This window comes from Delphinapterus leucas, chromosome 2 (assembly GCF_059928025.1).
Source record: "Delphinapterus leucas isolate spDelLeu-1000000601 "Yukka" chromosome 2, BTC_Dleu_Yukka2, whole genome shotgun sequence".
Classification (NCBI taxonomy): domain Eukaryota; kingdom Metazoa; phylum Chordata; class Mammalia; order Artiodactyla; family Monodontidae; genus Delphinapterus; species Delphinapterus leucas.
The window spans coordinates 71,239,735-71,305,377 of record NC_143130.1 but is presented as its reverse complement, the minus strand read 5'-3'; the positions used below and the strand labels follow the sequence as shown (position 1 = coordinate 71,305,377).

At 49.3% G+C, this 65,643-nt stretch overlaps 1 pseudogene; it reads left to right on the top strand.

Moving 5' to 3' along the window:
• The first annotated feature begins 37,879 nt into the window (after positions 1 to 37,879).
• On the top strand, positions 37,880 to 40,971 carry LOC111177588 (golgin subfamily A member 7 pseudogene; annotated as a pseudogene).
• Positions 40,972 to 65,643: the final 24,672 nt, after the last annotated feature.

Below are 65,643 nucleotides of genomic sequence, written 5' to 3'. Positions count from 1 at the left end.
CACGGGAGCGATGACTGTATATTTTTGCGTGGCTGCCTGTGGGTCTTTTCTAAGAAGTCTTTCCTTCTCTTTTGTTCAGTGCTCGGTCCCCAGCGCCTAGCACAGAATTTGGCGCACAGGCGATGCCCCGATAAATGCTCACGGAATGAATGGGCCCATGAGGAAACGGGTGGCAGTAGTCCGGGATGCCTTTGCCTCCATCAGCCAGCATCCTGGGGAGGGCAGGAAGGGGAAAGGGAGCCCTGCGGGGGCCTCTCCTTCCCCATCATCCTCCCAGACCCCTTCCCTGCCCAACAGGGCGCCACTGGCCTGTCCCACACCCTCTCTGCCGCCTGCCCAGTGACCTAATTATTGTTTTTTCTTCCAGCCCCGCGGAGGGGAAAACAGAAATTCCTGGTGGATGACACAGCCCCGGCCGCCTGAGAGCCGAGCACGGGACCGGCTGGGCCGGCTTCGCCCGCCCTGAACCCACCGCCCGCCCCGCCACCAGGGCCGCGGGAACCCGTCATCAGCCTAAGTACAGAGCGGGCGGCCGGGCGGGCGGCCGGGAAATTGCTGGTTCCCGCTGACCCGCGGGGCTTGCGGGCGCCCCGAGTCTGGGGGCCCGGAGCGGGCGGGCCGGGGGACCCCGGGGGTCACGAGCGCCCGGGCTGGGTTGGCCCGTCCTCACTACCCGACGCCTGGCAGCCCCGCGGAAGGGGAAGGAGCGGGGGGCTCGCAGGGGCCGCGCTCGGGCAGCTGGGGTGGCAGGGGGCGGCGGGAGGCGCCAGCGCGGGGGTGGGAGGGGAGGAATTTGAGCGGCTCGGCCCAGGGTGCGGCCCCGGCGCGAGGCCAGGGCCCTGCGGCGCACAGCACAGCCCAGAGTGCTCTGCGAGGGCTGGGGGGCCTTCAGCACCCCTTCCCCCTTCTGGGCGCCGCCCCCACTCTTACAAGGAGCATTGGGCTCGGAGCCAGACTCGTGGGGTCGCGCATCCCCACCCCAACGGGCTGCTTCATCTGCCATGTGCCATCTTTCCGTCCGTGGGCCCTTGATGCTGGAGGGAGCCTCAGTTCCCCCATCTGTGAAATGGGTTAACATCTAGGGATGACTGAGATGTGCGCGGGTTCACTGTCCTCTATGCCTAGCAGATAAGAGATGCTCCATTTTCTTTCAGTTATTAGGGGAAAAGGCACTCCGTCTCTCGTGCTCTCCCTCAACAAATACCGATTGAACACCTACTCCGTGCTAGTGTTAGTGATGAATAAGACAGATAAAATCTTACATTCTTGGAGGAGACAAACAAGCAAACAATAAATGAATATGCACATCAGATAAGATAGCGCTTCAGACGGTGATAGGTGTTACTCTAATGGGCTAAGGAGAGTGGGAGGAGTTGTTCAATTTAGACTCAGTGGTCCTAGAAGGAAGGTCTTCCTGGTCAAGTGCCCTTTGAGCTGAGATCTGAGTGAAGTGTGGGAGTGAGCAAGGCCGTTATCTAGGGGAAGGCCTTTTGGATAAAGCAAACAGCAGGTGCAAAGGCCCTGGCTCCCCTACCCACCCCTTGTTGGGTAGATTCTACCTTGTTGGCAGAACCCATCTCTCAGGTTCCTGGGCTTCTGAGGCACAAAATACTCCCCTTTCTACCTCAGTCCACGGGAAGGAAGCATGGAGAGCAGATGTGGAGTCAGACCTGGTTTTAAATCCTGGCCCTGCTACTCCCAGCTTTGTGACCTTACATAAGTCACTTAACCTCACTGAGTGGTAATAGTTCTTCCATCTGTCAAATGGGGAGAATAATGACATGTTTCTTACAGGCTTGTGTGCGATGTCAGTGAGGTAACACTGACACGCGGCAAGCCCAGACTTGGGTGTATGTATGCGCTTGAATGAATGGTCTGTGGGATCCCTAGGAAGACCTCGGTTTTCTTCATCTGAAAATTAGGTCTCTGACTTGGAGTGAAAAGTTTGGGCTAAGCTTTTCCTGGTCTTGGTGGTGATGGGGAGACGTAGTAGAATTGTGAGCACCTTGGGCAAACTCTCGGAGACAGTTCGTAGCTGTGGTCTGGTGTTGGTCACCCTCTGGGACTCAGAGCCCTGTTTACAGAGAGAGAAGCAGAACACAGCTCCCCCACTCACCTGCCCAGATTATCCAAAGCCCAGCCAGGCATTCAGTGGAGTTCAGAGAGGAAACGTCTAGCAAGCCCAGGTCAGAGCAAAGGCGTAACACTGGCAAAGTTCATATTTTATGTCATCACCCTCTTCCTTGACTCCCTCTCCCTATATCCCTGGATCAACTTGTCCTTCCTTGGGAAAGAACAGGAGGTCAGTCATACCTGAGGGAGGATTTCAGTCTTTGGAAATAGTTCTGCCACAGTCCCGCATTTGACACATGGGAATCTGAAGCCCAGAGAGGGCAGGACTTTGCCAGGGAATACACAGCAGTCCTGAGGTATGAGAATTCATGCCAGCAGACCTTTGATCTAGGACTGTTTCTTCACTGTACTTCATGGCCAAATTCCACCCATTTTATAGAAGGAAGAAATGAGGCCCAGGGTTGCAATGTGAATCAGCAAAGGCTTCCCAGACCAGCAAGTGGCAGGAGGGAATGAAGAATGTATTCTAGGCAGGGGTGGAAGGAGGTGGGAACCCTCCTGGACCCCTCAAATCATTCATTCCCAGGCCCATCATTTTTGAAGATGATCTCTAAGACCCCCTAAGGGAAAAGTCATGTGGGGAGATCTGTGGCCACTGGCTCCCTCTTCTTACCCAGGAATCCTAAATTCCCCCATCCTGAAGGGCCAGCCCAACAGGTATCCAAGTGCACATTGGTGCCCTTGTCCATCTGGCTCCACTGAGAGCCGACCGTGATGGCTGAGTTGCCGCAGTGCCTGGAGGCCACCAGGTCACCGCCTCACTCCAGCCAATGGCTCTAGCCCTGGCCTGTGGGAGCTTTATCTCAGAACGTGAACATGGCAGCCGGGTCTGGCACCAAAAGCCCCTCCTGGCCTGCGACCTGCCACCAGCTGCTCCTGGGGGTTGCTTTTCATTCATTCATTCATTCATTCAACACGTATTTCTAGAGGGCCTCTCAGGTGCCAGGCACTGTGCCACATATTGAAGGTGGAGCGGGCACATAAGATTGTGAGGCCTGGCCCTCCGGAGATCACATTCTAGGGTAGGGGACAGGCAATAAACAAATATACACAAAATATTAGGTCAGATGGAGGGGACAGCGTGTGATAGGGGTGCTCTTTTCAACTGGGAAATGAAGCAGAGGCCCAAAGAAGTGGGGGAGAGGCCACGTGGCTGTCTGAGGCAGGAACAGTTCTGAAAGTGGGAGCTGAAGGTGGAAAGGCCGGTGAGGCAGGACCCCGGGTGTCACTTTCAGGGTGTAGCAAGGAAGGCAGTGTGGCTGGAATGAGTGGGAAGCGAGAGGGAGGGTATGAGACCTGAGAGTGGAGGGGCCAGACCCTGCGTGTTCTTTACAGCTCGGAGATGCTGTGCTTATTCTGTGTCTGCCTGGGAGTGGAGCTGTGCCCTCCCAAGGCGGCTTGGACATGCCAGGAGCCGATTACAGAGCAGGCTATCGGAGTCACCCCTTTGCTTCCCCTCTCTTTTGGCTCCCTCCACCCTTGCACTCCCTTCACCTGTTCTAAAAAGCAGGATTAGGGCTTCCCTGGTGGCGCAGTGGTTGAGAGTCCGCCTGCCGATGCAGGGGACACGGGTTCGTGCCCGGGTCCGGGAGGATCCCACATGCCGCGGAGCGGCTGGGCCCGTGAGCCATGGCCGCTGAGCCTGCGCGTCCGGAGCCTGTGCTCCGCAACGGGAGAGGCCACAGCAGTGAGAGGCCCGCGTACCGCAAAAAAAAAAAGGCAGGATTAGAAAGAATTTGGAGTCAGAAATCTCTGGATTCCAGACCAGGCTCCATGACTTAGTAATTGTGTGAGCTTGGTGAGTGATTTAAACTCTCTGACCCTTGGCCTCTATGTCTGTAAAATGGGGCTGAACATACCTACTGCCTAAACAGCTATGAAAGCTAAGCGTCCACCCAGCCCTGACCCTGTGGGTGTGCTCCTAGGTACTTAACCGAGGGAGGCGAATGTGCATGTCCAAAAGGCACGGGCAGGGTGATCCTGGGGGTTGGTCACAATAGCCCCGAAATGGAATCAACTCTGGCGTCCATCCGCAGAAGAATGGCTAAATGAGGTGTGGTATCGCCCTGCAACGGAATAATACACAACAACATAAAGAAACTGCGGAGAGACGGATGCAGCAACATGAATGAATCTGACATGCTGTTGAGTGAAAGAAGCCAGGCGCAAAGAATAGGTACGTGTTATTCCATTAATAAGAAGTTCAAGGACAGGTAAAGCTAATCTGTGGTGAGAGAGGGTGAGATAGTGGTTGTCCTTAGGGGTTGCGGACTGCAAGGGGGCTTGAGAGAATCTTCTGGCATGTTGGAACTGTGTTTTGTCTTGATCTGGTTGTCACACAGGTTGATACGCGTGTCAAAGTTCATTGAGCTTGAGCTCCATGAACAATTTGAGAGTCATGTGCATCGTGCTATGTATATTTCAAGTAAAAGGTAAAAAGAAAAAAGTGTACTACCTGGAAAACTGGTGAAGAGTAAATGAGATGGAGAACGTAGTTGTGCGTGTCTCAGAATCGGCACCTGCGGACGTTCCCTGCGTCCCAGTGCCACCCTGAGGGGCAAGGACTGCCTTCCAGCACCCGTGTCCAAGCATTAGCTAGGCTCAAATGACGCCGTGCTGTTAGAATTGAGGGATGGAAGGGGACTGGGTCTTTTTTTTCTGTTGCTTTGCTTTGCGATGAGAAGATTATAGTCTTTATCATTAAATGTGGTAACTCGCTGGTGCTCAGGTCCCCAGGGCTGCTGTGCAGTGGAGACGCTGAAGTGGGAAGCGCTTGGCTTTCCTGGTCGGGGGCCGATGAGATGGCATTGAGAGCATCCCCTCTATTTGCAGATGGGCAGGATTCCCCAGAGAGAGCCTTGAGGACCCCAGGTTCACCCAGCAATGGAGTGGCAGAGCCCCACCCTCACTTTTCATTGGCCCACGTCCAAAATGCCCTCAGGATCAACTGGCTGGGGACAACTGTACCACTTCCATCCTTCCATCCTGTCCCGAGGTCACTGTCCCAAGCCCAGGGAGGGGAGTGACATCCCCAAGGCCACACAGCAAGTCTGCAGCAGAGCCAGGCAAGGCCATGGGCAGAGGGGAGAGTGAGAGGCTGAAGGCTTGGACCGCCAACCAAGCTCTTCCCTTATGTCCGTGGGGACATGGCCCCTCCTGAGCAGAGGCTGGGGGTGTGTTCCTTCTGCTCTGAAGAGGGAGTGCATCTATAGTATTAATGCGGGGAGTACTTGGCATGAGGGGGGCTTCTCTGCCGGGTACTGTGGAGGGTGAACCCCAGCCCCTCAGCCCTTCCTATCTTGGGGTCGCGATCCAGGATCCACCTCCCCTTGGTGCCACTCCTTTGCCTGCTTCCAGCAGAAATGTCACAGGCTGGCCCTGTTTTCAACCTGCATGAACTTGGCCTGACACAGGCACCCCGGTAGGTGTGAGGCGGGGGCAGCTGGAGGGAGATTCCAGAGATGAGTGACCCAGCCCAGGACCAGCCCAGGACTCATCTCTCACTTCTCACCTGCCTCCAAGTGTCAGTTTCAGTGTCACCTCCTCAGCAGGGCCTTCCCTCCCTGACCGTATGTTCCGCTTCCCGCCCTCTCTCACAGCCCATTCTGCTTCTTCACCACCCTTGTCACTCACCTGTAGTTCTCTCTTCAGAGGTCTGTCTCACCCCACAGGACTGTAAGCTCGTCCAGGGCAGGAGCTGGGTCTGTCTCGTTCACCATTAGGCCCTTGTGCCTGGCATATACGTGTAGCAATAGATGTTTGAGGGGAGAATAAATGAATGCACGAGGAAGAACCGCCATGGCAGGGATGTAGACACCAGGGGAGGGAGTGCCAGGGAAGGAAAGGTTTGTTCCGGGGTGTGTGTGTGTGTGTGTCTGTGTGTCTGTGTGTTTGTGTGTGGTGGGGAGGGCCACTTGGGCTGAGCCTGTGTGACTGCAGGGGTTTCAGAGGGAGCTGCCACAGGTGGGGGAGGGCAGGAGGCCTCTCTTGCAACCTCTGGAACTCAGGTCCTTCCTTTATGAGCCAGAGGCCCCCTGCGAAGCTATGTGGAGTCCCTGCATCCGGGAGAGGCAGCGCCTGGGTCCACAGATGCAGGAAACCTGGGTCCCCTCCCTCCACAGCACTCCAAACTAGCGGAGCTGGAGAGACATTCCTCCTCCTGGGGGAGGGGAGGCAGCCCAGGCCTTCTCCCGCTGGACACACAGGCCCTTGGACAGGGACTCTCCCTTGGGGCTTCTCTCCCTGGGAGGCCTTAGAGGGCCCCTAGCCCAATCCTCAGAGAGGGCCAGAGGCCTGCCCTGGGTCACACAGGGAGGAGAAGCCGAGCTGAGACTCACTTCCGGCCTGGGGTCTCCAGCTCCCACCGTCTATGTTGTGTAAGGGTCTCATTCAGCTTGGTCAGCACAGAGCAGGCAGCTCTCTGCGGTCAAACTGGGAGCCCAGTGTCCCCACGCAGTCTCGGGGAGCAGGGCCGCTGCCGTCGGGGGGCATCTTCTCTGGCAGTGCCCCCAGCCCATACCTGCTCACCTGTACCATGCTCAGGATGCAGTGAGGGCTGACTTCAGAAATGCCTGTGCTCTGGGCCTTGTCTTCTGACCCCCAGGGCGGGACCTGTGCCTCCTCCACCAGATCCAAGACTCAAGGTCCCAATTCTCTGGCCCTTTGGCAGTGAGTCTCACCCAAGGCTGGCTAGGACCCCCTCATATACCTCCTACTCCAGGCCAGACCCTCTATAGGCTGGGGGTGCAGGCCTGGGTCAGGTCAGGGTGGGGTAGATCTTCCAGCGCCCTCTTCCTGGAAGCTCCTGTACTCGTGGACCATGCCTTATTTGTTCCTGTGCCCCCCGCACCCATCCTAGAGCCCGGCATAGAGTGGGCTCATGTGACATGAAAGAGGTGACTCGGGATGTCATTTGAGGGGCTGTAGGAAGAGATTCCAGGCCCCCCCAATCCCCCTCCCCCAACTCCCCAGGAGCCACAGTCTGGAATTCCACTGAGAGAGGCACATGGCTTGACATTCTCTTCATGGGAGTAAATGAGAAGATTAGTTTATTCTGCTCCTGGGCCCAAAGGCCTCAGGAACTTCTGAGAGCCAGACTGAAGATACGGGTGGGGAGGGGTCTGCCAGCCTGGAAGAGAAGGGCTGAGACCCCAGGGAGGGGCGGACCTGTGGAGACAGGTCTGGGCCGGCAGGGGCCCTTGGGGCTGGCGGGAACAGCAGGGCCCGTCTGGGAGGGAGCCTCTGACAGACGCTTTATCAGGCCCTGTCGCCAGCGTTATCTGTGGCTTCTCAGCAAAGAAGGAGCCACAGTCCTCAGCCACCCTCAGACCACTCCAGGCCTGGAACAAAGCAGCCGAGTCAGCTGGCAGCCCCATGGCTCCACTGTTAGACCGTGGGTTCTGCAGCCCTGGGGCCCACGTGGGGTGTTCAGGCAGGCGGCTGACCCGGCCTGGCGACGGCCCGTCTACTGGGACTCCCCCGCCAAGTACCGGCTGCTACAGGGACCCCCCTCCCTGGAGCCTGTCTGCAGAATGGGGATGGGGCACCGGGTCACCCCAGCCCCTGCAGGGCTCAGCTGAAATGTCAGCCACAAAGGACGGGACACAGAAGGGCCTGTCCAGGAACAAGGGCCAAGTGTTGGCATGGGATGATGGCCGGGGCTGAGCTGGTCAAATGTTTACTTGGAACGGTTCAAGTGGACACCCTCCGGCCACGGGGGCAGCTGGCGTCTGGCACGGGGCCCTTCTACCCACCACCGCAGGGCACTGCAAGGGTTCAGACCCATCCCAGATGGGCTTGACTCCCAAAGCACCCAGAGGGGGCTGCCAGTGTAGGCCTTGGCATTGTCACTCCCCCCCCCACCCCATCCCTACCCACTGTGGGGGAGAGAAAGAGCTGGGAGGGCAGGTTCAACCTCCCTCACTCTGGAAGCACCCGCTTCTCTGGCCTCCTGCAGGGCTGCCGTGAATGGTTGGGCAGGTTGTGCTCTGCAACAGGACACCTTTGCCACCGAAGCAAGTGGACCTGAAATCCTTGCAACTGGGAGAGGAGCTGCATCAGCCCTTAGGGTGCTTTTTTGCAACTGTCTGCTAGGAGGGGGCACCTTTGTGTGCCGAGCATTGTGGACTTTAAGATGACAACATGGTTCTTTTGGTAGGACTAGCTCATAGTCTGTTACAGATAGAGTCGCCTGATATAATACAGGATGCCCAGTTGCAACTGAATTTCAGGTAAACAGCAAATACTTTTTTAAAGGTATAATTGTGTCCCATGCCATATTGAATGTAATGGGTGAGTAAAGTCTGGTCAAATCAGACTTCCCCCCAAATCCCCCTCAGCACATAGGGTTCTAGGGGTCATGAAGGAGACTGCGGGAGGCTGAAGAGAGGCCAGTGTGGCTGGAGAGGAGCCTGAGAGGTAGCAGGGGCAAGGTGGCGTGGACTTGGAGGCTGGGGTTCTCTGAGACGAGGACACAGGAGGGTTGGAGCAGGGGACTCACGTTGTAACAGGCTCCCTCTGGTGGTGGTGTTGAGAATCGCCTGGAGGGGCCCGGCCGATGCAGGCTGACCTGTGAGGTGATTGCAGCCATCCAGGTCAGACGACCAGGGCAGTGATCGTGAAGCTGGACAGAAATGGCTGATTCTGGAAACAGGAACTTTTTGTTACGGAAAACAGCAAACATGTACAGAAGTAGTGAGAATAGTACAAGGAATAATACAAGGATGTCCCCATCACCCACTTTAACCATTATCAGCTCACAGCCAACTTTGTTTCATGCAAACATTTCACCCCTCTTGACAACTGGATTATTCTGAAACAAATCCCAGATATCATATTATTTCATCCATAAATATGTCAGTGTGTATATCACTGAAAGATAAGGCCTGGATATATTTTGAGGCAGGAGCCACCAGGAATTTGCCCCAAGACCTCAAGCAGCTGTTAAGAGAGAGGAGGCCCCTGACCTCATGAAACCCATTGCTGTGCAGTCAGTTCCCCGGTCTTAAGATCACCTCTCCTAAAGCTTTCTCGTGTTTTCCTCCTCAGGCACCCTGTCTCCCATCCTCCTGTCTGCGTGCGCTCCTAGCACGATGCTCCTTAGGCTGGGGTCTTGGGACGCTGGCATGGACCCCCTGTTGAAAACTCCTGCCTTTTCCCCAGACCTCACAGCAGCCCGAAGCCTCTCCTCTTTCTGGTCTCTTGATAACAGGACTGTTCAGTGTCTGGAACTGAGGCTCCCTACGAACTCAGGAAATGCAGGCACTCCGGGCGAATGCGAGGGAATCACGGGAAAGTCACAGAGTGAGGGACAAGGACAGAGATTCAGACATCAAGTAAGTTCAGGGAGGCTCTTTGCTTTCAGAAGACCAGCCTCCAGGAAGCAGCCTGGCTTTACCTGTAATTTACTTGGAGATTTTGCGTGGGTTCCTTCCCCTCTCTGGGCCTGTTCATGCAGGGCTTCTTTTTTTTTTAAATTATCATTATTTTTATTTTATTTTATTTACTTTTGGCTGCGTTGGGTCTTCGTTGCTGCACGCAGGCTTTCTCTAGTTGTAGTGAGCGGGGGCTACTCTTCATTGCGGTACGGAGGCTTCCCATGGCGGTGGCTTCTCTTGTTGTGGAGCACGGGCCCTAGGCACGTGGGCTTCAGTAGTTGTGGCACGCAGGCTTTAGAGAGCAGGCTCAGTAGTTGTGGCACACGGGCTTAGTTGCTCCGCAGCATGTGGGATCTTCCCAGACCAGGGCTGGAACACATGTTCCCTGCATTGGCAGGCAGATTCCTAACCACTGCACCACCAGGGAAGCCCCCATGCAGGGCTTCTACCTTCTCCCCTCCTCTCAGATTCTGTTCCCCAAAGTCCCTGGAATGGGAGGAGTTGAGGAGCAAAGCTGGACTTGAGGAGAGGATGCTGGGAACATACTAACTTTGGACCCAGCCACACACATATTGAACCCTGCGATGCAGGCATAGCAGCCCCACTTTACGGAAGAGGAAAGTGAGGTGCAGAGAAGTAAAGACACTTGACTAGGATCCCCCAGTTTGTAGGCAGCACGACCGGGACTTGGGTCCAAGGCCAAATGCTCAGTGTTGGTGCCCAGGTGCCCCCATGTTTTTTGAGGCCCCACCCCAGGGCAGGGCCCTCCTCAGTAGGCCTAGTTCCTCTAGTGCAATCCAGATTCTGGCCATTCTGCCACCTCTGAGCCTCCTGAAGCCTGGTGCTCCTCCCAGCCTCCTCATGGTGACACTGGGAGGCTGACCCACCTTCCTACTCCGATCATTTTCACTCACTGAGCCCTGCCGAGGGCTGGACTCCATGGACACCAGATACACCAACACGTTTCTCTCATTTCATCCTCACAGCAACTGAGTGGGGTGTTATGCCCATTTTACAGATGTGGAAACTGATGCCCAGAGAGGAGCAGAGGCCTGCCCAAAGCCACACAGCCCCACTGTGGTGGAGCCAGGATTGAGACCAGAGTTCTCTGACTCCACGTGCTCCATCGACTGCATTGCAAGGAACTGGCTCAGAACAGTAACCCAGTGCCATTTTGTTGTCCTGGGTTCCGGCAGCCTTTTCTTTTCTTCCCCAGATAACTCCCCTGTCTTAGTTTCCCCTACGTAATCACACTCGATCTTTCTAATAATTGTGGGAGGCGGGTATGATGACTGGGTTTTATAGGTGAAGTGCCACACGTGTCTCCAGGGAGACTGTGTTCTGAAACTTCCTGAAATTTCCCCAAGGCTTGAGTTGCTCCCTTGAGCTGCCCACGGACGCTTATGTTCTTCTAGCGCCCCCTGCAGTCTTTCAACGACATTGACTCACCCTGCTGGGTCATTTAGAAAGCTTTTCCTGCAAAGTTATCTTTCCCCTTTTAAGTCAATACCTCCCACGGTTGCCACATCTGGTCCTTCCCCTCACAGGTTTGGACCCACCTTGTCCCTCCTTTGTCCCCATATTCAGCAACACTTAAAACACATGTGCCTTCTGTAACTCCGTCTTCAAGAAACTAGGATATTAACAAAGGCTTAACAAACTACGGAGGTTGTCAAGCTTGAGAATCACAAAAGTGAATCTGCGTTTCCACCTACCTGGGAGCTCTTTGGGGTGAGATCTGTGTCCTCCCATCAGATTAGACTAATTGTCTTCTAGGGAAGGGACGGTGTCTCCCACAGGGTCCCCATGCCCTGGGTCGAGGCCCTGCAGAGCAATGACTCTGGCTGTGGGTGGAGAGAGGTGTCTCTGGGCTCTGCCCACCATCAAGCACGTGGGTGGCGCTCCATGCCCAAAGGATGAGATCCCTGTGTTTCCTGAGGCTCAGGCAGGACATAGGAAGCGCAGTAAAGACCTGGTGGGAAGCCACTTTTGGCCCCTCTCTGAGCGCCCGCCTGGCTCAGAACTCAGAGGAACTTGAACTTGGGCAGCAGTGGGACTGAATCCTTCCACGAGTGAGCAGGTTTAGATTGAAGCTATTGTTCCTTTAGGTGGCAGCCAGGGACTGGGCATTCACTGTGGGGAAAGGGCAGGGTCAGGAGAGGGGAGGAGGAAAAAGGTCAGCTGATGTCAAAGGCCCGTGGTCTCGGGGACCCCAGCCTGCATGTCCTGCTGCCCTTGGTCACCCCCTCTCCGGGCTCCCATAGGTCCCCCAACCTCCACCTCAAACGGGCCCATTCCTACTCTCACCTACTGCTCTTTCTGGGTTCTCTTTGTTCACTCATTCATCCGGCATTCAATCAGCATTTAATCCATCATCTACCAAGTGCCCGGTTTTTGTCTGTTTGGGGGAGAGTTTATTGAGGTGTAACCCACATATTGTATATTCACCCCTTTTTAGCGTATGAGGTTTGGCAAATGTTTCACAGTAGTGTAAACACCACCATAATTAAGCTGTTGGATATACCCACCAATATTTCCTTCCTGCTCCTTTGTTATCAACACCTGCTCCCACCCCTGGTCCCTGACAGCCTCTGATCTATTTTCTGTCCCTATAGTTTTGCCTTTTCCAGAATGCCACGTAAATGGAATCACACAGCAGGTAACCTTTTGCATCTAGCTTCTTGTGCTCAGCATAAATGCTTCTGAGAGTCATTTGTGTTGGTCTGTGTATTCGTAGTTGGTTCCTCTTTTATTGCCCAGTGAGTTGTATTTCCATCGTATAGATGTACGCAGTGTATTTATCTGTTCACCCATTGATGAACGTTTGGATTGTTTCCAGCGTTTGGCAATTATGAATAATGCCACTGTGAACACTCCACGTGTAGGTTGTTTTTTTTTTTTAACATCTTTATTGGGGTATAATTGCTTTACAATGGTGTGTTAGTTTCTGCCCCATAACAAAGTGAATCAGCTATACATATACATATGTCCCCATATGTCTTCCCTCTTGCGTCTCCCTCCCTCCCACCCTCCCTATCCCACCCCTCCAGGCTGCCACAAAGCACCGAGCCAATATCCCTGTGCCATGCGGCTGCTGCCCACTAGCTATCTACTTTACTACGTTTGTTAGTTCCACGTGTAGGTTTTTGTGCAGACGTGAACTTTCATTTTGCGGGGGAAGCTACCTAGAAGTGGGATTGCTGAGTCATATGTAAGTGTATGTTTTAACTTTAGAGGGATCTGCCCAACTGTTATCTGGAATGGCTGTACTATTTTCAAAGTAATAATAAACTTTTAAAGTCTAAACTCTAACTTGAGTTGTCAAGACTGACAAACGCCAGGAGGAATTCCATTCCTAACTGGAAGCATCCCTTCTGGGGCAAATGTCAGCTTTCATTTCTCCAGGTAAATATCCAAGAGTGGGGTTCCTGGATCGTAGGTAAAGTGTATCACAAGACACGGCCAGACAGCTTTCCAAGATGCCTGCACCATTCTGCGTTACCACCAGTAATGTATGAGTTTCCATTTTTCCACTTCCTTACCAAGTGCCAGGTTTGGTTTTTTTTTTTTTAACATTTTATCGTGAAAATTTCTAACATCTAAGAAAGTACAATGAATAGTACTTTAATGACCCTCCACTTACTCACCAGCAGCCTTCAGCTACCTCCTCACCAGCCTTAGATCTTGTTTCCTCACCCCTCCCCAACAATGACCAAATTATTTTTGAAGCAAATCCCAGATGTCATTTCATTTTATTCATAAATACTCAATAGTATCTTTCCTGGAGAAAAGGGAACCCTCTCGCACTGTTAGTGGGAATGTAAATTGGTACAGCCACTATGGAGAACGGTATGGAGGTTCCTTAGAAAACTAGAAATAGAATTACCATATGATCCAGCAATCCCACTACTGGGCATATACCCTGAGAAAACCATAATTCAAAAAGAGTCATGTACCACAGTGTTCATTGCAGCTCTATATACAATAGCCAGGAGAGGGAAGCAACCTAAGTGTCCATCAACAGATGGATGGATAAAGAAGATGTGGCACATATATACAATGGAATATTACTCAGCCATAAAAAGAAACGAAATTGAGTTATTTGTAGTGAGGTGGATGGACCTAGAGTCTGTCATACAGAGTGAAGTAAGTCAGAAAGAGAAAAACAAATACCGTATGATAACACATATATATGGAATCTAAAAAAAAAAAAAAAGGTTCTGAAGAACCTAAGGGCAGGACAGGAATAAAGACTCAGACGTAGAGAATGGACTTGAGGACACGGGGAGGGGGAAGGGTAAGCTGGGACGAAGTGAGAGAGTGGCACGGACATATATACACTACCAAACGTAAAATAGATAGCTAGTGGGAAGCAGCCACATAGCACAGGGAGATCAGCTCGGTGCTTTGTGACCACCTAGAGGGGTGGGATAGGGACGGTGGGAGGGAGGGAGATGCAAGAGGGAGGAGATATGGGGATATATGTATATGTATAGCTGATTCACTTTGTTATACCACAGAAGCTAACACACCATTGTAAAGCAATTATACTCCATAAAGATGTTAAAAAAACACATTAACGATGTCCCACCTAGCCAATCATTTTTTTAAAAAATAAATGTATTCATTTATTTAAAAAAATATTATCTTTCCATGGTACCGTTATCACACCTAAAATGTGTGCCATTATCCCAGTTCATATCATCACATGTCTAGTCAGGTCTACCATTTTCCTGAATGTCATCATTTTTCCTTTTCTTTTATAACTTGGGTGTTTGAATCAGGATACAAATAAGGTTCAGACGTTGTGATTGGTTCATGTGTCTTTAAGTTACTTTGCTTGGAAGTCGTTTGGAATCGTTCTTCTCTTTGTGGTTATATCACTAACTTAATGTATAGACTTGGTTGCTTCATTTTACTTGCAGTTTTTATGAATTTATTTAAAACTTTAAAATTTTATTTATGGTTCCAAAGTCTATCATACAGAATATATTTACAAAGGTCTAACTTTTATTTGTGCCCATCTCATTCAATCCCCCCTTCCTAGAGCTATTAATTTTAAAAACTTATGCTTTATCCTTACGTTGATTTTCATATATACACACACATATATGTGTGTTCCTTACATTGATTTATATATATACACACGTGTGTGTGTATGTACATATAACATACACAGATGTCTACACGTATATTTGTATCCCTCCCTCCTTTTCTTACCATACAGGCACACTTTCCTCCACCTTGTTTGATTCATTGTACATCTCGCCCTGCGATCTCACCCACAGTGGTCTGTTGAGGTCTCCCCTGGTCTTTGCCGCCAGAATCTTCCTTTGTGCTGAAAACCAGTCTCCTGCTGGTGGACATTTTCCTTCTTTCCAGTCCTTTGCTGTTACAAATAGAGTTGCAGTAAAAAGCCTCACGCTTCCATCTTTCGGCGTCCTGGTTTGAGTCGATTCCCAGCAGTGGGATACCCGAGTCCCAGCTTGAACACACATAGTGATTTTGCTAGCTTTTGCCCAATTCCTCTGCAAAGGGATCACACCGTTTTACATTCCCGTTAGCTGCACAGGGCTTGTTCCCCCATGGCCTCCCCAACAGAATGTGTTGCCAAACTTTTGGATTTTTGCCCATCTGATAAGTGGGAAAGGGTATCTCAGTGTAGTTTCAATTTGCATTTCTTTTATTTGATTGAGGTTGATCATCTTTTCATATGGCTAAGGGCCATTTGCATTTCTTTTTCTGTGAACTGTCTGGTAATATTTTTAGCCCATTTTTTCTAGAAGGTTGTTGGTTTATTCCTTCTCTACTTTTATTTATTTGTTTATATATTTTTTATATCTTCTAATTCCTGTACCTTTTTTAAAATATAAATTTATTTATTTTATTTTTGGCTGCATTGGGTCTTCGTTGGTGCACACGGGCTTCCTCTAGTTGCGGCGAGTGGGGGCTGCTCTTCGTTGCGGTGTGCAGGCTTCTCATTGCAGTGGCTTCTCTTGTTGCGGAGCACGGGCTCTAGGCGTGCGGGCTTCTGTAGTTGTGGTTCGCGGGCTCTAGAGTGCAGGCTTGATAGTTGTGGCACACGGGCTTAGTTGCTCCGCGGCATGTGGGATCTTCCCAGACCAGGGATCGAACCCATGTCCCCTGAATTGGCAGGCAGATTCTTAACCACTGTGCCATCAGGAAAGCCCTCCTTCTCTACTTTTAGAAGCTGTTTATAAATTAGAGACATTAATCTCTTGTCTATGATAAAGGTTCAGGTATTTTCCCCACTTCATCATTGGTCTTATTTGTTCATTCATTCATTCATTCATTCACCAATCTCAAGCCACCTGATGCTGGGGATGCAACAGCTGTGAACAGGGTGGTCCTGAGGGACTCCACTGCCATGTGATGCTCAAGCCAGACCCTTGGACTGATCCTGGACAGTCCCTGCCCCTGCCCCTCCCCGTGCTGTCCTTTCTGCCCCCTGACCCCTCTCCTGCCGCCCAGGGACCGCCCTTCCTGAGTCCTGCCCTGATCAGGCCCTCAGCACCTCGTAGTCTGTGCTCAGTGGGGGCCAGAAAGGGAACTATCTCTCTGTCTCCCCCAACATGCCTGGCACCTGATGAGTGAGGGAGTGAAGAAAGAGCAAGTCAGTGAATGAATGACTCTTAGGAGGATGAAACAGCCTCTCAGCCCAGGAAGCCAAGTCAGAGGGGAGTTTGGAAAAGCAGCTTTAGGGTCAAGGTTTCTTAACCCCTCACATTCTCTTCAGACCTAATTCAGGTCAGAATTGCTACTCTCAAATTGCTCTCAGCCAATATATAATACTGCTGCATTTCATGATTTAAAAACATGTCTGCTTATTGTAGAAAATGTGGAAAATACAGAGAGGTCCAACAAAGAAAATAGAGATCACCCATTACCCAGAGTAAACCACTGTGGACATTTCGTTCAACTTTCTTTTGTTTCATATTTTATTTTTACATATCTATATTTACATGTTTTACATATTATGTTTTTTTAATTTTTTTTTTTTTTTTTTTGCGGTACGCGGGCCTCTCACTGTTGTGGCCTCTCCCGTTGTGGAGCACAGACTCCGGACGCACAGGCCCAGCGGCCATGGCTCACAGGCCCAGCCGCTCCGCGGCATGTGGGATCTTCCTGGACCGGGGCACGAACCTGCGTCCCCTGAATCGGCAGACGGACTCTCAACCACTGCGCCACCAGGGAAGCCCTGTTTTTTACATATTTTATATTTATAGATACATGCACAGACACACAATACCCCTCAACAGTATAACGTACATATTTCCTCATGGCATTAACCTTCAGCACATCATCATGATTTTAAGTGACCGTATAATATGCCATGAAATGAATGTATCATATCCCATCACCATTACTTAACCTCTTTGTGTCTCAGTTTCCTCATCTATAAAATGGAGATAATAGTTGCTTCCTCTCAAGTTCCTTGTGAGGGTTAATTGTGATTCTATTCGTGGTAAGCACTCGGGGGGTGTTAGACAATGCCGTTCTTATTATTACTATTATTTCCTAATTGTGGACATTTAAATTCTAATTTATTCTGTTGCAAGTAGCACCGTAATGAACCTCTCTGCTCATGGGGGCATATGAGGGGGTGCTCCACTCCCACCTCCAAACTAAGCGCCCCGGTGACAGAGTGTGAGCAAGGCTTGCTGGGGAGACCCCTCGGCTGAAAGTTAGGGCAGCAGGCATTTGCCACTGGGAGCCTGGGGACAGGGCAGTCCAAGCAAGGGAACAGCATTGGTAAAGGCTCAGAAGCTGGAAAGAGTGTGGGAGCTCTGACGTGCTTGGTTTCGCCACAGTTCTTGTCCCCATTTTACTCCTGTCTGGAGTAGCGGTGGTGTGAATGCTGTGTGTGCTGGCCCAGGGGGTGCCTCTTTCTCAGGCTTAATCCTGTTGATTTTCAAATTGAAGTTTATGAGCCGTCTGCTCACATCCAGCTGTTGAGGTGGCCACTTCCTCCTCTTTCCCCTTGACCACATCACTCTGCTCTCTGAGCCTGGGTTTCCTCATAAGTAGAACAAGGCAGGTGGACTCGGTGGTTTCTACCCTCCCTTCTGCCTGGGGTGGGTGCTTAAGCCCACTCTGGGCGCTCTCTTTGCTAGGATGCTGGAGGCGCCCTCTGGTGGCCAATATTGGCCATGCAACCCAGAAATGGGCTTGACAACCTGCCTGGCCCTGAGTGGGTTTAAGTGTGCATGTGCGTGTGTGTGCCTGTGTATTGGAATGGTACACAGGGGATATGTGACAGCCTCATGATACATAAAATTCAGAGCTTTTCTAACTCTCTGATGGCAAAAGATAGCGAAAATTTTCTGGGGCCTGCCAGGGACACCCAGGGTTGCAAAATTCCCTGGGGCACCCATCTCACTAGTACACATTGAGAGCATTACTCCTTTGCTCAAAATCTCATCCTTAAAAAAAACAAAACAGACAAAAAAAACCTCATCCTTGTCCCTCTGATGAGCAGGGTAAATATCAAACTCCTGGCCAGGACATTTAGGGTCCTTCAGAAGCTGACCCCTGCTTGTTACCAATGGCCCCTGTGGCCCCATTTTTCACTCTTGTCTTTCTTTCCTGTCCCACTCCAGGCAAGCCACCTGACCCATTCCCATCTCCTAGTCTCTGCTCATGCTGGTTCTTTTTCCCAGAGTGTCCTACCCTCTCCTTTAGTCCCCATAGCATCTTTCAAGACTTGGCTAAATGCAACCTCCTCTAGAAAGACCTCTTGGATTTTTCCACTTGGGTCTGAGCTCTCCTTCCTCTGAACCTCCCAGTAAATACATCTGTCTCCTAGTATACAGAGAACTAGGGCTTACCCAGGTAACTTGGGTCGAAGATATCCAATTCAATAGACCCTCAGATATGGCGCAGACTCCATGTCTGCTACATGTCTGAGTCCTTCCAAACATTGGTATCCAGGCTGCCTTCTGCAGAGCCCTGACTCCCATCCTCTCCTCCACCTCCTCTGAGCCCTTGGCTTTAGCCAGGAGGGGCAGCTTTCATGGAAGGAGGTCTGGTGGTAGAGGAGAAAGTCATGAACATTGGGCCAGACTCCTATTGGACACTGCCATTCAGAAGGCAAATGGCTGCCCAGCACACAGCCTCCAGCTGCTGAGCTGTGTGTGGGGGGCTGGTCTCTGGGTGAACGAAGGGTCAGATCCAGTCACTGCCCAGCTCTTTCCTTCAAGGACAGAAGTCATAACTGCAGCCCTAGCAATAATACTCTTGGTTGTTTGTAGAAGTCTCCTATTGTCAGTTTGTTGTGCTCTCTAACATGAAATTCTCATACAACCCATTTGTAGACGAGGAAATGGGATCAGAGAGGCTAAGTAACTTGCTCAAGGTCACACAGCTCTGAGTGTGAATGCTCAAACTCAGTCTCTGCTTTCCAAGCATCTCTAAATCCTGTGCAGTTCCAGGAATACTCTGCTGTCACTGTGTCTTGCACAGAGTAGGTGATTAATGAATTCCTGGATAACAAAACACGGACATAATGAACATATAGCTATCCCTTTCTGCTTCCAGGCTGCCTCAGGTCCACATGTTCACCTTTGTGTGTGGGAAGAGTCCCAGAACTGGGATTGTCCAAGAGGGGAATGGCTCCAGGGGGCTGAAGGGGTGGTGGTACCTGGATCCCAGGAGGGGTGAATTCCCTGCGTCTGGGTTTTAGGGGTAGTAGGTCTTGGGCATGGCGAGGACTGGTGTCTGCTGTGTGTATGGCTCATGGATGTTGCATAACTTCAGAAGCCACAGAATGGTGCTGTGGCCAGGAGTGGCCTACAGGGTAAGGACCTGGAATTAATCCAAATTCCCTGAGGAGGGAGATACCAAGACATACGAGATGTGCAAGAGATTTATTAGGGAACATATCTGTAAGGGGAAATGGGGAGGGAGCCAGGGGAGCCTGGGAAAGCATCCGACCTTGATGTGGATCTGACCCTGATGTGAAGGAAGAAGGGAAGGGAAGAAGGCTGAAAGGAAGCATTTTTGACTCTAGAGGATTCTAAGAAAGTTCTTAAGACCAATGGGAGTCTTCTAGCCAAGATGCCTGTCAGAGGGGTCCCACCTCTCCTCAAAATGGGTCTCCTTTGTATTCCTGCCACGCGCAGTCACTGGTGTGTGGGAAGCACAACCTCCGCAGGCACGACTCATGCCTAGTGGTGGAAAGGCAGGCATCATAAGAGATGGTGAGAAAACCCTTTCTGGAGTGGTGCTGGTGGGAATGCTGTGTGTACTGGCCTGGGGTTCCTCTCTCTCACCCTTAATACTACTGACTTTCAAACTGAAGTTTAAGAGCAATTTGTTCATGTCCAACTGTTGAGGTGGCCCTCCCTCCCCTTGACCACGTCATCCTCTTCTATGAGTCTCGGCTTCCCACATGTAAAATGGTCATTAAGGCCTAGAGCGCCGCTGCTGAAGCCATTGGTCAGTTATGTTCCCAGGTAGAGATCTGAGAGGGGCTTTCTCACGGCCGCCGCACTGGCCTCCCGGGTCCTCCTGTCACCAACCTGGCCTGGAGAACAGCCACAGGTGACCACAGCTGGAGGGAAGGGGAATTGGGGCCCCTGGAAACCCAGGAGAGAAGCTGATTGGCCCAGCCTGGGTCAGGGGTCTGGCTCTGGTCCAATCAGCTATGGCCAGTGGGTGGAGCCACTTGCCAGGCTGCCCATTCTGTAGGGTCTCGGGAGCCTGCTCTGTGAAGTGCAGGTGTCATTCATGGGGTAAGGGCACTGGCAGGGCAGGTAAGGCAGTGCAAGGTGTTGGTGGCATTCTCTTGCTGAATGTGTCAGTGTGACACACCCGGTGGCTCCATGAGGCCAGGGGCTGGACTTTTTTTTTTTTTTTTTCGGTACGCGGGCCTCTCACTGTTGTGGCCTCTCCCGTTGCGGAGCACGGGCTCCGGACGCGCAGGCCCAGCGGCCATGGCTCATGGGCCCAGCCACTCAGCGGCATGTGGGATCTTCCCGGACCGGGGCACGAACCCGTGTCCCCTGCATCGGCAGGCAGACTCTCAACCACTGCGCCACCAGGGAAGCCCTTTTTTTAAAAAATTTATTTAATTTATTTTAGGTTATGTTGGGTTCCACATTACTGCACGCGGGCTCTCCCTAGTTACAATGAACGGGGGCCACTCTTTGTTATGGTGCGCGGGCTTCTTACTGCAGTGGCTTCTCTTGTTGTGGAGCACGGGCTCCAAGCATGCGGGCTTCTGTAGTTGTGGCACACGGGCCCAGTAGTTGTAGCTTGCGGGCTCTAGAGCACAGGCTCAGTAGTTGTGGCACAGAGGCCTAGTTGCTCCACGGCACGTGGGATCCTCCTGGACCAGGGCTCGAACCCGTGTCCCCTGCATTGGCAGGCGGATTCTTAACCACTGTGCCACCAGGGAAGCCCCAGGAGCTGGACTTTTGTTTGTCGTGGTGCTGGGGCCTGTGCTCTGCCTCCCCCCCAGGATGGTGTGGGCTGGCCTGACCCGCTATTGCCCACCCTGAATGGCTGACCTCTGCTGGCCGGGACAGGCACTATGCCTACCTGATGGCCGCCACCCCAGGGAAGGAACTTCAGGATCTGTCTTCCCATTAACCTGGAAGCCCCGGGTAGGCAGGGAGCACTGAGATTAAACAGCCCAGGCTGTAGTCTTGGGTTTGGGTCTGGCTCTTCTAACTTGAGCAAGTTCCTTCTCTCCTCTGGCTTCAGTTCCCTCATCTGCGAAGTGGGTATCATCACACTGAGCTTGTGGAGAAGAGGCTGTGTGGTGTGGAGGTTTGGGGCTCAGTGTTCAAGCCAATTTGAACTCAGCTTATCCAGTTACTTGCTTTGTGACCTTGGGCAAATTAATCACTCTCTAGAAGCCTCAGTTTTCCTGTTTATAAAATGGGAATGAAGAATCTCTCTTTTGTTCTTCAAAAGGTAATGTGCTCTGCACCAGCTGGGGGTACACCCACTCATTTCTTATCCTCTCCTCTTCCAGGACCCCAGCCCTCACAGCTCCCTGGCTAATGAGTCAAGCAGTGATCGGTGTCAGGCCCACAGTAGGGACTCAACCATGCAGGAAGAGTGGGAATGTACCGCAGAGCTCCTGCCCGGGGGGCCGCCACATCATCCATTCAGAGTTTATGGAGTACTTCCTGCCTGGCAGGTAAGTCCTGGCCCTGAGGGGTTCCCGGGCACTTCTGCGCAGGGCAGGCTGTGTCCTTCTGTTTGAACGCTCACTGCAGGCTTGAGAGGAGCCTGTCTTGCATGTCTGGACATCTGGATATCAATCCAGTCTTTGCTACTCAATCCTTGTGTGGCCCCCCCAAACTAAACAAAGATTACATGAGTTGGGGAGGGAGGAGACTCATAGGAAGTGAGAGGAGAGGATAGATCTCCCCATTGGGTCTGGGGATCCAAGCATGGAGAGGCCTTGGGCCTCTGGGGCAGCCGAGGAGGTGGGAGGAGCCTGGACCTCCCTGTGCCATGACAGGTACTGGAGTAGAAGCGGAAGTCATCTGGTGGGCACGCCTAGGCAGATGGGCCTGATGTAGCCTCACACAGCTCCCAGGAGCAGCAGAAGGCTCCTGTGTGCCCAAGAGGGTTTCCCACAGCCTGGAGAGGTCTGGATTCAGCAGTGTGTGTCTGATATGCCCAAGAGTGGCACAGACAAGGCACAGAGGGTGGGAGGATCCGGAGAGGCTGAGGTGGAGCCCAGAGGGAGGCCGTTTGTGCTCAGTGGGCACCAATGTCTGATGTCCAGACATCTTGTGGGAGGACAGCAAGGCAGATGCCCAAGAACTGCATCTTCCTCGTGTTCCCCCTCCCCTGCCTCAGCACCACATAATCGCCACCCCAACCCAAGAACTGAGATGTAGTCTTGACTAAGATGAAGAATGCTCCATCCAAGTGAAATGTGGGCTCAAAATAGAAATACAATCAGCTAGATAAGAAAGTTCTACTTCTCATATACCTTGGTTTGTAGTCTGAGATTTGTACCTGCCACCCAGGGATAAAGAGGACGTGACACAGGTTCATACAGGTGAGAAGAGGTGGCTTTCAAAGATAATCAGACTAACATTAGTCTTTACATCTGTAATGCTGGACAACAAAACTTCCACAGATTATTAGGGAAAAGATTTGTGATCCAAGTCTTTGTCCCGGTCAAGATACCATTAATTCTGTCAGGGCATTTTGGGGGCTCATGAAGACTGAACAAAATACTCAAAGAAATACTCAAACCAAATGAAACTGGGTTACAAGAGAGATTTCAAGATATGGGATGAAAAAGTGTATAGGAAATAATAGGAAGAAATGGCTACATATAGTTAAATCTAAATGAATGATGGTGTGATTAATAATTTGTGATTCTTTGGGCTTCCCTGGTGGCGCAGTGGTTGGGAGTCCGCCTGCCGATGCAGGGGACGTGGGTTCGTGCCCCGGTCCGGGAAGATCCCACATGCCGCGGAGCGGCTGGGCCCGTGAGCCATGGCTGCTGAGCCTGCGCGTCCAGAGCCTGTGCTCCGCAACGGGAGAGGCCGCAGCGGTGAGAGGCCCGCGTACCGCAAAAAAAAAAAAATAATAATAATTTGTGATTTTTTAAAGTATAGATTCTTGAAACAAAGCCATTCTGTAAGGGAAAACTTATTAAGAGTCAGAAATGAAATAATTGAAGTCCGCAGTATCCAGTGGGGCAGCCACTAGTCACAGGTGGCTCTTTACGTTTAAATTAATTAAAATTAAATACAATCCAATATCCAGTTCTTCAGGTGCACTAGCCACTTTTCACGTGTTTAATGGCCACACATGGGTAGTGGTTACTGTATTGGCCATTGGACATAGAACATTTCTATTATTGCAGAAAATTCTTTTGGACATCGCTGGTCTAAATTATCCAAATAATATAACAAAGCCATGGAGGGGAAAGGATGTTTTGGAGAGTAGAGAATAAAATATTCTAAAGATCTTTTAAAAGGATAGGGGAGAAGTAAACAAGCAAAACCAGCAGCAAAACTGAAAAGCAGAGTCAGAGTTCTAAATAAGCAAGTGGTGATGGTGGTGGTGATGGGATTTGACGTAAGGAAGAAAGAGAAACTTGACCAAGCCAGAAAAGGCAAAGGAGAAAGAGGGAGAAAAATATAATCAGTGGTAAATATGAAATTAGGTGGGAGAAATAAAGCTAAGTTCATTAGCTATCACAATAACTGTGATCTGGATGAATTCCTCTATCGGAAGTCGAAGATGTCATTTCCAATAGATATATAGAGAAAAATCCGCTGGGACAGAACATCTAAAATGCTAGATAATTTATGTCATAGCTTAGATGACAGAACATGAGGGAAGTGTCAAGGTTCAGAAACATCAGGAAATACTGAGTCCACAGAGGTAAACATGTTTTGGAGCCAGCATTTGCCCAGAGGGTATCTGCCTATCTCTGGTGACTCAAAGTCTGGCTTTAACAGGCTACACAGCTCATGGAACAGAAGATAATTCCTGGGGCCCAATCAACGTGAGAAATAGGGCTCCTGCATAAAGCTAGGATCACAAAGGGCTAGTAAACTAGGGAAAAAAAGTGTCTACAGAGATTTGTCTGTCTCTATCTTCACTGGGGTTGGAGCACAGGAAAGAAGGGTCTTCCCTGAGAATCTCGGGACAAGCCCAATTTCAGGTGGGTATGCTGCCGGAATCACACTGCCTATATTTCTCCCCGTGCTCCCCTCGTCCAAAACAATTAACTAAAAATGCAATCTAAAGTGTTCCCCAGATGCCTGATGAAGCAATTGCAAATGCTCCCTGGAGAAACACACTTTAAATCTAGGCTTCAAAGGATTCTCACAGATAAACTTCCAAGGAGCAGGAAGTCATAGTGAAAAAAAAAATCATTAAACAGAAACTACATGAAATGAGTGTCAGCAGAAACAAACTGCTGAATCAGACCAACAACGACTGAAGATATTGGAATTATCTATTATAAAATATGAAATAATTATGTGTGGTTTGCTTAAAGAAATTAAAGAGGTGATAGGATCTACGACAAAAGAATGACAGTATCAAAACTGATCAGTTGAATTTGAAAAAGAACCAAATAGAACTTCTAGAAATGACAAATATAATTGAAATTAAAACCCAATGGTTGGGGCTTCCCTGGTGGCGCAGCGGTTGAGAATCCGTTTGCCAATGCAGAGGACAAGGGTTCAAGCCCTGGTCCGGGAAGATCCCACATGCAGCGGAGCAAGTAAGCCCGTGAGCCACAACTACTGAGCCCGTGTGCTACAACTACTGAAGCTCGTGTGCCTAGAGCACACGCTTTGCAACAAGAGAAGCCACTGCGATAGGAAGACCGTGCACCGCAACGAAGAGTAGCCCCCGCACGCCGCAACTAAAGAAAGACCACGCAGCTATGAAGACCCAGCACAGCCAAAAATAAATAAATAAAACAAATAAATTTAATAAAAAGAAGCCACCGAAGCAAGAAGCATGCACACTGCAACAAAGAGTAGCCCCCGCTTCCTGCAACTAGAGAAAGCCCACACGCAGCAACAAACAGCCAAAGCAGCCAAAAATAAATAACATCAATAAATTAATAATAAAAAAAATTAACCTGAAGAAAGAAGGAAAGGGGAGATAGAGGAACAAAAAAAACAGAGCAAACAGAAAATAAATAATAAAATGACAGAACTAGGTCTAAACGTATCAATAATTACATTAAATCTAAACAGACTAAACACACCAACTAAAAGACAGAAATGATCAAAATGGATTTTTTAAAAAAAGATAAAACCATATGCTGCATATAATTATATTGATATAATGATATGGATAGGTTAAAAGACTAACATACATGTACTAAAAATAATTGAACACTACTCTTTAAATTGGTGAATTTATGATATGTGAATTGTAGCTCAATAAAACTGTTAAAAGAAAGATTAAGATACACCATGGCAACACTAATCAAAAGAAAGCTGGACTGGCTATATTAATATCAAAGTAGACTTCAGAGCAAAGAAAATTACTAGGGATAAAGAGACACATTACATAACAATAAAAGGGCCAGTTCACCAGGAAGACATAACAATCCTAAGTGTGTATGCATATAATAACAGGACTTCAAAATGCATGAAGCAAAAATTAATCAAACTGAGAGGAAGCCCGCGGTGTGCGGGCTTCTCATTGCACTGGCTTCTCTTGTTGTGGAGCATGGGCTTTAGGCGCGTGGGCTTCAGTAGTTGTGGCATGAGGGCTCAGTAGTTGTGGCTCGCAGGCTCTAGAGCGCAGGCTCAGTAGTTGTGGCGCACGGGCTTAGTTGCTCCACAGCATGTGGGATCTTCCCGGACCAGGGATCGAACCCATATCCCCTGAATTGGCAGGTGGTTCCTTAACTACTGCACCACCAGGGAAGTCCCTGGGTTAAACAATTTTTAGTATTCCATTTTGGTTTATCTGTTGTTTATTTTTTGGTTTTTTTTTTTTTGCGGTATGCGGGCCTCTCACTGTTGTGGCCTCTCCTGTTGCGGAGCACAGGCTCTGGACGTGCTGGCTCAGCGGCCATGGCTCACGGGCCTAGCCGCTCCGCGGCATGTGGGATCTTCCTGGACCGGGGCACGAACCCGTGTCCCCTGCATCAGCAGGTGGACTCTCAACCACTGCGCCACCAGGGAAGCCCTATCTGTTGTATTTTTTACTGTATTCTTAATTTTTTTGTGATTGCAATATACATACTTAACTTTTCACTGTTTACTTAGCAGAAATACTTTACCACCTTAACTGGAATGTAGAAATCTCACCACTATGTAAGAAAGTCCCTTTACACTCCTTCCTTTATAGCTGTCATATATTAGATCTACATTGAAAACTTCATCTACCAATGCCATAATTTTTGCTTTCAACTGTCAATCATATTTCATATGACTCAAGAGAAGGCGAACAGTCTGTTTACCCAGCTATTTACCATTTCTGTAATTTATTAAAAAAATTATCTAGCCATTCAGATTGCCTGGTTCAGGAACTTGACCTGACTGTACGGAAAGAACTTGCAGGTGGGAGCAGAACAAAAGGATGTAGACACTGGAGCAACGTTCTGCCACTGGGAGCCTGGTCTTGTCCTGGATTCCTCGTGGTCTCTCAGCAGCCTGGCCCATGGTGCTCCAGCTCAGATCTCCATGAGCTTCCCTCCCAGCTCCCAGTGCAGCCATCCCCACCACCAACTCTCTCCACCTGAGCTAGAGGGTCTCTGCTGCTTGCAACAAAACATAGCAGCCCTCAGCAGTTTTAAATCAAGGTCATCAAGTGCTTCCTATAGAAATTCAGGAGATTTGAATAATGGAATCAAAGTCAAGCTTTTGGGAGTTCTTCCTGGGGAGGGTGAAACATCTGACATTGTTGTAAATATTCTTGCAAATTCATTTAAAAAGTTCAGCATCGAAGATAGAATTCTTTGTGCTTGCAAGTATAAATATAAATTTTAGTAGAACACAGCAGCATGGTAAAAACAATATTCATATCCAATTAGGAAATTCATGGAGCAGAAATGAACTTGGAATCGGTGCGGTGCAAATATAATTGAAAATTGGGATAAAACAAGCTGTGATGTTATATCAATTGAAACGGAAAGTGTAGTTATCTGTATGTACACACACACATACATACATAGCGATTACACTACAGTATTTTCGTGGCAAAGGTGTTTAATATAAGACATATTTCATTATGGCCACAGGGCCAGGACTAGGGAGAGGCGAACAAGGCACCTGCCTCAGGGGCAAAGTTTAAGGGGCAGCAAAAAACTCAATAATCAAGACAAATAGTATTTTAATGCTATATGTATTTTAAAAATCAGAAATAAATGCAAAAACCATGATGAACAAAATATCCACATTTTAAATAAAGAGAGGATCAGTATTATCAATTTTCTTTCTGCCTCAGGCTCCAGCATGACCTGGCAGAGCCCTGCACAACAGTATGTTTTCTCTTTTTGCTGTCTGTCATCAGTCACAATTTTTAAGTGTTTGATCCTTGGAAGAACTTTGTAAATCATTTTAAGTGTTTACAATGGAATTGGACATTTTGTAAATGAATCCTCAAAATTTTGTTCAAAAGCAATAGAAAACCTTTAATCGCAGTGTTCAACAAGGGTGTCAAAATAAACTTTAACTTTTATCAACTTAAGGTACTGTAAACAAAGCTTTCACCAAATTTCAGTCATTTGACACGAGGACACATTTTCATATATCCCTCAAAAGCAAGGGAGTTGCTGAACCAAGTAATGAGAACGCAAACGGTGGCCAAGATTTACTTTAGAGATTCTCAAATTTTTCTTTGGAATGCCTGGATTTTGGGGAAGAATATTTTGATGGAGTTCCTATCTTAAGTTGGGAAAATTTATATTTTGTACTTGGATTGAAGGGAAGACAGAGGCTTATGGTTTTGCCGCATTTACAACTGGCAGAATATTAAAAAGAATTGTAAAGTCAACTTACATGAGGATTTTATCTTCTCATAATATTTGTTAAAGAAAGGTATTCTAAATGTAAATACACTGCGTGGGAAAATATTGGGGCCGAAATAGTTAACCATTCCTACCCAAAGAAATTAGAATTGAGAATGTCCTCCAATTAGCAGAATCTGCTCTGAGCTTAGGTGCCTCTGCGGAAAAACTATGTTCTTATTAAGAATATTGTAATCTATAGAGAAGAGTCCATGAAGGGTGCCAACAATTTCCATCTTATTAATCATAGTAACCTTGAAGATAATTGCATGCAGTCGTTGAGGGGGAAAAAAAAAGAGACCATATTTCTTTCTCTTTTTCTGCTTACTTTATGTTTTTAACGTCTTTATTGGAGTATAATTGCTTTACAATGTTGTGTTAGTTTAGACCATATTTATTAAAAACACATATTCTTTAGAAAAATACCAGTGACAGAATATTAGAAACAGATGTGGCTAAGAACTTGATTAAAGCACATGAATGTATAGCCAAGTTTCTTCTTTTTATGTTACTTTTAATGCTCAGATAAGAAACACAAAAGTTAAAAAAAAATTAATGCACATATTAAGTAACGATTCAATACATGATTTAAAAAATAAACTTTAAATTTTAGTATAGCTTTATAATTACAGAAAAAAATTACAAAGATGGTACAGAGAGATTCTGTAAGTTCCACACCCAGCTTCTCCCGTTATTAACATCTTCCATTAACAGGCTATACTTGTTATAATTAATCAACCAATATTGATACATTCTTATGAACTAAAGTCCATACTTTATTCAGATTTCCTCAGTTTTTACCTACCGTCTTTTTTTCTGTTCCAGGATTAAAGGTACATCCTATCAACATAATTTATCATGGTTGATGTTGGCCTTGATCACCTGGCTCACATAGTGTCTGTCAGGTGACTCCCCTGTAAAGTTACTCTTTTCCCCCGGCCCATCCTGCACTCTTTGGAAGGAAGTCACTATGCACAGCCCACACTTAAAGGTTGGGGGCTTATGTTCTCCTTCCTCGAGGGGGGAGTATCTACCTAAATTATTTGGAAATTTTTTTCCGCCAGAGATTTGTCTTGTCTTCCTTGTTTATTTATTTAGTCAATCATTCATTTATAGCACTATGGACTCATGGATATATGTTTTATACTTTGGGTTATAATGCAGTACTTCTTTATTTGGTTGGTTGCTTACCTTGTTCCAGCTCTGGCCATTCTTTTTTTTTTTTTTTTTTTCGTGGTACGCAGGCCTCTCACTGTTGTGGCCTCACCTGTTGCGGAACACAGGCTCCAGACGCACAGGCTCAGTGGCCATGGCTCACGGGCCCAGCCACTCGGTGGCATGTGGGATCTTCCCGGACCGGGGCACAAACCCGTGTCCCCTGTATCGGCAGGCGGACTCTCAACTACTGCGCCACCAGGGAAGCCCTGGCCATTCTTTTGGTTGGCTCGTGTGTCTTTCTGATATAGTCCTTGTGCGGTTTTCATGGGAGCATCTGGAATGTAGCATTTTAGACAACTTGGCAATTATATCTTATTATTGATTTTTATCTGATTGATTTTTAAGGAAGGAAAATTAAGTGTAATCCAGTCTAAGATTTTATCCTTATCCTTGAAAGTGGCTGGAGACCAATCCCACCGGGTAGTGCCCTCTCCAAAGTCCGGGGCCCATGGCCTGAGGTGGATGATACATGGGTGTCACTGAGGTTCTGGGACTACTCCAAGGGTTCAGCAAGCCCCCAGCAGCCCTCTGGCTGGCCACAGTCCCTGTGGGAGCCCTGCAGGGCCAGCCCTGGAAAGCCCTGGGAGGTGTTGAGTCCAGCTCCCCATGTCTAGAGATGAGGGGCTGAGGTCCAGAAGGAGCAAGCTGCTTCCTCAGGGTCACAGGGTCCAGGCCAGGCCTTCCCCAAGCCATGCAACACACCGTGAAACTCACACTGAAACTGACAGAGGCATGGCTCCAAACCTGGGCCTCTTTTCCTCCCCTCCCCAGGGCAAGGGGCAGTTTAGAGGAGAAATCCCAGGAGAGCCAGGCCTAGGTTTGCTTGGAGTGGATCTCCAGTCACAGCCTCACCCAGGAACCGGGCAGTGTGGGTTACTGTTAGGGCCTGTGCCCCAATCCTAGCTCCCCCATTCACTTACTTCAGGACCTTGGGCAAGTCACTTCACCTTTCTGAGCTTCAGACCCCTTATCTGCAAGTACAGGTAGTATTAATACCTCCCTCGTGGGGTCGGCAAGAGGGTCAAAGGCTCTAACGTGTGTAAAGGGTTTAGGATCCTGACGTGGAAGGTAAGTGGCACATAAACAATAGTTTGTTGTTACTGCATGTTTTATTATTACTAATAAATGCATTCCAAGGGGCACCTCAGTTTTGAAAGTAAATGATGTGATCATGAAGACAGATGGATTAGCAGTTTGTAAAACCCCCAAACCCAGCCAAACTACGATGGAGGAGGCTGGTGGTGCCCAGAATTGTGACCAAATGGTTCTCTGTGACTTCAGATGGTGAACCTGCTGCAGGTTTGCTGGGGGAGCTCGTAAAGAGCATCTGAACGGAGTGACTGCTGAGGGTGGGCTGGGGCCGCCTTCCCACCCAGGCCATCCACTGCTGGCACTGCCCGGCCTCCCAGCACGGGTCTCCCCAGCCCTCCCCTCCACCCTGATCCCAGCTGGGAGGGAAAGGTGACCTCACTGGCTGCAGCTAGCCTGCAAAGGGAGGCTTTGAGGGGACAGCGGCAGATGGCAGCTGCGCGCTTGACTGTGCTGGAATGCTGTGTGCATGGAGACGCCTTAGTTACCAAGCGCCCAGTTCTGCAGGCTCTGCACACACCCACACATGCACTTCCACGTGTGGTGGGAAGAATTATGGCCCCCAAAGAATTATGGTGCAAAGATGTCTACATCCCAACTGCAGAACCTGTGAGTATGTTACCTTACTTGGCAAAAAGGGACTTTGCAGATGTGATTAGGGAACTTGAGAAGGGGAGATGATCCTGGATTATCCAGGTGGACCTAATGTAACCACAGGGTTCTTTACAAAGGAAAGAAGGAGGCAGGAGAGAGAGAGATTTTCTGTTGGCTTTGGAGATGGAGGAAGAGGCCACAAGCTAAGGAGTGCAAGCAGCCTGTGGAAACTGGAAAAGACAAGGAACAGATTCTCCTCTAGTCTCCAGGAGGACACAGCCCTACCAACCCATTTTGGACTTTTGACCTCTAGAACTGTAGAATAATTAATTTGTTGTTGGTTTAAGCCACTATGATTTAAACCACTAAATGTTTTAGTACACCTTTTATATTCAGCATTCAGATTGAGAAACAGAATGTTGCCAGCACCTCCAAAACATCAGCCATTCACAGATCACCTTCCTGATTTTTGCCTCGTCCAGGTACCACTACATGCCACCTTTGGCATTTTTCTTACAATTATTTACTTAACATTTTTCTTTAAATATTTACACCTCTACTTAACCCGATCTATTTGAAAAGAAACTTTCTATCACTTTGTTGAAAGTTAAAAACCATTACAATGACCCATTATCTATGGCAAGTATTCTATTTGAAGGCAAGTATAAAAATAATTGTTACTAAATTCCAGCTAGACCCTCCTACCTGCCGGAGGCTCTGGACCTGCGGGCTGCTCTTTCTTTATTAAAAAGGGCAGTTAGGGACTTCCCTGGTGGTCCAGTGGTTAAGAATACGTCTTGCAATGCAGGGGACACAGGATCCATCCCTGGTTGGGGAACCAAGATCCCACATGCCATGGGGCAGCTAGAGAGCCCACGTGCCGCAACGAAAGATCCCGAGTGCCGCAAGTAAGACCCAACACAGCCAAAAATAAATAAATAAATAAATTTTAAAGAAGAATTCTTCAAAAAAAAGGGCAATTAGCAGAAGGATTTGAGAGGTGTTAAGGACTGACTTGCACCACGCCCAGGCTTTCACTTGTATCTGATCATAAGGATCAAAAGATAAATGAAAAAGAACTTTAGATAATGCCATTTAATGCCAAGTCTGCGTCTGCCCCTCTCACTTATGTCCCAGGCCACCAGCATTTACCCCCAACTTATGAAAAAGCAGAGGGCTTGTTTCTGACTCCTCTCAGAATGACCTGCAACTCACTAGCTGTGCAAGCCCAGATGGGTAACTTAGCCTCTCTGAGCCATAGTTTCTTCACCAGCAAAGAATGGAAACACAGCTGATTCTCATTATTCGTGGTAGTCATGGTCTGTGAAGTAGTTGGGAACACTGAATACTGAGCCATTATTCCTAGGGAAAATACACGATTAGGTTTCTTTGAGCCTGTGGTCACATTTTTTCAATTGATCAATACCTAACCTTGTTTTATGTGTATTTCTGTTCAGATACCTTATTTAATACATATTGTTGAAAATGAACATACCTGTTTTCTCTGTAAGGCACATCACAGCCTTCATTCAGTTAGGAATACTAGAAAGCACTCAGCACTACGCTTGGGGCCATTTAAAATAGCGGATTGGGACTTCTCTGGCGGTCTAGTGGTTAAGACACGCTTCCACTTCAGGGGGCATGGCTTGGATCCCTGGAGGGAGAACGAAGATCCCTCATGCCACACCATGAGGTCAAAAAAAAAAAGAGCGAAATCTCCAACAAAAAGCACAAAATTGTGAAGAGCTCAGCACTAAACGGACCACGGAAAGGACACGTTTAACAGTGTGAGCTGAAACAGGAAGGCTGAGCATCGGTCGGCTTGCTGGACTTCAGCTGGGAACGCGCACGGGGGGCCAGTCTGCGCATGTCCGCCAGCGACCCTGAAGGCACAGTGAGTATTGATTGGGGGTTAAAATACATTTCATTGAGCAGGCGCATTGGCAATTCCGGAATCCGTGAGCAATGAAGATGGCGGGCAGCACCAACTTCCCTGGATCATCTCGAGCGTTAACAAGGTAATAGAGGCCTTCAGCAGCTTCCCCATGGTGGGTCTTCAACCCAGGGGGTCTTATAGCGCGCGTTGTTTGCTGCTAGCTGGTTCTTTGCCTTTAGTGCGTCACACTCAGGGCGGGGAGGTACCTGCTTTCAAAACGGGGGTGCTCTGAGGCCAAGTGACAGAATGTCCGGGGAAGCCCAGCACCGAGCTGGCACTCGGAGGCTTTGTTGGACCAGACTTGAATTTTCTGCAGCACCTTTAGTTCAGCCTGAGCAGCCCATGGGTATGCCTGCGCCTGGGCCAGGGATGGTGGGGGATACCCAGTGTAAGTGCTGTGGGCTGGACCCTGAGAGCAAGGGCGTCCTTAAATTTTGCACTCTGGACATCTCTCCCTTCAAACTGGTGCTGGCTCTGGCAGCTACCTGGACAGGTTTTCTAGAAAGGCTGGTTGAGGCCAGGTGGTGGAGGGAAGCAGGGTATAGGTGCATTTTATGTTTAGGGTAGTAGGGAGCCATGGAGGTTTGTGGAGCAGGCCTGTGATGGGGATGAAGCCGGTATCCTGAAGGCATCTTTGAGGAGGGGGCTGCAAACAAGGCTGGGGGAAGCCTGCCTGGAGGGTGGGAATGACTGAGAGAAGACAGCTGCTGAGGTCTCCTGGGTCTTTCGAAGCCTCATATTTCTCCCTGTGTGTGGCTCCCGGGAGCCCGTGATGAGGAGAGGAACAGTGAGCACTGGGGGCTCCTCTCCCTGGGGCTTCATCTGCCAAAGCCACCGAGCGTGCAGGCCTCCCCAGATCTTGACAACCAGTCCTGTTCGCTGAATTTTTCATTAAGAAAACTGGTCACCAAAGAGCAGCGGCTGGGGAAAGTTTCAGCAGCACTGCTGGGGGGTGTGAACCAGGCAGACCCAGAAGCGTGGGGGTAACTCCCTCCAAAGTCTCCCACTGCAGGCGTGCACTGGCCCACACACATGCATGTGTGCATAGCACCCCCGAGGGCCCATATGTAAGTGCACACTGTCAGATTCGTAGTGTGTAACACAAGAACGCCGTGTGCCACACCGACAGGCTGACAGGACACAGCATAACTCAGGGCTTTGAAGTCAGATTTGCAATTTACTAGGGAGTTATTAATCTTCTCAAGCCTCAGTCTTCTCATCTGTAAAACGGGGATAATAATAGAACCTCCCTCATATGTCTGTTGCAAGGGTCGAATGAGATCGTCCATGTACAGTGCTAAGCATGGCGGCCTCCCAGATGATAAGCACGCCATCAGTAGTAGCTGTTAGCATTTCTGTTATGATGGTGAGGACGTACACCACACAGACCAGCGCCACAGACATCCTCCTTCTCAAACTCCTTAATCTCTGACTCCTGCCCTTTTATAACCTCTGCCTGGGGAAGGGCTTAACGGGAGGGCCTATGGTTCTCTAAGCAGCTTTTGACCACTTACTTTTAAACTGAGCACAGTGGACTGTTCGTTTCTCACTTTGGAAATGGTACATCTATCGTGTTAGGGGGGTGAGCATAAACTTCGTTATAAAATCCTGCAGAGAGAGGGGAAAGAAGCAGGGCTGAGAGATGAAGGGGAAGACGAGAGGGAGACCCGTTTCTGGCTTCAACCTCCCTGAGGCCAGCTGCCGCTCCTTGGGCCCCTCCTAAACTACATTCATGGCCTTCCAGCAAATTCCCCTTTCTCATTAAGTAGCTTCAGTTGGATTCTGTTATGTGCAGCCAAAACCAGGGCAAGGCCTGGTGAACGAGATGTGGCTCCTCCCTTCCCAGAGCTCAGCCCAGTGCAGGGATAGGAGGCGAACAGGAAGCAACCACCTTCGGGAAGTGCTGGGACGGGGGAGGGACTCGGAGCCATGCTTGCCGGCGGGGAGAAGGGGTTTTTCTGTGCAAATGTCCTCTGAGGTGAGGAAGGGAGGAGAGGGCAGCTTCAGCAGGGGGCACAGCTCATCAGACACCCGGAGGGGAGCCTGGCACGGTTTATACAGAACATCCGTATCTATGTCTTTAACCGGATCACAAACATTAACAATCCCTGCGGTTTCACCGCCCCCAGTACCTCTCCCCTCCTGTGGTCGTGGTGGAAACAGTGTTATTCTCCCATTTCTAGGGGCAGAGCTCAAGGTTCAGACAGCCCTACCTTTTCTTCCAGTAGATTCCTGGAGATACTCAGAACCTGGAACCCCAGGCTGAGGTGGCGCTGAAGCAGCTGTCTGAGGCTGTGGAGAGAAGGGGAGGAGGTGCCTGTGTCCTCGTCAGAGGCAATGGGGACAAGGGGACCCGGTTCCGGAGGCAACAGAAGGCTTCCTGAGCGGGGGTGGGGGTGGGGGGTGCGTGGCAGGGCTGAGGGGAGGGTTGGAGGCCGGCAGAAGGAGCTGGGACTGCAGGGCACGTTAGGGAGGCTCTGGGGGAGCCTGTCTGGGCACTGAGGGCCTCTGGTCAGAGGCATCGCAAGGAAGGGCCTGGGGGAGATTTGATGGCCTACTGCACGTCCCCAGTGACACACCCCAAGTTGGCGCGCCTGAACGTAATTGAAAAATATTTATATCTACATCTTGGAGACAGAAAGAGGGAGAAGCTGAGTGATTACTTCATGCCCCAGGTGCCTAGCACATCTCATTTCATTGTTTCAGCCGTCCTGTGAGGCAAGTATTCTTATTCTCATTTTTCAGATGAAGGAACCAAGACTCAGAGAGGTGATGCTACATGCCAAGGTCACACAAGTGGCCACAGCACTGCCACGTTGTTGCCGAGCAAGGGCTCGTGTGCCTGAGGTGCAGAAAGCCAAACCCTGACAGCGGGGTTTGCAGCAAAGTGAGGGTTTATTTGCAGGGAGCCAAGCCAGGAGAACAGGCAGCTCATGCTCCAACGACCCGATCTCCCCCATGGCTTTCAGGCAAGGGTTTTTAAAGACAGTGTGAGGGGAGAGGGTCGTAGGAAGCTGATCAGCCCGTGGACCTTCTTCTGATTTGTTGGTGGTGAGGTAACAGGGTGATGTTTAAGGAATCACAACCTTCTGGTTCCAACCAGTCTGGGGTCTAGTGCTTGTGGTCAGCATGTAGTCACCATCCTCCCTCCACCTGGGTGGGAGTCTTAGTTTCTATAGAACAACTCAAAGATATGCATCAGATTGTTATCTGTATCCCCTGAGGAGGCACTAGGAGGCCTGTGGCTCTGTTGTCCTAATAGTTAACTGCTTGAGTCTGCTCTTTGGAACTCAGGGAAGCCGAGGAGACTAAAGCCTTTTTCTACAAACAAGAAACGGGGGATGTGGAGGGGTTTTTGTACCCAGAAGGCCCCAAAGGGTCCTGCTTCATTTCAATCCCCGCTTTTCTTTGATACTCTTAAATCCTGAGGGGAATGGGGGCGGGACAAGAAAGGGAATAAAGTTTGGGACGGAGACGTTAATCATAAACTCAGTAAGGGAACTGGGTTTCAAAGTTATGGTAAAACCACTGCAGTCCTGCCCTCATCTTGTCAGCAGACCGCTGAAACACAGCCTGTGCTGCAGAGAGGAGCCTGTGCCCTGAGCAGCCAGGAGAAGCCTGTTAAATACTCACACGCCTTCCTCACAAGCTCATCATCCAGGCAACAGCCCCATAGTATTATTATTATTATTATTAATTTTAATTTTATATTTGGCCACGTTGGGTCTTTGTTGGTGCGCACAGGCTTTCTCTAGTTGCGACGAGCGGGGGCTACTCTTCGTTGAGGTGCGCAAGCTTCTCATTGCGGTGGCTTCTCTTGTTGCGGAGCACGGGCTCTAGACACGCGGGCTTCAGTAGTTGTGTCTCATGGGCTCAATAGTTGTGGCTCGCAGTCTCTAGAGTGCAGGCTCAGTAGTTGTGGTGCACAGGCTTAGTTGCTCCATGGCATGTGGGATCTTCCCGCACCAGGGCTGGAACCTGTGTCCCCTGCATTGGCAGGTAGATTCTTAAGCACTACGCCACCAGGGAAGCTCCCCCCGCCCCCATAGTATTACTATCCTCATGATTCCCCACCTCCTTTCCCAGAACCTATTTACTCTTTGTTTATACATACTTCTAATAAGCTGTGTGGTGGAAAGAGCACAGGTCAGAAGTCCTGAGGCAAGTCTGTTAGCATCTCTCTGTGTCTCCTCCCCCATCTGGAAAATTGAGATAAAAATAAGTGCCTCGGGGCTGAGGTTTTCCTTCAGGTCAGAGGATCGTAAGGTCATGGTGTTCCTCATAGACCACTGTGACATTCAAACATACATAATTCCATAATACAAAAGCACATTTATGGAAGAAAATACAACTATGTATCATGTCTCTAGGATAGTGTATCTTTTTTTTTTTAAAGTATACATTGAACCTAAAATCAAGAAAATACTTCTCTTTAAATTAATTTTTTTTCCTCTGTACACTGGGAAAGTCTCACTATATGATGTTTTAGGCAGGACACCCGGGTCCAGCTCATCCCACAAGTGCCAGTTTGAGAACCCCTGGGCTGGAGGTGGGAGACTAGTCCCTGCCTGACCAATCACCTTGCTGTGTGACTTTGGACACGTCACTCACCTGTTCTGGGCTTTTGTTTCTCCTGGATGCAGCAAGGGGGTGAGGGTGGCCTAGAGATCATCCTAGGTCCTTTTCAGTTCCAGCCTTCAAGGGTGGAGTCTGTTCCTGCATCTCCGTGTCACATTCAAGATCCCATGGACCAGGGGCAGCTGTGAATCCATCTTTTCCTCTAGTTCCCCATCTGTGCATCTATTCCTGCCCTGTGGGAAACCATACATGGGAGTCTTGGGCCAAGGAAAGGCTGCTCCTTCCCCTCCAGGAGACCCCCAAACAATGTCTGAGGGGGATCCAGGCTATTAAAGTAATTTACATAGTAATTAACAAGGTTCCATTAGTGGATTCCTGGAGCCAGAGCGCTCTGCTTCCATTTCCCTTTAGGGGTACACAGTCCTGGGCTGGGACTGAGGTTTGCTGGGGTTCAGCTGGTGGAGCAGTGAGGGGAAGAATTTTCCATGCTCACGTGTCCCAGCCCCACACCCAGGGAAGAGAAGCAGTGACTGTGCGAGGGCCCCAGCTGGCTGGGTAATGAGGTCTGGGGCGAAGGGGTACCTCGTGAACACTTCGGGCCTGAAATCCCAGGAAGAAAGGCAACCGTGAGTCTCACAGCCATGTGTCTGTTCTGCAGCCCAGGGCCTAGTGCCTCCAAGAGCTCCTCTTTCAAGATGACACAGAATTTCTCATGTCCTTCTGGGTCTCCGACAAATTATATGTGTGACCACAGTAGGGTGCCAAGCTTCCCTGGTTATCACCCCTTTGAGCCTCTCAGCAACCCTGTGAGGCAGATGTTAACTTTTCCATTGTGGGGTTGAAGAAACCTATGCCCAGAGAGGTGAGGTAACTTGTCCAGAGTCACACAGCCTGAAATAGCAGAGTGGAACTAGAACCTGGGTCCTCTGACACAATCCAGCTCTTGCCACTTGGCTAGTGGTTTCTAAACAGCTCTGTGGAGCCCTAGGGGACTCCCAGAGTGGTTTGCCTCAGGATAAGGGATCGTCGAGAGGACTGGCAACTCCACCCCATGTGTCCCCCGCTTCAACCAGGGCAATTATTTACATGTTGGATGTCTAGGTGGGATTTTGTTTGCATTCCAGTTAGAAAAGCTTTTAAAATCACTGCACTTTTAGAAAATTGTCCCAGGAAGGGACCTGTCACAGGGCCGCTTCCTTGCTCATCTCTGACAGTGAATGGAGCTGTGTAATGTGGCAGAATTGGCCTTCTGAGGCTCTGGTCTGGGGTCCCAGATCCCTGGCCTTGGTCTCCCCATCAGGCTTCCTGCAGGTGAAGCCCAGTACCCGCTGCCTGCCCAGCCCCTCCGGCTCCCTTCTCCCACCGAGCCCGGCTGGCCTGCTGCTCCCCTGCCCCACCAACAGCCTTCTCACTGCTCTGTAACAGCTTCTCCTTGGCCCCGTTGTTTCCATGACCAACCAAGGAAAAAGACAACAAAGATGGGGAAAGGACAACGATTCTGGGGTCTCCACAAGTTTTGAACGATTTTCCTACACTTCTTCACTCAGCAAACATTTCTAGAGCTGTAAGAGCCAGCATCTGAGGATAAAAATGTCCCTGAAGGCGGTGCGACAGCCGCTGGAGGGCAGCGGGGGCGCGGCCCGTCCTGTCCTCGCCATGAGGCCGCAGCAGGCGCCAGTGTCCGGGAAGGTTTTTATTCAGCGAGACTACAGCAGTGGCACCCGCTGCCAGTTCCAGACCAAGTTCCCCGCGGAGCTGGAGAACCGGATTGACAGGCAACAATTTGAAGAAACAGTTCGAACTCTAAATAACCTTTATGCTGAAGCAGAGAAGCTCGGGGGCCAGTCCTATCTTGAAGGCTGCCTGGCTTGTCTAACAGTGTACACCAACTTCCTGTGCATGGAAACTCACTACGAGAAGGTTCTGAAGAAAGTCTCCAAATACATTCAAGGGCAGAACGAGAAGATCTATGCTCCCCAAGGCCTCCTCCTGACAGATCCCATCGAGAGAGGACTTCGAGTTATTGAAATTACTATTTATGAAGACAGAGGCATGAGCAGTGGAAGATAAACCATAGAATTAAAGGCCCACCTCCAGCTGGGACCCTCATCTGTGCACCGGCCGACCGCAGAGTGCCCCCCACCTCCTCTCCAGAGCATCATTCCCTCGTATCTGCTGCCAGAGCCACGGTGCCATTCGCTCCAAGGACTGACTTTCTAGAATTCCACACCTGGAGTGACTGCTAGTCGCTCAGCATCCACTTTGTGTCTCCAAATGGTGGAGGACTCTGTAATCTTTTGATTAGTTTTTGAGAAAACGCAGTGAAGCATTTCACTTTTTTAATTCAAAGCCATTAATAAAATATGCAGTTGGTCAGCCCAACATAGTTTATTTCTTACCTGCCAGCAGTGCCAGTGGCTCTCGTCATTCCCTGGGCTTCAGCAAGTCGTAAACTAGCCAGTGCTCAGTCTTACTCCCCCAGATTCATAAAACGCTTTTCTCCAGGATTTTGGTGAGGGGTGGGCTGTGTCTGGTTTTGCTAATGCATCTCCCAGATTTCAGAGAATTACCAGTTTTGCCATGACTCAAAGCTTAAAGATCAAGTTCTGCTGTTCAGATTCTCAAACTGAAGCTCATTGGAAAAATAATGTATAATGTTACTTGTTTTATTATAGCAATTCCTGATTAAAGCAGTATTTAATGCAATTTCCAGGTTTTTGTTTTTTGGGTTTTTTTTTTTTTGAGAATTCTGTTATTAACTGCATTACCTTGAATATTGGGAAGATGTGGTATGTGTTGCTTGTTCCTTATAAAAATAAGTAAGCACAATAAAGTGGATGCTAAACCATCAAACACAAATGTCCCTGCTGTGTCCCTGAATGAGCAAGTGTTAATAAATATTTTAATTATCGTTTTGTTATAAATATAACTTAAGAGAAAAAAATTTGATAGGAGTAATACTATATATTGCTAATTTTTAACTATCCCTACTGGCAAACCATATGATTCCTAGACTTTCCTCATATACGGTATTCAGTGCACAGAAATACTATGATTGGTTCAAGCTCAGTAAGTTAAGTGGTTTCCAACTAAAACTCTCAAGCCTGGGTCACTGTTTCTAGTTCTTCTTTTTGTCTGTGTGTTCTTAGTATTGGGACTTCCTGTGCCCTTCATCTTTAGGGTTTGAGAGCCCTGTATTTGGGAGAAAGTTAGGACATGTACTAGGAGAGAATGAAACGGTTAAAAGTTTTACTGTCAGATATTGTAGGTGCTAATGCTGGATTTAACCTTTCAGATTTAATTTCTTTTATGGGTCTGTTAGTTATTCAGTAAATCCCATAGCTCTATGTAATATTTCAGTTGTATGAAACTTGTTACTTTATAGCCTATAATAGGGTGTCTGTCTGCCTTTTAAACCCATTGCAATAACTTTGCTGAAATATTAACACATTAGTAAAACTTTTCTTAAACAAACAAACAAAGAGAAATGTCCCTGAGCCCGAGTCTGGCCCTTGGAGAGCTAATGGGAAGACATAGTACAGACTCATCACAGTGGTTCCCCAGGGACGACTCGCTGGGTGCAGTGCTGGAGGGTCTTCCAGACCCCATGGAGGGGCAGGGGGAGTGGGTGACTGCTGATGGTGAGAGCGTGGCAGATGTCAGGGAAGGCTACGCGGAGCTGGAGAAGCCTGAGCCCCTTGGAAGGCAGAGGAGGAGTTGGCCTGGGATGGGGGGGCCCTGAAGCACTGTCTAGCTAGAGGGAGCAGCACGTTTGGGGGCTCGAGGCCGGAGAGCAGAGGGCGTTTCGTGTGGTTTCACCTACGCGTATGAGGCAGAGTGGAGGAGTGGGGCCTGGGGAGATGGGCGGCTGCCAGGTGAAGGTGCCGAGGAAGGGGGCCGAGGCCCCCAGGCCTTCTGCTGCCCACTCCCCTCTGCAGTTCCCTCCACAGGGCCCCTGTCCTCAGGGCATCCCGAGGGGCCACTTAGGCTGTGGGTAGGGGTCAACAGGGGATTCATAGCCCAGGGGCACCCCGACATCGGTGCCCGACTGCCCCCGTACCCTGGGCCTTACCTCCTGAGACCTGGGGAAGAGACGGGGAAGGTCACAGCTAGTGAGGTGGCAGCTCCTCCTTTTCAGGCCTCAGTCACTCTCTATGTACAGCAAGGGGGTTGTCACAGATGATGGCTAAAGCCCCTTCTGGCCTGGATTCCTCCTTTACAGACAAGGAAGGTATTTCAGTTTGGCTCCCCCCAGGAAACGGAGCCCGAAACCAGATTTGAGTGCTAGTAGTTTATTTGGGAGGTGATCTCAGGAAGCGCCAGTGGGGATGTGAGAGGGGGAAGGAAAGGAGACAACACAGGGTGCCTGATGTGCAGAGGACCCTGCAGGTGACCGGGGCTCCGTGTAACGCACCCCTTCAGAGTTGTCCTGTTCGAGGGGACAGGAAGCCAGTGGCGTGATGACAACGGTGTGTAGCAAACAGCGCTTACAAAAGGAGGTTGTGCGCTCATGGACAGCATATTCTTCAGAAACCTAGACCCAGAGGGACTGAAGTGACTTCCCCTGGGTCACGCTGTGAGTTAGCGACAGGCTGGACCGAGACTTGTCACCCAGGGCTCTTTCTGCCACCCATCCCTCCCCTCCCCCACCTCTGTTGTCAGGTCTGTCAATCATCCTTGTCCCTCCTCCTTCACACGGTTTAATAAGAAAACTTTGGTAGTAGATGCAGAGATACCTTGAAAAACATCAATTGGTTTACATCTATGAAACTTTTGAGCCCTTCTCTGAAAAAGGCCTTATCATCTCCATCTTTGCATTGCCATCTTTGCACATGGTAGCCCCTTTATACACAAAGGATGAGCGATGTTTTGGCCATTTGTGTGGTATGGGGTGATGCCTGTGTCTTTATGGCTCTCAGTTTCCTTGTTTGAAAAATAGGCATGTGATACCAGCGTGCTAACATCCTAGGCTTGTTGTATCAGATAGCATGATGCGTGGCACCTAGTAGGTGCTCGACAGCAGTTTGGACTGCCGAAGGACGTTCAGGAAACCACATCGGCTGTCACGCCAGAGGGAGGGGTGGTCACGGTGGTGAGCCGGCAAGAACCATCATGAGTCAAAGGATCGCGTCCCTCCCCCACCCTTCCCACCAACCATGCCCCCCTCCACAGGTCTCAGGTCGGGTCGGGTTGCCCCCTCCCCCCTGCACTTTCCCCGCATCCCTGAAGCTCTGAGTCAGGTTTCCCACCTCCTGCGATTTCACAGCTCCCCGCCAGCCAAGCTGTTTTGCAGACCCAAGTTGGTAACGACAGATTCTTCTCTCCTGGCCCTCCACTGGCGAAACCACGGAAAGTATTTGAAACACGCAGCCTGGGAATGTGCAAGCTTCCATTCGCCGGGCTTGGCAGGGGCCAGCGATTTCTCAGCCAGCGCTTTTGACTAAGACTTGTACGGCTCAGGTTTCCCAGGAGCTCGTCAGCTCAGTTTTTCAACAGCATTTATACTTTTTTTTTTTTTCCACCCTTCAGAACATTAACCCTAAAGTAGGTTCTGAATCATACAATCCCTGGAAGCATGGCTCTCTCTCTGTTAGAGGCACGGTTTTGGATGGGCCTCAGGAGAGCTGGCCTCAGCCTGGGACGGGGATCTCCTGCCCATCAGGGCTCCTCGGGCCCAGGCGGCGTCCGGCGTGAATCAGAGGATTCTCTGCCGAAAGGGATCCCCAGAGGACTTCCAGATCTTCCGCCTCTAGAGAGAGCTGGTTAACCCATTCCAGGCCTCTGCAACTTTGATTTTAAAATGTCCTCTGATAGGGTTGAAGGAAGGGAGAGAAGATGCAAAGACCACAGACTCTGGACCTAGGTACACCTAACATGTCAGTTAGGCATCTGCTCCCACTGGGTTTCACCATCTGTAGAATGGCAATAATATTGTAATGCCCACCTCCAGGTTATCGTGAGGTTTAAATGGCAGCACAGAAAATCACCTAGTACAATTCCTGCACACAGTAGGTTTCCTCTCTCCTTATTTCTTGGTCACGGATGCTACGGTCTCATCACAGAGTTGTTTGGTGAATGAATGAAGGTCTTGACCTAAGCACCCCCTTCTTCTCCTCTCAAGGCAAAACCATGGAACAGGTATTTCCTGAGCATCAGCTCTGTGCAAAGAGCAGGACTAGGCCTTGTGGTGACACCCCGATGCCAAAGTCCCTGTTGTAAAGGAATTTCTGGTCTCGTGAGGGAGCAGGCACCACGGGAAAACGGCAGGTGGATAAAATGTCCACAGGAGAGACAGTCACAGTGATTTTGCTCACTTGCTTACATACATTCAGTCATTCCTGCAACAGGCATTACTGCAGGAGGAGGGCCTGGCCACCCCTTGCCCCTGGTGGTGATTCTGGGGGCTTCTAAAGCAAGCTCTTTCCACTTTACATCCCTGGTTCTGTTTGCTGTGACGTGATACTTGGAAGTGCTTTGGAAATTCAAGGGCTTGCTGTTCCCTCTGCCTAGAACACCCTTCCCAGCTCACTCACCCCTTCTCTGAGAAGCCCTTCCTGACTCTCTGAGGCACGTTCAGCTGTCCTCTGTCTGAGCCCCCCAGCACTTTAGTCATAACAGGGGTACTGCCCCCTGTGCGCTGTGTTGTGATAGGCTGTTTCCAAGTCTGCCTTTGAGGAGACAGCACACAGGCACCAGGTACTGAAAGGGAAAATGGGGTGCCTAGGTTGGGCTCCCTAAGAGCAGAGCCTGAGATGGAGATTTGGACACACACAGCTTATTTTTTTTTTACATTCTTAAGAAAAAGCATTTCTTATTTGTCGTCATTCTTATTTTCATAACTAGAAAAAAAGTTGGCAAATGATTAAAGGAAGTACGTTCTGTACATCTGTGTGGTGTAGGAAAATGCATTGCCCGCAATACGCAGCTATTTTTATCTACTTAGGGCAATCATTTCAAATCTTCCTTTTAAATTTTCATTTTATTGGAGTAGAGTTGATTTACAGTGTTGGGTTCGTTTCAGGTGTACAGCACAGTGATTCGGCTATACGTATACATATGTTCACTCTTTTTTAGATGCTTCTCTCATATAGGTTATCACAGAATACTGAATACAGCTTCCTGTGCTAGACAGCAGGTCCTTGCTGGTTATCTGTTTTATGTATAGCAGTGTGTATATTTTCATCCCAAGCTCCTGATTGATCCCTCCCCACTACGTCTCCCCTTTGGTAACCATAAGTTTGTTTTCTACATCTGTGACTCTTCTTTCTGTTCTGTAAGTAGGTTCATCTGTACCATTTTTTTAGATTCCACACACAAGCGATGTCATATGATATTTGTCTCTGTCTGACTTACTTCACTCAGTAAGACAATCTCTGGGTCCATCCACGTTGCTGCAAATGGCATTATTGTTGTTATTATTTTCTTTTATGGCCAATATTCCATCGTATATGCGTACCACATCTTCTTTATCCATTCCTCTGTCGATGGACATTTAGGTTGCTTCCATGTCCTGGCTATTGTAAATAGAGCTGTAATGAACACTGGGGTACATTTATCTTTTCAAATGATGGTTTTCTCCAGATATATGCCCAGGAGTGGGATTGCTGGATCATATGGTGGCTCTGTTTTTAGTTTTTTAAGGAACCTCCATACTGTTCTCCATAGTGGCTGTACCAATTTACATTCCCCCCAACAGTGCAGGAGGGTTCCCTTTTCTCCACACCCTCTCCAGCATTTATTGTTTGTAGACTTTTTGATGATGGCCATTCTGACCAGTGTAAGGTGGTACCTCATTGTAGCTTTGATTTGCATTTCTCTGATAATTAGTGATGTTGAGCATCTTTTCATGTGCTTTTGGGCCATCTGTACGTCTTCTTTGGAGAAACATCTGTTTAGATCTTCTGCCCATTTTACTGATTGGGTTGTTTGGACACACACAGCTTATTAAGGGGCAAGTTCTCCAGAGAAATGAGAGAGGGAAGCAGGATGGGGCAGCAAGGATGCGGGTGCAGCTGGAGTCCAGCCTCAGCCTGGTCCACGGGGAGCTCTGGAGTGGGAACTGCCCCCCAGAGCATGACCCCCAACCCCTTCAGTCCATGGGGCCAGACTCTGTACCCCTGAGTCACTTAGTCTGACGTCAGAGGGGCAGGCGGAGGTGATCTCCCAGGTGAGGTGGCTGCTCTTCGGCCAAAGGCAATTCTCTGTGGAAGAGGGTGGCTGTCAGCTGTAGCTGCCAACGCTCCTAGCAGGCGGGATGGGTGGGGCACCCACAGCATGGTTCTGGGAGGGGAGGATCAGGAAGGAGCATCAACATCTCCACCACATCTTTTCTACAATGGTGTACAAGTTGTGTGCATTTGTCCCCCATCCTCGTCGTTTGCTAAAAGGACTCACAGGCAAGGACGGAGGTGCACACCTACGGGTGGGGGCAGGGCCCGTGTCCCTGAGAGCTTTGAGGATGGGGAGGGCACTGAGAGGGGCAGCAAGGAGAGGGCGGGTCCCGGCTTGTCACCATTCACCTGACCGAGTGCCCCGCTGTCCTTTATGTACCAGTGGCCTTGACCTTTCCCGCCATACACAGGCCCACCACGTCTTTCCATCCTCTGAGTACCCTCCGCACTTGACCACAGACCAAGCAGGCAGTGAGCACTTGCATTGCTTCCCTAAGGCAAAGCAAATTCTTAAAAGCAAAGCCTTCATCTTATTTTGATTTTCCAAGTGCCCATCTCAGTGCCTTGGCACTTACTAGGTGGCCAGTATGTATTATTGAGTAAATAGGCTAACAGATGCCTTAATTTCCCTATGAGGTCGTGAAAAGGGCCAAGAGCCCTTCTGATGGCAGCATTTGCCAAGGGTGCCCTAGGGCTCAGGCAGGGCCTGGGATGTCCTTGCTTTTCCCACTCCAGCACCCCCAGCCCCAGGCAGGGCTGAAGCCTCCACATGGCCCTACCCGCATCCTGGGGGGCAGCCTTGGGCGAGGGTGGCCAGTGGGACAGGGAGCTCCCGCTGGCCTGGTGCACAGACCCCTCTGCCTTCATTTATATGAAACGTGACTCCGTCACTCAAAGCCTGCGCCTGGCCTTGGTCGGTGCAGGTAATGATGACACAGGCTCACTTATGCAAGATTATCCTTTTATCACATTTCCAGACTCATTTGTGAGGCTCATGTTCCCCCCCCGCCCCCGAGGGCGTCATCAAGCAAGTTAAGCTGTACTATTTCCCTCCCGCAGAGAACTGGCGGGGGCCTCCCTCATTGACGGATGAGGCCCGCTGCCTTTGCCAAATAGGGTCTGCGTGATGGATCTTTTACTTGTGAATATTATAGCTGGAAATTAGCATGTTTATTGAGGTAGAATGTGTTTGTTTACATTCCACTACCCATGGCACCACCTCTTAGGACCTGACTTATTTAGTTGAGGATAAGTGCAAATGATCTGCATTTGGGCACCCACAAAATAATTAATGAACTTCCAGATATAGAATTCAGCCTTAAGTAAACACGCCAGCGAGGTGAGTGGGGGCAGAGGGGCTGGGAAGGGCTCTGGGGTTTTGGGTGGTGAGCAAGATGGAGTGTCTGGTACTCGAGGGATGGAGATAGGGCGGGGATGTGGGTTCAGGCGTCCTGTGAGGGGCACAGGGTGGGTGCCCAGCCTGGCTGTCGAGTGGAGGTGACCTCTGTCAGTGGAGAAGACAGGCAGAGGACCGGGACTGTGAGTCGTTTTCCCAGGGATTCTCCTGGGCTCCCTCTTGATTGTCTCGATGCAGGAGTGAGAAGGACGGCCCAAGTGTGCGGACTAAGGGTGGGGAGGGACAATGCTTGGGCAAGGATGATGGAGACCCAGGTGAGTGACGATGGGTCCCAAGAGGCCAAGTGACCACCTGGAGTCTGCTCCCCTCCTAACACTTTCACCTGTAACAGCTTTGAAACCTAGCTTCTCTTTCCATCCCCCGGCTTGCAGTAGGCCACACAACCTGGGATGCAAACGCTCACTAACCCAACATCCTCTTGTTTTAGAAGAAGAATCTGAGGTTCAGAGAAGTGGAAGGACTTAGCCGAGGTCTTGGAGGCAGAGGGACAACCGCCGCCGCCTCCCTGTGGCTTTAAGCCTGATGCCTGCCTTGTAAGAAGTCACAGAGAGTGTATCCTCTAGGGTGTTTCTTCAGGGACCCAGGAAGGCTTTGCCCCCTATGCCTGGCCAGCAGAGGCCTCAAATTTCACCCTTAAAACCAGTTACCTTTGTAGTTTAATCCCCTTTAAAGAGCAGATGCTCCTGGGAAGGGCCTTGTTCTTGGTGCTTGCCTCCCCAGGGTGCTGAAGTGACCTGTCAGAGACTGAGGGAAGCAGGAGAGCTCATGGTTGAGGGTCAAAGCCCCCCAAACAGCATGACCGAGAGACCCAGGAACAAACTTCTCCCCCTGCATAAATTTTTCCAAGTGAGCAAAGCCATTCTCATTGTCCCCCAGCTCCAAACCGTGAACGTAAAGATGGGAGGGGTGTCCTGTCTGGACGTCAGAAGCAGACAGACCTGGGTTGTAACTCTGGCTCTACCTCTTCCTAGTTCTGTGAACTCTGTGACCTTGAATGAGTCATTCGAACCCTGTGGTCTCCATTTCCCCAGCTAGAAAACAGGGAGGGGAATTATAACACCCACCTGTCAGTGTCACTGTAAGATTAAAAGAAGAAAGTATCTACCATGCTTATCACATGGTAGCACTTGGTAACTGGCCTTGAATTAGTGGTCATTAGTATCATTATTTTCCTTCCCAAACAAGGTGCTGTAACCTACCCTGGCTTTCCCATAAGTGGGAATTGATGGAAGGGCTTGAAAGAGACAGGGGGAGAGGGAGAACGAATCCCCCCATAATCCCCATCCCTTTCTCCCTGTTGTGTCCTGATGTGGGTGTGTGGGCCCTTCCCGTGGAGCCTGCAGAGTTCCCACGAGGTGGAGTGGGACAGAGCGAGGTGCCAGACTGGAGTTTGGTCCATTTCAGCCACATATCTCTCGGGGATCAAGGGAAGCACGGTGGTTCCGGATCTCAGTCTCCTCATCTGTGAAATGGGGCCAGCCTCACTGCTAACCTGGGAAGCAGGCGGGTCCACAGCTAATTTGTCTCCGAATCACCAGCACCCAGCAGTGTCAGGCATGCAAGAGGTGTTCAGTGGTGGCGAACAGACTGGAAGCTGTAGATCAGGTTTCAGAAAACTTTTTCTGTAAAGGGCCAGGGAGTAAATATTTTAAGGTTTGCAAGCCATACAACCTCTGTTGCATCTACCCAACTCTGTCGCTGTAATGCAAAAGCAGCCATAGACAAGGTGTAAACCAATGAGTGTGTCTGTGGTCCAGTAAGACTTTATTTGTAAAATCAACTGGTGGCTGGATTTGGCCATAGCTCTTGACCTCTGTGTAGCGAGGCCATGGCAGTCTTTGGATTCAGACAGCTAGGCTCAAATCCCAGTACCTCCACTCTTTAGCTTTGTGGCCTTAGGCAAGTGCCTTACCCTCTCTGAGCCTCCATTTCCTCCTCTGTAAAATGGAGGACACTGGCTTGTGCTTTTTGGTATTCCCCTCACCATACCTACTAGGGCTGGGCTCAGAGAAGGAGCTCAGGAAAGACATACAGATCGGCTAAAAAAATGACCTCTGACAATAATCACAACTCGAGTGTACTGCACTTTCAACTTACAGTACATTTCACATCCATCTCATTTCCTCCCCCCATCCCCTACAGAATGGGTACAGTATCATTATTATTATGCTCATTTTACAGATGAGAAAACCAAGGTCCAGAGAGACTTAGAGAGTCACCGTCCAAAGGTCACTTTCCAGAGGTCACTGTCTTTGTGTGTTTGGGCTGCCATAACAAAATGCCATAGACTGGGTGGCTTATAAACAACAGAAATTCATTTCTCACAGTTCTAGAGGCTGGAAAGTCAAGATCAAGGTGCTGGCGGATTAGGCGTTTGGTAAGAGCTCGCCTCCTCATAGATGGCTGTCTTTTCACTGTAACCTCACACGGCAGAAGAGGCTAGAGCGTTCTCTGGGGCCTCTTTCCTGAGGGCACTAATCCCATTTATGAGAGCTCTGCCCTCATGACCTAATCACCTCCTAAAAGCCCCACATCTCCTAATACCAAAACATTGGCCCTTAGGTTTCAACATGTGAACTCTGGGGGGACACAAACATTCAGTCTAGAGAGTCAAACAATCAGTAAGGAACAGAACAGGGATTCAGACCAGGTATTTCAGCAGCAAATCCTTGAATTTTCCACTCTACCAGAGCTGGCATAAATAAACCTCCTCCCCAGTCTGTCTCCTCCTACTGTGGACAGTCAACAGATGGACTTCTGTACAGACACTTGGAAAGTATGTAGACCAGGGGCCTCTCTCTCTGTGAGAAGGGGCTACTGCTTATCTCCTCAGGTTCTGAGACTTACAGGCTAGAAATATGGGGTTCTTGGTTCTGTAGGGAAGATCCTGAGCTGAGTGAGCCGACTGGGGCTGGAGTCAGGGTGAGGGTAATGTGACATTGTCACAGTCTGAGGGGTCTCTCCTGGTGCAGAAAGGTAGTGAGCAGGCAGTTTTGACTCACTCAGAGATCAAGCTTTTACAATTCTGATAGAGAAGGGAACGCTGTATTAGTGAGGAGTAGCATTTGGCATCAAGTAACCAAGACCACCGAAAGCTAAGGCTTAACAAAAACAAAAACGAAACAAAAGATAAGGCTTATTTTTTTCGCATGTGCTGCAAAATCCAGGGTGGTCAGGGCTGGAGCAACAACTCCACAATGGCATCTTCTATCTTTCTGCTCGGCCAGGTGGCTCTGCAAGTGGCTTCCACCCTTAAGGTCACCTCATGGTCACGAGATGGCTGCTGGAGCTCCAACCATCAGGGTCACATTCTAGGTGAGAAGGAGAAGGGTGGAAGGGGTGCTTGCCAGATGAGTCAACTCCCTTTTAAAGGAGACTTCCTGGGAACCCCATCCAAGAAGAGAACAACTTTGGCTTTCATCTCATTGACCGGAATTGGTCACAGGGCTAGCCCTACCTATAAGGGAAGTTGGGAAATATGGATATAGTACCTTGCTGCCCCAATCAGGACCGTGCTAGCAAAGAAGAAGGGGAGAATGGATATAGGGTGGCTAAACCTCTGTCTCTGCCTCCTTCCCCTAATTTGCCATCTGTGTAAAGACCAGGGAAGGAAGGAAGTTGCCCAAGACCACACAGAAAGCTAGGGGCATGCCTGAGACCAGACCCCAAAGTTTCTGACTCTGAGTCAGACGCTTCTTCCACTGTCTCCATTGCTTCACTCTGTGGCCACACCTGTTCACAAATAATGTCATTATTTATCAAGCATTAACTATGTGCCAGGTACTATGCTAAAGGCTTTCCAGGCATGTTCCATTCAATCTGCTACCAATCATTTGAGGTGGGCATCACTATTATTCCCATTTTACAGAGGAAGAAGCTGAGGCTCAGGCAAGTGAGGTGACTGCTCCAGGTCCCAGAGCTCTTAAGGGTTGGCGTGGGCTTGAAACCCAGGTTCCCAGCGCGGGCTGTGAGCAATTCAGTGCATGTGATTGAAATGAACCAGGGACATCCCCAGTAGGCTGTTGAGTCAAGGTGGTTCTCTCAGTGACCCTGTACCATCAGGAACACCCACAGACGGCCCCAACAGTCAGGCAGCAAGACACTCACCAACCGAGGGGGCTCCCGACTCCCCATCCACCTGGCCAGCCTCTGTCTCTGCAGCTCCTCATTCCAGCCAATTACCCCTAATGGAGTGATATGAAATGTAACTAACTTGGGGAAATATCTGTATACTTTAATTAAATCAGTTCACAATTAGCCATCTGAGTAATGAGGCTTAAGGTGTTTTATCTCCCTGTGAGCCAGCGGGCCGGGGGAGCCAAAGGCAGGGGGATTTTGTGCCAATAGCGTGGTCCTAGTGACAAACTCCTTAGGGGTATGGAGGCAGGTGCTGGAAGCCCCAGGAGAGGATTTGGCCCAAATCCACTATGATTAAATAAATATAGCACCTCAGAGAGGAGCTACTAATTTGTGGGACTAAATTTTTAATGGCTACAGCCGGTTTTTCATACTAAAGAAATACCAGGGCCTTGGATCCAAACACCTCGTGGCAAAAGGCTAAAAATTACACATGTGCACTGTGTGGCCCCGAAGTCCCCAGACGTGGTAAATGCTTGGCTGAGCAGGTTGGCCTGTCCAGCAAGGGCTCCCTAAAGGCCTCCAGGGGCAGGGTCGGGACCAGGGTAGGGCGGGTGAGGCCTTTGCATTGGGTACAAAATTTAAATGGGTGCCAAAGTACTCAGCCATGAAATAATATTTTAATGCAACATATTTTATTTTATTTATTTTATTTTTTATTATTAATTTTTGTTTTGGGGTTTTTAATTGTTATGTATAACAATATAAAATAATGCCTGTCACTGTCAAAGAGTAAGGAACAAGGTAAAATCATCTGTAATTACACCACACAGATAACCACTGTTTACATTTTCCTTATTAAATACATTTTTAATACAGTATTTCAGTTTCATTTTATTATTTTTAAATATTTATTTATTTATTTTTGGCTGTGTTGGGTCTTTGTTGCTGTGTGTGGGCTTTCTCTAGTTGCAGTGAGCAGGGACTACTCTTCGTTGTGCGGGCTTCTCATTGTGGTGGCTTCTCGTTGCAGAGCACGGGCTCTAGACTTGCGAGCTTTAGTAGTTGTGGCTTTAGTAGATGTGGCACGTGGGCTGTGGAGCGCAGGCTCAGTAGTTGTGGCTCACGGGCGTAGTTGCTCCGCGGCCTGTGGGATCTTCCCAGACCAAGGCTCAAACCTGTGTCCCCTGCATTGGCAGGCGGGTTCTTAACCACTGGGCCACCAGGGAAGCCCTAAATACATTTAAGTAAAACAAAAATAAGATCAAATTAATTACTGTTGAAAATCTACTTTTCATTTAGCTATAAACCTTTAAAAAATCTTTCAAGGAATTATGTATTCTCTCATTTCATTTTTAAAAGATACACAATATCACATTGTATTGATTTCTCTTTTTTTAAAAATAAATTTATTTTATTTATTTTTGGCTGCGTTGGGTCTTTGTTGCGGCACACAGGCTTTTCATTGCGGTGGCTTCTCTTGTTGCGGAGCACGGGCTCTAGGCACACGGGCTTCAGTAGTTGTGGCACATGGGCTCAGTAGTTGTGGCTCACGGGCTCTAGAGCGCAGGCTCATTAGTTGTGGCGCACAGGCTTAGTTGCTCCGCGGCATGTGGGATCTTCCCGGACCAGGGCTTGAACCTGTGTCCCCTGCATTGGCAGGCGGATTCTTAGCCACTGCACCACCAGGCAAGTCCCTGTATTGATTTCTTTATCCAATCCTCTGTGTATAATGCAACATATTTTTAAAAAATGAAAATTAATGTAAAAAAATGATGATAAACAAAATTACAAAATTTAAATAAAGATGGGGTTAGTATCAATGCCATGCCATGCTGAGCCATATCAGAGTCTGGAGCCAAGGGGACAGCCAGTAATACTGATACTGTCTTTATTTAAAAGTTTGAGATTTTGTTCATTATGGACTTTTTTGCATTGATTTTGATTTTTTAAAATATTACATTAAAATATCGTGTATCTTGATTATTGTGGTTTTCGAGGCCTCCTTAAATTGTGTTCCCGGAGGTGAGGGCCTCAGTCTCCGAACCCTAGTCCCAGCCCTGCCAGCTGGGTTGTCCCTCAGAGTTTGTGTCTTATCTGGTAAAATGGCCATTCTGCGTGCCACTCCAGGACCCAGCTGGGTTCTTAGGGCCTCTAAGTTGCAGACTTTATGGGTGGCTGAGAACAGGGGTGACACTTGGAACCCTAGACCATTAAAGCAAAGTGCAGCCTCATGATTGCTCCAGCAAGACCCGGAGACCAGAAGCAACTGGCCTGAGGCTACCCAGAAGCTTTGTGGTAGAGCTGGAAATCAGTTTCCTGGTTCCCTACAGGGCTTTTCTACTCGTCAGAGGAGAGGAGAGCCTTTAAGATGACCCAGGGTGAAAGGCATTGCAAGCCACCCTTCACATTGGGAGGTCCTAATAACATGACCCAGGGTGGATGGTGCTGACTGGCTAACCCAGTCCCCACACACAACCCCTTCTCTCTCCCAGTGACTGGTGCAGAGATGACCATGTGACCCAGTTCTGGCCATTAAGACACAGAAGTCATTGGGTGGGGCTAATGGGGACAGACCCAGCTGATGTCCCTTTGGCCTTTTTTGCCTGTTCCTCTTCCCCCTTCATGTCTCGAGCTGGCCCTCTGTGTCTGGAGGTGAGCAGCTGCCCCGTGACCTTGAGGACAATAGCCAGACGCTAAGGATGGCAGGACAGAAAAAGAAGAGGAGCCTGGGTCCCGAGGCCCCTTTAACCCTCTGTTCCAGCCCTGGGCTGCCTACTGCATCCCTTTTACAGTGAGTTGAAATTAATGCTCTCTGCTCAAGCCACAATTAGCTGGATTTTCCGATGCTCACAGCTTGAATGCAATCCTAGCAGCTCTATCACCCATGGTGACAAGAGCAGCTTTTGGTGAAATTCATTTGATATTCACATGGCTCACTCCCTGCTAGTTGAGGTCCTTGCTCCCTGTCCCCTCCTCAGAGAAACCTTCCCTGACCGCCCTGTCTAACACAGCAGCTCCCATCACTTTCTGTCCTTTGGCCCTGTTACTTTTTACGCGCCTTATCAGTCATTACCTGACATTACATTATGTAATGTTTTGTTTCTTGCCTCCTCCAACTGGAATTAGTTCTGTGCAGGCCAGGCTCTTCTGCCTTGTGTCATGGCTGTATCCCCAGTGCCTAGAACAGTGGTTGGCATGTAGTAGGTCCTCAATCGATATTGTTGAATGAATGGACATACTCTGAGCCAGTCGGGCCCTGAGCCTTTGCCTCTGACACCTGCCGGCTCTCGGTGGTGGCAAGTCAGCTTGGTCTCTGGAATTAGGATTTCCGCTTCCTCTCTGGCTCAGCCTCTCAGAACCAATGTGAATTCCCTCTGCTCCCCTGCCATGACACCCCTGGACACCCCAGATCCCAACCATCTTGACCCTGGGCTCTGCCACTGCCAGCCGTGTCTTACGGGACACCCACGCCGCCCATATCCAGTGGTGGCTGGGCACCCTCTTCCCCATCTTTCTTCATCCTCCTTCTCAATGTCATTGTCCTTGTGGGATCCCAGGCAGTGACGACATTGCGTGAGAATTTCTGGATCTCCCGTTGACAGTACATCAAAAACCATTACCTCCTGGGGCTTCCCTGGTGGCGCAGTGGTAGAGAATCTGCCTGCTAATGCAGGGGACACGGGTTCGAGCCCTGGACTGGGAGGATCCCACATGCCGCGGAGCAACTAGCCCCGTGAGCCACAACTACTGAGCCTGCGCGTCTGGAGCCTGTGCTCCGCAACAAGAGAGGCCGCGATAGTGAGAGGCCCGCGCACCGCGATGAAAAGTGGCCCCCGCTCGCCGCAACTAGAGAAAGCCCTCGCACAGAAACGAAGACCCAACACAGCCATAAATAAATAAATTAATTAATTCAAAAAAAAAAAAAGCCATTACCTCCTGGTTCGGATTTCCAAGATGGAGCCTGCCTTGAAGAAAACAAAATGAATGGGTTTGGTGTGCCAGACCCCATTAACTGGCTACCCAGATTAATCAGTGGCAGAAATTCAAGGAAATTGCTAGAGCAAATTTAGGTGTCAGATTATTTGGGTCTCTTGATTGAGATTGGAAGAATAATTGAGGGTTCCATTTAATAAGCTTTGTTTACTAACCCCAGATCCTGTTTTGATATCTCTGCCTCAGTTACTTGGGCTAGGGCCACACTGAAAGAATAACTTTGACATTGTTGCTGATAGGAACCTCAGAGCACCTCCACCCGAATCCTTTCATTTTATAGGTGGAGAAAATGAGGCCTGGAGAGGGAAAGGAGCCTCCCAAGGTCCCCAGAAATTAGAGACTCAAAGCCAGGGCGCTTCTACTTCTGAGAAAACCAGCAGGAGATTCAAGGAGCCTCAGAGGACGTCCTTCTGACGTGGGACATCAGTGCATGCTGAAGGGGTTTAAAGAACTGAATCTCCTCATTTGTTAAGAAAATATGTGGACAAATATGATGGGCGGCCGGGGGGGCAGCGTGTCACTGACTCCAAGTACCTGAGTCTTCTTTGGAAGGTAAAAATGGCGCCCACATAGCTACCCACTTCTGCCAAGGACCCGTCTTTACCTGTAGTTACAGAGAACACCATGGAGCCAGAATATTCCAGGGAATCACCACGTGTGAGGGGCAGTCTGGAGAACCTTTCATGAGACCTGGAGTGGAGACTGGAATTGCCCAATTCTCTAGCAGCCAGGGCTAGAGTCCCGGTCTCCTGAGTGCCCAGTCAGGATCCTGTTCCCGACCCCACTCTGCCCAGACTCAGACGGTCGTCCTTGCAGTTGCCCCCCAGTTCCCAGCGGAGTCAGGGAACAGGGTGTGGAACAGGCAGTGAGTTGGGGAACCGGAGGAGGCAAGGAGAATCATGGCTGCGTGTGGTCAGGGAGATTTCCTCATGGATAAGGCGAGGCTCTGCCTGTGAAGAAAGAGCAGAGTTTATGGGCAGAGGGGTCTTTGTTATTCATGGAAACCAGTGGGTGCATGAGAGGTGTTCAGAGGAAATTCATTCATTCTGCACAGTTTTGGGGGAGCCTCTATTATGTGCCAAGTTCTTCACATAATCCATTTCTTCTAATCCTCGCAACAACCCTATGAAAGAGGCAGTAGTTTTACTTCCATTTGGGAGTTATGGAAAGAGGTACAGAGAAGTTAATTTGCCCAGGCTTACATAGGAAGTTATAGAGTTTAAACCCAGGAGTGGATGTCTCCTTCTACTATAAGACATGCAAATTACTCATCATTGGATTTCTAGGAATGGACTGTCACAGATGGGTGTGTGGGTGGGCTTACAAGAAAGGGGGCCCTGGTATCCCTGGGCCCCCATTATAGTTGGGCCCTGACTTCCTTTTTCCTGTGCAAGTCCTTCCAGTATTCAAAGAAAGCCTTCTGACTCCTCCAATCACTCATGCATTCATTCTTTTGACAAATATAACCACACCTTCTCGTCTCTCAGGTACTTTAGTGGATATTGGGGATGAAAAAGTGAAAAGGATGTGGTCCTTTCCCTCACAGTTGTCCACCAGGGACTAGATCTGTCCCAGTTTCCTTCTGTAGCTCAAGCTAGAAGGTTACTCATAGCAAATGACTGCAGCGTCCTGACCATCTTGGTCACTCATCCCAGAGTACTTAGTGGGTCCAGCACCACCACCATCTTTACCACACTTGCACTAATACCACCTAAGCTGGCACTAGTTCCTTTAGCAGCTATATACCATCTTTAATAAGGAATCAGCTTATGTATTATTAAAACCACAGAGAGGGACTTCCCTGGTAGCACAGTGGTTAAGAATCTGCCTGCCAATGCAGGGGACACAGGTTTGAGCCCTGGTCCGGGAAGATCCCACATGCTGCAGAGCAACTAAGCCTGTGCACCACAACTATGGAGCCTGCGCTCTAGATCTGGCGAGCCACAACTACTGAGCCCACGCGCCACAACTACTGAAGCCTGCATGCCTAGAGCCCATGCTCTGCAACAAGAGAAGCCACCGCAGCGAGAAGCCTGCGCATCACAACAAAGAAGCCCCCACTCGCCACAACTAGAGAAAAGCCCGTGTGCAGCAATGAAGACCCAACGCAGCCAAAAATAAAGTAATTTTAAAAGAAAAATAAATAAAAATAAAACCACGGAGAATTTCAACAAGAACCTGCTGTCAAACCAAGTATTTCCCATCCTATGCTTAGCCAATTGACTGAACTTAAATGGAAAACTTTACATTTTTGTCTGTTAAATGTCAACAGAATGCGTTCAGCCTATTTTTCATAGGCTGTTAAATATTTTTCCAACCTATATATATATATATATATATATATTTTTTTTTTTTGCGGTACGCGGGCCTCTCACTGTTGTGGCCTCTCCCGTTGTGGAGCACAGCCTCCGGACGCGCAGGCTCGGCAGCCATGGCTCACGGGCCTAGCCACTCCGCGGCATGTGGGATCTTCCCAGACCGGGGCATGAACCCGTGCCCCCTGCATCGGCAGGCGGACTCTCAACCACTGTGCCACCAGGGAAGCCCTCCAACCTATATTTTGTCACTCAAGTGTTTCTGCCGTGCCTGGAAATGTGGAAAGTCTGCTTTTAAGAGTCTTCATTCAAGGCAGTAAAATGTAGAGTAGAACAGAGTTAAGGATGGCCGCTACGACATTTCACCAGAGGACTCCTCCCAATCAATTGCGCCATGTTCTTTGTGTGGGGTTTATTAACCAGCTGTGAATCTGTATATCTAAACTCTCATCTTGCCCCATCTCTCCATTTTGTTCAAAGGCTAACAAGAAAGACAAAATGCAGGAATCAAAATGCATTATGTGTAAAGCATCCCATCAGAAGGGAAACCAGGTGCACTTGGCATGGCTTTGCCTAGTGAATCCCCGCTCATTCCTAGTGGTCTCCAATTCTGTTTTTCTAACTGCCTGTAAACTAGGGGAATATCATCCGTTGCAAAAGGAAGTTCTGTAAAGGGAAGCAGCAACTTGACAGACCAAGGATGACATGATTCCATTGCAGCAGGAGACCCAGCTTCCCCCACGAGCAGCAGGAGGAAGTACAGACATGGTAGATACTGGCAAAGGAAGCTACATCAGGGACAGTGTGCCAAGAACAAAACCACGGGAGGTTTTCTACGAGAGCACAATTTAAAAACCGAAGCTGCAAAAGATAGTAGAAACAGGATGAGCTGGAACATTTGCTCTCATCTCGGGATCCAGCCCATGCAAGGCTGCTAGGACTGAAGTGTGCAGCCCTGCACCAAAGGCAGGTTATATACAAGAAGACATCATGCAGCACTGGTTCTTCTGGGAGCTAAGGGTACCAGAGGGAACATGACAGCAGCCAGAGCTGTGGGGTGTCTTCAGGAGCAGCTCCCCTTGCCGTCACTGAAAGGAGCTGGCTTTTGAATACAGCTGTGTCCCCTCAAGTCCTGGTTAATTGCCACCTAGGCATCCTGCCTGCAGATCTCACTACAACTGCCGGAGGCGGTATTTGCCATAATTGATAAAGGTTGGGTTTTCCAAAACACACCACCTGGTGGCTGCTGTTGGAATCACAGGACCAGTGTTAACAGATAAGCATTGGTAAGGATAGCAATGCAAAGGATGAAACATTCCAATTACAAGCGAGCATGCCAACTTGCTTTAGTGTTTGTCACAGTAGCCATAAACAATTAGAGTCACAGTAGCCATAAACAATTCCAGGTGGTGAGAAAAACCACTTGTGGAGGGGAAACAAAAAAAGACCCATGGAAAGACATGTTAATAGGAGTGTTTGTGTGTGTTGGGGATGGGTGGAGGGGTTGTCCAGACAAGACAGAAGCCAAGAGGGAGAAATTTAGAAGGAAAGGAAAATGGGCCAACTTAAGGAGATTGGAGGAGTTCCCGATCTGTGTTAGACCTCAGTGAATTCTGTTACTCTTAAGGGTCTCCCTCACTTTACCACTTAATTTAATTCAACAAGCCTGTATTGAACACAGAAGTGCTTCACAAGAGGTGGGCGGTCCTGAGCCATCAGGAAGAGGTAGGTGTCCTCAGCTCTTCCTCAGGCTACTCAGAGAGTTTAGCCCCTGAATTCTCTGACATGCTTGGGGTCTTGGGGAAGATGTCTTCCTACCTCACGCATTAAAAACAAAAATTTTTTTAATTGGGTAAAATACATATAACGTAAAATATACTACCTTAACCATTTTTAAGTGCATAGTTCAGTAATTTTAAGTACATTCACATTGTTGGGCCGCCATCACCACCATCCATCTTCAGAACTCCACTCATCTTCCCAAACTGAACCTCAGTAACTATTAAATACTAACTCCCCATCCCCCCTCCTCCCTGCCCCGACGGCCACCATTCTGCTTTCTCTCTCTATGATCTTGACTATTCTAGGTACGTCATGTAAGTGGAATCATACAATGTTTTTTTGTGTGTGTGTGTGACTGACTTACAGTCACAGTGTCTCCAAGGTTCATTTATGTTATAATTTGGGTCAGAATTTCCTCCCTTTTTAAGGCTGAATAATATTCCATTTATGGATATATCACATTTCATTTATCCGTTCATCCCTTGATGGACACTTGGGTTGTTTCCACCATTTGGCTATTGTAAGCAATGCTGCTATGAACATGGGTGTGCAGATATCTGTTTGAGGCCCTGCTTTCAGTTCTTTTAGGTATATACCCAGAAATGAAATCACTGGATCATGTGGTAATTCTATTTTTAACTTTTTGAGAAACCACCATTACTGTTTCCACCACAACCTCATGCATTTTTGTGAGGAAATGCCAACCCTACTCAAGCCAAACACAAAGTCCCCCAAGGAATGAGAGTTGGAGAATTCCTGAGGTGGAACTCCATCTCCAGGTGGGAAGGAAGGGCTTGTGTTTTTCCAAATTCACCTCTTGCTTCTCTCCCTCGTAACGCCCACCTTGGACATGACTAGCACCCATATATTTAAGCCAAACTTCAAATCCACCAAGGCTGGCTTGGAGAAGAACCTTGACTTTCTTGGTGGATTGGAAGGGTTAGGTGATGCCCTCTGTCCACATGAAGCCTAATCCTCTTGACCCTGGGGAATTTGGGGTCCATACTGAGGACTCAGCAGAAGCAGAAGGAAAATCAAGCCTTAGTGTTGAAGGAAAGACCCACAAAACTATTATCTCCTACCCTCACAGCACCTGCCTTGCTGGTAAGGAGGACAGCTCCTCTTGGAACAAAAAAAAAAAACCAAAGAGCTCATTCCTGCCATTGCTCAATGTCCCCTGCAGAGGGCAGCCTGGCACAAAGGAAAGTCCAGCTTTGGAATCAGAGAGACCTGAGTTTGAATCCTTCCTCTGGTGCTTACTGGTCATATTACCTTAGACGTGTTTCTCAATTTCACCAAGACTCATTTCAGAGTGCACAAGACCAGCGATGATCATGTCGACTTTTTCACCGTTGTTGTAAAGATGACATGACACGACAGGTGTCGAGTGCCAAGTGCAGCCCCCAGAACATAGGGGTTCCACGGATGTTACTTTTCTTTCTTCTTTCCTCACCAGTCTTTTCTCAATTATTGACTTTGTTCATGTTCCTCCAGAGTTTTCACCTCTCCAGGCTACCAGGGCCAGTCTTTGGGGGCTGTTCTCACCACCAGTGGCTCCGCCTTCGATTATTTCCAGTTGAATTCTTGGTCCAGCTGGTCTTCTCCAGATTAGCTCAGACACATCCCTCTCAGGCCTCCCAATTCAGTGACTGACTGGGGCATGGGGAGGGGCACCACCCCCTGTTGGGCCTAATTCCAAGATAAGGCAAGTGCTCTTTGCTCCACCATCTCCTCTGGCTACCGGCTCTGTGTGAGGGGAGGTTGCCCAACCCAGGCGAGCACAACTAGCCCAGCCCCGACCTTGTCTGGCTTTTGTTAGATTGTGTTACAATCTTAACGTTACTTAACCGTAGAGGACTTTGGGGTGTGTGTGTGTGAGTCTGTGTGTTAATAGCAATTTGTGATAGATGCCATTGGCTCCCGCACATTCAATAACGCCCACACTCACAAAAAAAGGAAGGGGGGAGGGGAGTCATTTTTATGGGCGATAACATAACTGCTTGCGATTTGGCTATTCATTGTATCTTTGGCATTTTATGTGCTGCATTAGCAGAGGCAATTTCATGCATATGGATATAATGCATTAAGTGGAGGCATTTAAATATAGTGAAACTAATTTTACGATGATTAGTTGAAGGAAAACATTGCATCCGTATCATCTATATAGAAGCCAATTTGCATGAAAATGCCCAAAGTTGCTATGCCAACATTTTCCGTGCTGCTGGTCGGGGTCGTCTCCGAGTCAAGACTTCGTATTAAAAATCGGTCTCCAGTGCCCATGTCTTTTAATTCATTGCAAGCTGTAGGCCATTTGCTCACAAAGCGCTCGCAGTAAAACAAATGAATAGCTAAAATACTCATTTGCATGATTCCCGTTTGAAAACGATTCCCCTGAAATTAAAAAAGCGTGTTACTCAGTTGTGAAGATGGATGGGCCAGTGAGGCGGGCAATTAATATTTTCGGCGTTCTGTTTAAAGCCCTCCCAAGACTGAGAACAGCACATGCTAGACAAATTGGGCCCCAGAACAGTTTTAGGGCCTCAGCGGCAGCAGCTTGCTTCCACTGTCTCCCCTTTATTTTCTCACATTATGCAGTAATTAAAACTATTTACCATTCCTACTTATCCGCCATCTGCTACCTCGGGAGGTTCCTCTTCTTTAGAGAGCTTCTTAAAAGCAGCAAGAAGAAGGGGAAGGCTTGGCCCTGACTGCGGAAAGGGGCTTCGGGGGTCTTTCCTCTCCTCCCGGCCGTGTCCACCTGTCCCTCCGTGAGAGGAATGAAGGAATGATGGAAGAGGTCGTGTAGTGATGCTGAGTTTCTGAGTGAGTTGGTCTTTCGGTGGTGGAAGGGCTAGAGCACAGCTTTCTTCCTCTTTTGGAGGGAGTCCTGGCTTAGATCTGAGGTGATCTAGGGGGAGCAGAGGCCTGGATCTTCTCACCAATGACTGCAAAGGTCTGGGGGTTTTGGCCATGTGGTTGGGGTCTGGGGCAAAGTCACCCACTACAGTTGTTCAAGTTGTTCACTGCACAAGTGTGCCCAGCCCAGGGGGCTATAAAGGCTGCAGTCTCTCCTGTGACCCATGCACCAGTCTGAGGTCCTGCGGGGCCATGTCTGCCCCAAGGGGGTGCCTTCTCTGGATTCACACAAAGGTACTCTATAACCTCACTGTGGCCTCGTCTGAGAGAAACCATTTTGAAAGCAACCAAGTTGCTGCCTCTGTTCTGTGGTGACTGATGCCTCCCAGACTGGTTCAAGCCTGGGACCCGGCCCTGCACAGGCTTAACGTTTGTTTGCCGAGGCTGAGCTAGGATTGTCCAAAGAGCAGCGTCTTCTGCGAACATTTCCATTTCCTCCTGGGCCCAGCCCCCAGAGCCAGCACAGACAGAGGAACCAAACTCGGCAGGAAATGGGGACTGACCCTCTCAGCAGGACAAAGGGTGGACCCGGAGCTTGCAGACTTGTGGCCAGTGGCTGCCCCGGGAGGACCGCGTCTGCATGGAGAACGCCTGCCGCTTCCTCTTCTCTCCAGAGCCTGCCTGGTGCTGGGCACATAGCAGGTTTTCCAAAGTACTTGTTGAGTTAAGCCAACAGTGAAGCTTTCAGTCTTGACGTCGCTGCCCAGTCACGAAGCCTCCTCTGCAGCTTCATCCCGGCTCACATCTTGCCTTCTTGATAGTGTTTTTCTGGAACTTAACCAGAGGGTTTGGATTTGCCTAGAACTCGGCCCCTTGGCTGTGACTTTTCTGAATCCACTCCTCACGGGAGGCCTCGGGGCCACGCACGCGGCACACGTGTCTGCCCTAGGCCTGGAACCCCCTCCCATGTCTTCTCTCCTGTAACTTCACCTCTGCTTTTCCCCGTTCCTGGGACATGGGACCTTACTTGCCTAGGTCCATAGAGACAGCTCTCTCGGCCTCAGCTAACTTTTGTGGGTTGGCGCTTGGCCTGGTTGTCACAGTCTCCCTCTCCAGGTGACTCTGGAAGCTCTGGGCAGATCAAGAGCACGTGCCTGGCCATTCATAAGGAAGTGATAACGCTTTACGGACAGTGTTGGTTTGGGCTCCACCAGGAAAGGTCAATTTCAGACCAGAGCTTTGTCGAGCCATGGTGTGGACTGTCTCTGAAGTTAGTGAGTTCCACGTCCTTGTCACTAAAGATACGATGGCATCTGGGAGTCACACATTGGAGTCTCCACCCCCAACACAAAGACCCCTTCCAGGCACTGGGAGCTCTCCCGCTGTCTAGACTAACCAGAAACTCATGCTCACTAAAGGGACAGAAAAGGACCGGTGGTGAATGGTGTGGGTTATATAATTAAAATAAATAAACACATATGTGGGGAAAAGGACAGACTTAACCTAGAACACTTCTCTTTAAGGCTTGGCCACAGTCAGGAAGGGAACCAGGGGTGCTTTCTGGGGCCTCTTAAATGCTGTCACATCAGCAGCCATTTATACCACCAACAGGAAATCTGCTTCCTGCCCAAGCCTCAGCCACGATCTCCCTGGGCTCCTATGGGCCGGCCAGGAAGCCCGAGGGGGCCAGTGTGCTAGAAAGGGCACTGACCTTGGAGTCCATAGTCCTGGGTTGGAATCTCTCCTCGGCCATCAGCTGTCTGACCTGAGAGCAGTCATCCAAACTCACTACCAGTCTCCGTTTTCTCTATTAGGTGGGGTTTCACGCCTGTCTTTTTTTTTTTTTTTTTTTTTTTGCGGTACGCGGGCCTCTCACTGCTGTGGCCTCTCCCGTCGCGGAGCACGGGCTCCGGACGCGCAGGCTCAGCGGCCATGGCTCACGGGCCCAGCCGCTCCGCGGCATGTGGCATCTTCCCGGACCGGGGCACGAACCCGTGTCCCCTGCATCGGCAGGCAGACTCTCAACCACTGCGCCACCAGGGAAGCCCCACGCCTGTCTTTTGACAGGTTGTCTTTTTTTTTTATAATCTTTAAAAAAAATTAACTTTTGGCTGCGTTGGGTCTTCATTGCTGCGCGCGGGCTTTCTCTAGTTGCGGCGAGCGGGGGCTACTGTTCGTTGTGATGCGCGGGCTTCTCTTGTTGGCGGAGCATGGGCTCTAGGCACTCAGGGTTCAGTAGTTGTGGCTCGCAGGCTCTAGAGTGCAGGCTCAGTAGCTGTGGCTCATGGGCTTAGTGGCTCCGCCGCATGTGGGATCTTCCTGGACCAGGGCTCGAACCCATGTCCCTTGCATTGGCAGATAGATTCTTAACCACTGTGCCACCAGGGAAGCCCTGACAGGTTGTCTTGAGTCCATCAGTTAACACTGTATTTCAGTGCCTAGTCTGTATCCTCAGAGCAGGTGTGTGCCTTCTTGGAGCAGGTGGACTCATCTTTGTACACTGGAGAAGCTCTGCAGGCATAGGCATGTGAAATGTCAGCTGCCCTTAGCTTATGCCTGAGCATCATCGAGCTCTGCAATTCAGAGCCAGGCACTTGAAAGACAGGACCTGGGGTGGAGGAAAGACAGTACAGTTACACCCGTATCTAACATTGCTGAGGACCCCCTGTGTGCCAGGCCCTGTGCTAGGCCCTTCATGTGAGTGACCGTCTTGAATTCTTAGGGTCTTTATTCTATTAATGGAAAAATTGGGGCTCAGAGGATCCGGGTTGAGTCCCAGAGTCCAGTGCTCTTCCTAACTTGCTGTGTGACTTTGCTCACGTTACTTGCCCTCTCTGAGCCTCCATCTCCCCGTTTCTACCCCACAAGTGCTGCAGTTCTGCATCCAACACTGCCTTTCAAATCCTCCACTGGCTGCTATGCTGTATCTCCTGGCAAATCATTATAATTATTACTGTGAAGCTTTGTTATTTTTATTTTAATTAATTAATTAGTTTATTTATTTATTTATTTATGGCTGCTTTGGGTCTTTGTTGCTGCACACAGGCTTTCTCTAGTTGTGGCGAGTGGGGGCTTCTCTTCGTTGCTGTGCACGGGCTTCTCATTGCGGTGGCTTCTCTTATTGTGGAGCACGGGCTCTAGGCACGCGGGCTTCAGTATTTGTGGCACGTGGGCTCAGTAGTTGTGGCTCACAGGTTTAGTTGCTCCGCGGCATGTGGGATCTTCCCGGACCAGGGCTCGAACCTGTGTCCCCTGCATTAGCAGGTGGATTCTTAACCACTGCGCCACCAGGGAAGCCCCTGTGAAGCTTTGTTATTAAGATGTGAGCAAGAGAGAAGCATTCCTAGTCGCTGAAGTAGACATCAGTGAGAGTAAACTGGGAAGCAGGAATCAGGAAACAAGATGGGGGAAGGGCAGAAAATGCAAAATCAAACCCAGGGAGACCTTCACCTGCTTCAAATTTGGAGGGATTGGCCAGAGGCAAAGGAGGAAAAGCCAGCCCCACTTAGTAACCACCACTAAAGATCAATACTGGACCAAAATAGAATCCCACGTAGGAAACGATCTTGCTTCACAGCCCCAGGAAAAAAAAAAAATTAACATAGAGAAGCCATT